Raw genomic sequence first — 70,942 nt, forward strand, 5'->3', positions numbered from 1 at the left:
ACTAGAAGCTAAGCAAGATCATAAACAAGTGGGTGATCAAAAAAAGCCCTGGGCTCAGTTTTTAAATCTGATCAAAAGTGCTGAAAGCACAACAGTGGCAAATAAGTTTGTTTTGTACTCAAAACAAAAGAGCAAAATCTCAACACTGCAAAGGCACAAAAGGTACTCAAATATATTCTTGGCAACATTAAAACAGGCAGTTTCAAATATTTTACAACAAAAAAGGCAAGACATATAAGAAACTTGAAATCAAACAGAAATGTTTATTATGTAAATGCTGCATAAGTGCTACATAATAACATGCCACAATTTGACCAAAAGCTTTGCAATTTTAAACGTTGCCTTGACTGGAATATTCTATGAATGTGGTGTTGTTTTTAAAGGAACATAGGGTTAAGAACCCAGTAGATAAACATTTATAAAACATGCATTAAATTCCACATTCAAAGTTATAGAAAAACATTTACACAACAGGAAACTTTCAAACTAAAACAGTGCAAACATTGAAATAGAAACAGCACAGCAAGTTCCAGGTTGTTCTTAAGTTCAAGTAAATAGCATAAATGATCAAATTGAAGACAAAGATACAGTAACCTACAGCATGAATGACGCTGCATGAAATACAGCAACTAGTGAACTTCACCTGTATCTCTAATTTAGGGAAGTGGACTCCTCTCAAAAACCTTTGGGAACTTGGCAAAGCGCTGGTGAAACCTGAAGTTCTGGGCCTGCCATTCATTCAGAGAGATCCTAGGAGTCATGTTTCCAAAACGTCTTTGGTAGTTTCTGAAAGGAAGCACATATCCTGAGCAAAGGATTTTAACTGAATCAAGACTGCTTTGCATTAACACTTCCACGAACCGTAAAGAAAAGCCACTGAGAGGGATGTACCTGCGGGTGACGTCAGAGGGATGCTGCCACTGGACGCCATTAGTGCCTGGTCCCTGGTCCGCCACATGGGTCATCAGGTTCAGCAGCTCACTCATCACATCTTCAGAAAACACAAACACACACTTTAAACCAGGTTGAAAAAGAACTGATAGCAGACTTTTTTTTATGATTTTATCGATTGCCAATGTCCAACTACAAATTTTGACACGTTAGGGCTTCATCACATAGTGTGCTTCCATCTCAAGGACAGCAAGCGCACATGAAGTAAATGAAGAGTATTCAGAGGGGTGGAAATCATTGCAGCTACGTTGGAAACAGCTAGCTTGTTTGATTTTGCAACTGAGCGCCAATTTATTTGATTGGTCTACACACCGCCGCATTGCTCCATAGGATGTGTAGTTTTTTGGCTGGTGACACCAAATTGATGCACACTTTTGTACCCTTTTTCTTTGGAGAATATCATAGTTTTTGAATTATACTTCATATGTTAACACCCCAATGGATAAACCAGAAACAATCAGCACCGGTACACTGAACCAAACAACTTAAATGCTTATGACACATACCTGAGAGTTGCCCTTCACAACCTTCCACTGCTGGTCATTGAATATCTAGTAGTTAAGTGCACTCAACAACCTCACATTCTCACATCTGCAGTGTATCACAGTACTTCATTTCCATGGTCACTCATATAAAAGGCTGGATAACTGGAGTATTTCAGTCGAGTTCAGCTTCATACCTTGACCTGGACTTGGAGTCTCCATCATGTGTCTGGTGACTGAATGCACATACAGCCGTTTTTCACGCTGCCAGTCCTCCTCCATGTCAAAGATTACTGGCCTGGAACAGACACAACATCTATACAAAAACAGACACGACCCTCTACCACACAAGACGTGGGTTTTTCCTCACATGCCAGCAACATGGCCTAAAAAAAAGTTATTGTATAGGTGAAACAATTCTCTAATAAATCTAGTCCTATGAACACTGATGAGCCAGGAAAGTCAGATAGATAAGTATATGAAAATATTACAAAGGATAGATATGGCTTCACTTAGAGATAACTACTAAGCCATGGCCACAAATTGCACATCATGCCTGATGTGGTCATACTGCTCCCTCTAGAGGTGATGGAGGCCTGTTCAGTACCTTTGGCTCTTGGCAGCCCTGTTACATTTGGTTGCCTTGGAAATTCCTTTCTCAGGAGAACTTGGCTTTAACTCTTTTTGCTGGGGCTGAGGAGGTGCCGCTGATTTACTGCTAGAGGCCTGGCAGTCTGGAACCACCACAACTGATTTCACCTAGAAACAGCACAGAGGTTTCTGTTTGTGGGGGTATATTTACACACACACACACACACACATACACTACCAGTTTGGACCTACCAAAAGTTTAGTTTATTTTTACTATTTTCCACATTTTAGAATAATAGTGAAGACATCAAAACTATGAAATATCGCAAAAGGAATTATGCAGTGACCAAAAAAGTGTTAAATAAATCAAAAATATCTTATATTTTAGATAAGTAGCCGCCCTTTGCCTTGATGGAAAAGCAAAGGCTTTGGAAAGAAATTCATACATAGGCATCAACTTCACTGTTTATATTTGTCTAAGAAACAAATTTCAAGCATTTAAGCATAAGCCTTTAGATCAAAATGGCTTTAAGAGAATGAAAAACATAGTACACTCAATCAGGTGTCCAAACCTTTGATTGGTAGTGTGCTATATGAGTATTTGCTCAGTAAATGAGTGTGACTACATTGAGTACATGTATACAGGGCCACTGTCTCACCTACAGCCGACACCACTAACCTGTACTTGGAGAGGTAAGGTGGTTTCATAACTGGTGTCCACACTGACCTCACGGATAGGCTGAACTGCACCTCCCTCCACTTCCTCTCCGCCCAGTCCACCTTGTTCACCCGCACTGGGCTCCACTGTGGCACTGTGGCACACAGATGACTCAAATATTGGGGCACCAATAGTCAAGATGTCTTCAATATCACCCTCCAAAGGCTCTACGGCATCCACAGTAACAAACGATCCCACAATTAAAGAACAGTCGTCCGCTGTCAAGGAAATGTACTGCTGACACGCTGCAGCTTGGGTGCCAACGTCAGGCTCAGGGGGGGCTGCAATATCGCCCTCACCCTCCAGCACCTCTCCCTCAACTCTCCTGACCAGGAGGCAAGAGGAAGTCTGGGGCAGCAGAGGGGACTTGGGCTGAGAGGGTTTCTTCCCTGCTTTAAGAGCCTGTCTGTTTGACATGGAGAAATAACTATCATCCTCTTCATCATCTGTTCCTTTTTTCAAGTCTTCTCCTCTTTGCTCCTCCTTCCCATCTCCTTCTCCCACGCCATGTCCCGGTGTTGGACTTGGAATTATGCCAATGGGGCTAAGACACAAGATGTCGTCGACATCAAAGTCAAAGGTAGGGCCGAGGTTTAATACACCGTGTGGTGCAGGCCCCTTCTCCTCATTACCACCTGAGTCGACTGAGGGCCTACGTTCCACATGCTGCAAGTCCAGCAGAGATTTCACAGCTTCTTTATTTGGGCTTCTGGTGGCTTTTGTGCCATTTATTAAGGCAAGCTTAGAGAAGACTGACGGGGAGACTAGGTCTTCTCTTGGAAAAGGACTGCATGAGTCTATGACACAACCAAGGTCTGGGGAGACTGCCTTTGGACTATTGGGCCTTTTTGCTGGAGTGTCATAGGTGTCGTCAAGACAGGAGTCATCTAACCTCCTCTTTCTAGAGGAAAGGTTCACAATCTCAACCTTAAAATTGACAAATTGATTGGAAAAATTCTCTGAATCATCAAGACTGGTCTTATTTCCACAAGTTATCATTCTGGAATATTTTGAGAGTGGTTTCAAGTGCTCAATATGAACTTTGTCATTATAAGCTTCAGATTTCTCAAGATTGAGATGATTATATCTTGTCTTCATGGTGTGGGTGGCATGGTCCATCACTGTTGATACAAAATGACAGGTCAATAGTAAACCAAATATTCAATTAAGGCTCAGGTATACTCTCATCTGGCAAACAAATGCCAAAAAATTCAAATTGATTATTTTGGAGTTAAAATTAATTAATGAAATTCTACAAATGAAGATAAAAGGAGTAGCTTACTTATTAAGTACTAAAGTATGTTGCTAGTGTTGATCATAAGGTCCTCACTAATAACTGACCACAGGTTTGGAGATGATTTTTGCTCCTTTTCGCTTCATATGTACCTTGTCCTGCACCTAGATCGTCCTTCTCATGTTTCTGGTCCATGTTGGTGCTTCTGCCAGTCCTCCTTGCTTTCACAGACCACTGGCCTGAAACAGACAAGACATCTTCTCTGAGCTTGTTGTTAGAGGAGGATGGGTATTAAGTGTAATCATACTGCTCTCTCTGGAGGGCGTTCAGACAATCCGCATTTACTCAGTGGGTAACAATACTTTGGTATAGTTTTGTGGACAGGGTTTCTCTCAGTAAGTTAGTAAACCTGATAACTTTGGGCTCTGGCTACATGGTCTCGATTACTCTTTTTCCTCAAGATTTTCCCGACTTGTTCCCGAGTTAGCTACCTAAAAGGACAACACAAAATTAAACTAGTGCAAAAATTACAACTGAAAAAATTACACGTGTGGCGATACACGGATAAAGTGTTTGAATTCAAACGCTAGCTAAGAAATTAATACCTGAGAAATGTAACACCAGATGCTGCCTATTTCAATGAGGTGAATGTCAATATGTCTATCAGTCTAGTTAACCCATTTCACATAATTTAGCAGTCAGACTAAAAGCCTAAAAACAGAATACACAATTCTTGGCAACGTCAGCTGAAAAACGTGAATTTACTTTATCCAAACTGAAGTTTGCAAACTTTGGCTTTAGCTTAACCCTCGTGCGCGCTAGCTAGCTTAGTTACCGTTAATTACCAAAAAGTTAACTTTGACTAAGTTCTACATTGATGCCAGCCAACTGTATTCAGTACCAACACTCAAAAAATATAATATCACTGTAAAATCTTACCTCCATTCAAAAATCAGCTAGTTTAGCGTTAATTGATAACGTGACTAGCAGCCACTCATTAGGCGCGCTCATCTCTCGGGCATGCGCACAGGTGTTTGAAATGTTATGAACGCGCACGTCGAGGTTGAAGGGGGGCAAACTGTATTTTAAGGGTTGGAAAATGACTTGATACTATTTGCTCATTTTCAAGTTCTGAATTTATATTCTCTTAAATTTTAATAGTTCAGTAATCTAACCCAAAGTAAAAATATAACCAATATGGCAACCGTGAACATGAACATGAAATTTCACTTTGCTTTCACTTCATCATGGCGTGCCCAAGTAACATGAGATGAAGTCATGTTTTCACTAGGATCAATAAAACCTACGTAAAAATATTTTGCAATTATGAGATTGTGTGTGCATGTGTGAGACTTAGGCCCAAAAGTGAGGCACATACACACACACACACACACACACACACACACACACACACACTAAAATATGACATGTTTTTCTGGAAAAAAATAAATAAACAAATAAAATCTTTAGAAAAAAAAAAATCTGCGTAGTATTTGCACATACAATTTGCTTTTTTTAATAGAATCAGAACGTGCTCAATTTATTTCTGCAATATTTATCACATTATAGCAATTACAATATTGAGAAGCTTTTGGATACCTTGAGATCAATAGATAACAACAGTACTATGCCAATAGGTAGGCTATTGTTTTTTTAATACCCAGCCTTATAGTTTCAAATAAGGTACACTGACTAAGAAACTCATGAAAATTCTATCAAATTTCTTAGACATCTTAAAAACAGGATTGTGGTTTTGTAGAAATGGGAGGCTTCCATTACCACCCAAGCAGACCCCCAATGGAAGATAAACACTGCTAAATTATACAGCCATGGAAACAGTAGAACCTATTACAGCATATTATTAGAGCTCCAGGAAACTGACCAGGGAACAATTTTGCAAAAGTCAACATACAAAATATTAGAGATTCAACATTCATACAGAAAAAAGCAAAACAAGGTGAAATGGGCTATCTAATTATTAAGGGGTTCTCAGTGATACAGCAAAATCTGCATCATAGCTACATTGTCCTGCACAAACAAGACATACACTAGTAGCTGCAGTGCATGCTCACTTTTGGTTCAGAGTGAGTGAACTTGACTTTGGGTGCTGGTTGTGTTGTCTTGATCATTTTTTCTCAAGGTAAGTTTGTTGAGATAAGATAAGATGCACTTTATTGATCTATTTTTTCTCAGGCAGGTAGACATGACTATATATGATATATGATATAGACAAACATGGTAGAGGTAGATGACTTGGCTACTCAATAGGTCTGGCCTGCAGTAAATAGTAGAGTAGAAGGGTCTTACATGAAAAAACCCATAAAGGACAACCCAAAACCTATAGCTACTAGGGCATAGAATTATGTTCGAATGGAAAAATTCAAGTATGACTCAACTAAACACTGACAACCATTCTAAAATGTGAAAACACAAGTTCCCATGTATGAATCTGACGGAGGCATAAAGTAAAAAAAGAAACATATCCCAGTGTTCCAGTGTTCAAACATGCTCCAGTATCACCCCCGGAAGTCATCTCTCCTGACAGGACTCCAACTTAATTCAAATCAAGTGTAAGAGCAGTAATCAGAGTTAAAGGACAAAAGGGATGGGCACTTCAGGGACCAGAGGGCTCCAGGTGATCAAGGCTGCAGAAAGGTCAGACCCTCTCAGGCAGGATCGAGCGAAGCAAGCCCTCTCCCTCTGGAGCTCTGCCTCTCCCTACATTGCTTCTGCTACCTTTCTCTCTCCCTGTTTTTCCTACTGTCATCTCCTCTCCCCCTCTCTCTTTCCCTTTCTCTTCCTGATACATCTTGCTTTTTCATTCACTCCTCCTCCCGCTTCTCCTATCACCTCTTCTCCCCGATTCTCTTTTCTTCTTTCTGTCACCCCATCTCTCTTTGTCCCGTTGCCTCCTTTACCTTTATCTTCTCCATCCCTCTCTACCCCACCCACTGTTCCTGTGTTGGAATGAGACCTGAGAAGGGCTTTTGTCCTACTCTCACTCTCTCTGACAGCTCTCCATAAAGGCATTCATTCGCTCTCTGGATGGATGTGATGTCATTACATCAAATCCAGACTAAGGTTCTGTACCTTTCTTGGAGGAATAGTTCATAATGATGAAGTTCGTTGGTGTGAAATTTGCTTATAACATCCAATGTCTGGAGAGACCGCAGCATCAGGGCAAAGAGACTTTTTAAATTTTTTTGCTGGAATCTCATAAGTGTCATCAAAGCAACAGTCATCCATCAGGCCAGAGTCAAACCATCCACATCTTTTGTGGCAGATAATCCATTCTTCACCATCACCTCTGCTGCTCTCAAAATTGAAAAATGGGAACACTTCTGAACCTCAGCATTCACACGTCAAAGTCATATCCAGTGATTTAGTGGCAGCTGAAAAGGTGGAAAAACTGTGGCCTCCAGTCAGTGATCATCAGAAGACAAACAACTACCATCATGAACAAAAATCTATTATATTTTCAGAAAAGCATAAATGTAAGCATTTTTACATAAATTAGAGACTGCTTACTGTTAGGTAAAGCATGAGTTTTCATCTTTAAGAATTACAGTATGTCACCCTATAAAGGTAAAGTGAGTTAAGGTGGGTACACTCTACATCCCTCATACATCCCCATACAGCTGAGTCTCTATTAGTGAATGCTACCACTGTTTTTTTCTCCACAACCCTTAGCGCTGTTGTAAAATTAATCAGACATCCTCACATGGGTGATGACAAACTAGTCTATGTTCACTGCTTTGCATTTGGCTTGTTCATATAAAGTGTATTCAAATTTCCAGCTCAAAGAAAATAGTCTGCAAATACTAATAGAATTGTGTTAAACTGAATGGCTTTCCACTTTGACATATGAAACAGCCAACAGTTAGGTAAATGAGGTTATATACTTGCTTTCAGCACCTAAATTTGCAAGTTCCAAAACATATTATGTCAGTAACTGTTTAAATTATGTTTAAAACAAGTATAAAATGATTTTTTCTAACTTATGGAGGCAATCACAGCAGCTCTCACATATAGCTGTTAGCTTAGCTAATCCAGTTTTAGTTAGCTAAATTTATGTTAATTGCTTCCTATCCTTAATAGAAAAAAAAAGTTTATACTCGTATACATAAAGAACCATAGTAAAGTAGCTTAATGCTTCACTTGTTATTGCTTCACTTGATGTTATTCCACACATGGAAGTTTCGAGCGTAGTGTTGTCAAGCGTTAGAGGCGTTGTGTATGCAGACTTTATATGTTCACTATAAATCCTCCTTGGTTCACATGCAACTCAAAAAACACACCTTTGCCCCTTAGTCATCAAATATGGTTTTCTCTCTCACAGAGACTAGATAGAATGGGGTCCAATGGAGGAATTTGCATAAAAGTGTCTTGTGAATGATTGAAACCTCTAATTCCATATTGAATTTATTGACATGTACAATATGACCCAGGTAGTATTTCCTCTACTGTAAAGCTTGATCATGTTTTGTTTTTGATAGAAAGTGAGGTCTTGTCTATTACCAATAATTCATGTTCGTCTGATGATGTTAATCATCAACATGATTTCCAGCAGTAGCAACCTTTTTAATGGCAGTGGTGTTTTGCTGTTATTCATGAACGCTTTTAGCCAATGAGCACAGATTAGCCACAATGCTAATGTGGATTTATAAAAGCACAGATTCTAAAGAAAAAAAAAACAAGAAATCATCTCGCCATATATATTTATATATACGTTCACCCTGAAATGATGCGGTCACTTTAGACAATTTCCAGGCTACAATGATACAACAGACCATATTAGGCCATTTAGCCTATTGACTTCCATGCATGGATCGCATTCAGAGTCAAGATCCAAGTAAATGCAAATGAATGGCAACGATATCTTGAGGCCGTTGGGGCTGGGTGTAGATCTGAGTTTATAATAAAAATGGCAAAATCTGATACTGGAATAAATCAAATATCACACACACTTTCATTTTTATTGAACTTTATGTGAATTACTCAATTAAATTAATTTCAAACATTAACAAAATTCCAAAGATAACACTGGGAACCATCCCCAGAAAAATAGTAAACTAGCAAAATCATTGCAACATTATAATTTAACATACAGTGGTATATAAGCCTAAATAATAATGAGCTTGAAGGTTATTGACGGTAAATTCCCCTACATGAGATATGTGCTTTAGAGATGTATGAATGTGGAGTGCAAAAATAGGTTTTGCATTACAAAAAAAAAATAGGATTGTCATTTTGTCCTCATCTATTTCTCACGCACATACGCTTATACCAAACACGCACACACAATTTTTAAAGCCTTTGTTGCCCAACCAAAGGCTGAAGCCTTGAAGCACATAACAGGTAGTAACTTTATTTTTCTCCATTTTTCCCCATCACTACAACTGGTGGCTTTGTAACGTTCACCAGTGAATGTTTCCCTCTAATCCAGTTACAGCTCTCCATCTGTAAGTAAATGAAATATAAATGTGACAGCACCCTTGTTGACCTTTACATCACTTAATGAACTGTGCCAAACTCAACACATACATCATAGTTGTCATATCTCAGTTTGTACATATATACACACATACTTTCTTAAATGCCATGTACACAAAGACATACAGTATGCAAACATACCATTACGTACAATGAGTGGATAAACAGAAAACATAAAGAAACTAATACACTGACTGTAACAAACATCAAATGACTGCATGTTTTTTTCATAGAAAAGGGATAAATTGGTTTGTATTGCTTTGGTCTGTTGTGTGAGCAGCCAGCTCATCTTGCCCTCCTCTGGTCAGGTAGATGCAGTAGCATCCACAGCCACTAGACGGCGCCACTGAGAGGACTTGGCAGCAAGGAAAAGGTGGGAAACCCCACTGATGTCACCAGTGTCCGTTTTGCCACTTTTCCACAGTTTCCAACCATGTATTGCCCACCATTTCTCCTCATCTTTCCCTGGTTTTCCCCTTTGCGGTGGCGGCTTCACCTTAGAACCCAAAACCGTCCTTTTGTTCGGCGAGGTCCGTGTCCGCTTGGTCCCATTTGCCTGGGGACAGGCACTCTTCAGTGTTCAAGTCCTGAGGGTTTACCCCAATGTCCAGGACCTGGGGGTTAGTGCGAGACTCAGCGAGTCTGGGGGAACAGAACAAAGAGTGAGACATTTCATTTAGCACCTTCATCAGACAAGGAAACTACTATGATGACACCAGTGCAGTGATCAAAATTAGGATCATCTATGAAATGTAAAATGTATGAGAAATGGTATGAGCTAGACCTTCAAAGTGTCTAAATATCTAGAGACATCACAGTTAAACATAGTCATAAGAACAATGTGTTGTGTGTACAGCATGTATGGACAGATACTAAAGTTATGAACACAGTGACACCGCTATTAATCTAGTGCTTTTGATGAAGAACAGCAGAGCCACAATGGCCAACAAAATGGTTCCCTAGGTGACAATCACATGACAACCCTACATGAGACTGCCGTGACAAACACACACGACACCTCTACATACACAAAAACCTCCTTTGAACATGTCAAAGCTACACATGAACACACACACCGCTTCGGCTCACCATGACATCACTCATTCAGTGATGCGGCAGCAACGGAGAGTGCAATGCTGATGGCCGTGAGGCGGAGAAACACAAAACACTTGTGATGAGGACGTGGACAGTGAAGTGACTACATCAAGTACGTCGAACAGGATTCTGAGCCGTGTTAATGGTATATGGCCTCAGGATGACATGTGAAACTACTTGTGTCCCAATTACTTTGTCGGAACATAAATACTCAGACAGATGAGCGGGCTTGCACAGGGAGACAGCAAATTGTTTTTGAAGTGGGAGTGAATGGCGGGGTGACTACGGAGGGATGGGGTGGAGGTAACTAGATCCAGTGAATGGCGTTGTTACCTGAGTAGGATTCAAAGCTATCCAGACTGCGGCTGGGGGTGCAAAGGAAACATCACAAGTCAGGCAATGCTTGGCATTTATACATTTTTGCGGATGCTGTGTTCCGAACTGTCTTACAATAAAGCGAGTGCATACATTTGTGAGTGGCCACAGTAGGAATCAAGTTCCTATTCCCGATAGTATCATGCTCTTCCAGTTGAGCTACACAAGGCAATAATCTCACGGTCAAGCATATTTGACAACTAGAATGCTAACTGACCTCAGTCCCATCTTTCTCAAACCCCATAGCAAAGCAAACATCACTACACCATAATGCATTTTGCCTTACTATGATCAATAGACACTGAAGAGCATTATATTTAGAAAGTGCATCAATCGTCTACAGCCAGCAGGTGGCAGTGCAGTCTCTCACATAAAGAATTATCCCAGATTCAACATATGAATTGGTCTTCAGTTAAGGAACACAAGGTGGAATAAGGTTTATGTGACAACATTACTTATACGACTCATAACTACACAGTAACAAATCAGTCCAACAGGACTAAAATAGATCACACATCAATTAAAATCAGATAAACTGAAAGGAACAGAAACACTGTTGTGATCAGTATTTTGGACTCTATCCCCACAGAATGAAATCCTTGGCCTTGCAGGAAGAGAACAGATGTTTTTGTGATGCTCAGATGTGCTGCCTATTACGCAACCCCCAGCATGTTGGGAGGGATAAGAAGCACAGGTGCCTGTAAACTGCCTTTTACGTACTGAGTGCTTCGCTAAAATTTAGGGCGGAAAGTCTGCCCCTACTTCACCTCTTTCCCTGAGGAGAAGGGAGGAAAGCAGAACCATAAACAATAAAAACCCTGCCAATCTGAAAGAGGTTTATATATAGCTCTTTCTCGAGGAGAACTCAAAGATCTTTTCCCCCCCAACTCTGCTGTTTATAGTCTTTTTTTTTTCCATCCTAAAATCCAGTCTCTAATTGCTTCGGGGAGCTTATTCAAAAAGTGCACTGACAACCAGGCACATTTACAAGTAAGGGCAAACAGATACTGGTACATCACAATCTGAAAGCAATCCACCAACATAGGGGATACTTCATGCCTTGCCCAACACCGTATGTGCTGCACATCAGCAATCATGTACAGTGAAGACAATACAAACACTATCATTCAGTAATATCCTAACTCACGGAGCCATGAATTGTCTGATTTTCTCTTCCCCACTTTAACACAGCTGAGCTCTGACTCCAATAGCAACTAGTGCATGTCTGTAATCGGCTTCTCCTGACGGACAAAGACTTGAACTGGGCCCTTGGGCCCCTGAATCTCCTTCAATTACGGAAATCTGCATCTGGATACATCACTGCTTGTGCTGGGAGCCTCCTCGTTAATCACAGAGTGGGAGATTAACGGCGTTGGGGTGTAATTACAGTGTGTGCAGACAAATAATCATCTGATAACGGGGCTAAAATGGCCTCTTAGTGCTTGATTACAGACTGTGGAGCACATTCTCCCTCCATTAAATGAAAGAGAGAAAGAGAGGAAGGCCACTGTCAAATTAGCAGAGGGAATGAAAAGCAGAGCCAGCGGAAATAAAAGCACTAATAAAAGGGTTGAATGAGTCTTCATGGTAGAGTCTAAAACAAATAGCAGTAAACAGTCGCACCACGCAACTAGACAGCAGGCTACCAAAGCTTATCTGGATGTGCTGCTGATACAGACTAAATGGGAGGTATTAATCACAGTGGACTCCAACATGATTCAGATTAGCTTGTGGATGGCATAAAATGAGTTTGAGGAGAATGCACTTGGGGATCTATCCTGTCAACTCTGAATCTGAGAATTATGGGACCTTAACTTCTCCTGAGTGCTTCCCCTTTTTCTGCTGCTTCTTTGTTTCCCTTATTTCTGTGCTTCTATCCCACCACACTTCTATGGCTTTTGGCATTTCGCAACCAAACTAAGCACATTCATAGTTGCACCATCTAAAAAGAACTCACGAGTACTCTGACCTGAAATAGATTTTCTTTTGCTTTTGTGATCTAAATACCACTACAGTATGCGTCCCTCAACAGAACCCATTTGTAATCACAGGCTTCCTGAAATTTGCCTTTGAGAGAGCTTCTGTGAAATCAGTGTGGGCCTGAGATGGTGGTAAACGGAGCCTACGAAAGCAGCATGACTCAGGGCGGGTGTCTGCTGTGCCGGGGCCTGTAAACCGAGCCAGTCTCCTGGCTGTGGGAGCGCACCGCGATGAGCCAAGCAGAGGGAGTGGCAGCGTTTATTATGAGAGCAGCCCAAACCGCGGGTGGCTATTTCCAGAACACAGTTTGTGTGGCTGTTTAACAGAGCCTGGGCATTGTGGAAACCAAATCCAAACGCCTTCTCACCTTGAGAAAGCCTCGTCCAGACCGTCCTCCAACTCCTGCCAGACAAAACACATACATGTTGGTTCACAGAGGCAAAGTTTGTGTCAGGAGAGACAGTAAGTAAACAGTGTTTATTTAGGAAAATGTTTGCTTGTGTGAGCAGCTGTGCTATTACACCTGTGGTTTAGGAAAACTATAAATAGAGGGTCTGGGTTATAATAAGTCAGTGCATTCACACATGCGTGCGCACACACACACACAAATCACCTCTCCCCACCTTTCTCTAACCTTTTCATGTGGTCTTGATAGGTTAATGTAGGCTTAGGGCCCCACTCCCTGTCCAGCTATGTGGACCATCTGATAAGGCAGGTTCTGTTCAATGCACTATTGTGTAACTCTAACTCAACATACCAGCACTATAAATACAGAATACACTCCTGTGAATATAACAGGTATACCGCCAGGCACTTTGGCCAATTAAGTATTGTTACCCTTTTACCCATAAAATGCCAATATTCCATTCCCATCTTATCAAGCCCCAACAGCTGGTTATGACTGAACCTTACTGACCAGCCCAACTCTTGTCTTACCCATACAGTATTGTTGTTCTCTGTTGCGGGGTTATGCACCATAAAGGGATCCGGTTCGGTCTCCATTGTTCCTGAGTGGACCAGTGCTGCATTGGCCCCCTCTGCCAAGTCCAGAAGTTTCCCTGTGGCCACTTCTGCAACACATACCAAACACACAAACAATGTCAAATGTAAGGGATTAGACATCATTCACATACAAAGGCATACAAATATAGATGCAATCTACAACTTCGCCATAAGGTTAAATTCCTATTGACTTGCATTATTGCAGTAATAAGTGTTAGCCAAGAGTAAACAGCGTGATTATGAAGATAAATTTGCTCCATATCACCATTTGCTGGGCTCTTGTGATTATTGTACACCCTTGTAACAGTAAACAGAAGCATGTGTGCACAAAGGCTATGACGCCATTCATTAGGGTCCAATTTTCCTTATTAAGCCTCTAATGTATTTCATCGATGTGGCCATCTGTGGATTGTCACTTGGTGATAAGTGGGTATGGAGTAACCCCCTGACTTGCACACCGAACCACAGAGACACCAGTGGTCTCTAATGTGATTGGCTTCTAATGGTCGTGCTGGATGATTAATGTGTGTCAATAATGTGTGTAAACCTGAATTTCAAGCTATTCCTTATAGGCTGATGTTGTCTGTTGAGAAGAGAACGGTCAAAACTCAATGACCTCTCCATGTCTCTATTACTATCACTACTCAAGTCGGTTAAGCACCCTCTTCTATCTCGACCCTTTATTATCCTAAAATGACTTTTTCCCCATTATGCACGGCTCCCCAAAAGAGAGAGGCTCATAAATGACCGAGTCAGCCTGCAGAAGCAGTTCCCCTCAACCCGGTCTCTCCATCAACACTGGCTCAATGGCATTTAAAGCATTTTCCCTTTCATGAAGGAGGCAATTATCTCAGGGACTGGTCATCTGATATGACCGTCCCAGGGAGAGGAGGGATCGCGGGTCATCTGACTGTAATGCTTCCAAGTTAATAGCTTGGATGTTTGGGGAGGTGATCGTGGGGTTTGGGAACCCTGGAGCACCCGGCTGGCACATTTGACCCAGGGCAGCGGAGCAGACGGGGTGAGTCTCAAGGAAGCTAAATCCCCTTTCATAATCAGGGCAGCACAGGGAACAATGGCATCTAAATTTTGCGGCCACAAACAGACTGACACACGCACAGGCTACTGCGACAGGCAGGAAGCTGGGGGAGAGTTGGAGGTATCATGTCTCATGAATAAAGCTGAATCGACTGACAACACCACTCACTGATACCGACAGTCTCTCTGACTCAGTAGGGTGAATTCTATCAGCCAAAGTGAAGGCTACACAAACGTAACCTTCTGTTAGCAGTAAAGCCCTGCTGTCCCCAATCACCTCTTAAGGGCTGACGATGAAAACCTTTGGCAACAGAGAAACGGTCAGCCTATTTCTGAAAAAGCACTCAGGAGCTCCCAAAACTGCATTACTCTGCTGTGCAATTATGCCATTTTACTTGACAGAAATCCCATCCATGGGCAGCCAAATGTCCCGCTGAATGCTCAGTGGGATAATGCTACTCCAAACGTACTACACCAAGCTTCTCTGTTACCACAATCTGTTTCCAAGGCCCATTTTGGTGAATCTTCTCACTAGGGATCATCCCAAAAACCAAAATGTTGCATATCCAGGGCCACGGCCCCACATAAACAGTGTCAGAGCAGATTTAGAGAGATCCTACTCTGGCTGAGGGCCACCTGGCCGGGCGAAGGGGAAGCGCAGTGCTAAGCTGAAGTTTTCAGACATTTTTGGAGTTGACCTGCCTCAGAGTGAAACCTCCATCCCCCAAAAGTTCAGTGAAAATGCTAATATTGGCCATTGGCATGAAAAGTGTCTTTCACATCCGCCCCTCAGACACAGACGGGCATGCACAAAGACACAGACACACAAATGGAAAGGGTTATGTAGAATTATTGTAGAGCCATTGTGCCGCTGGCAAAAGGATGCTACTCATCGCATCTTATCTTAGGCTGTGGATAATACATGGAGCTAATAAGGCCTCAAGGTTGTCTGGCTCAGTGACCGTCAACAGCATGTTTAGAGGAACTGACTCGCGTCTCAAGTCGTGGATTCCTGGAATATGACTGCATAGAAAATCTGATAGAACAAGAACAGTCGGGTCATGGAAAATGTAGGCCCCTTTCATGCTTTCCAAACAAACAGCGCTGTGGTTGTGCTTCCAGAGTGCCAAAGAATATGACCGTTTGTCTCTTTAGTCTTCCATGGAGAGTTTTCTAATATCAGAAAATGTCACTGGGACAGCCTGGGGGATTGGTGAACCAAGACTTTTTTTAATGGATCTACAACGTGGCAAAGGAGCCTTCTCTCTTCCAAATTGAAGAGAGCATCATCATTACCATTATCATCATAATCATCCTAAAAATGTCAAATATACTAAATGCATATGGTGACATTTGCTGTTCGTTTTAATGATGACAGATTCTTCATAATAAGGACAACCAAAAAAAAAAAACGCAGATTGTTGTGAGCTGACCTGCGGCACCAATATAGGCCAACCTTTGAGGAGTGGTTGAATAGCGTTCTTCCCCTGAGGCTACGATTGCTGTGACAGAGAGAGTGGGGGAGAGGGAGAAAGATGTGATGATGGGCGACACCGACTCACCTCCTCCCTTCAGGCTGCCCAGGCTGGCCGAGCTCTCCGACTGGGAGCTGCTGGCTCCTTCTCCGTCTGAGCCCGACTTCACTCGCTTCTCTTTCTCTGTGTGGAGAACAGCAGGGGGTTGGGGGGAGAGAGAGCAGTCAGCAAAATACAGCGAGGCACTAATCAGGAACTCGCATCCGCGGGGTTAGAGGTGAAAGCCCTCGCAGTGCTTTGTCAAGGGAACTGTTTACTTCTCTAGCTGCTGAAAAAGTTTCGCTAGCCATGCGTATAATGTCCGTAAACAAACTGGTAGAACTTAATTGGCAGATAAAGCGATGGCTATTTCTCAAGCAACTGGCCAGCTGAAACATTTTTAACAGGCTCCACGATTAATACAGCAGCCAATAACCACAGCATGTAAACAGCGGAGAAAGAAAACACTATTCACTTCTGCCTCAAGAGCAAGACAGGCAATTTCTACCACTCTGCTATCAAGTGGCATCTGGGTCAGATGGATAAAGCTCTCTGTTCGCTCCAAACCTTCTCACCTGCTGAGAGCGGGGCTTAAAACACAGTGTAGGTCACCAACTCCAACAGACGAGAGCATCCTTATATTTCCTGCACAATGCTGCTCTCCCCGACTCAATCAGTCTAGTACCAGCTTTCTGAGGCACTTTCAAAGAAAAAAAGTCTGAAACTATTCTAAGTCTAGGGGGATGTGTGGAGGCGCACACACACTCCGTCTCTCAAACTCACAAACGTACACATAAACACACATCCGCCTTACCTACAGTATCAACATTTCCCCTGGCGTGAAGGTAAGGTAGATGCAATCCTTCCGAGTCGCTCAGGAAAACATGAGACGCTCTGCGCAAGTGTGATAACTCCTCCAAAGGGCCCAGCTGCTGACCCACTGTAACTCATACGTCCAATAATGTGGCTAGAGATTAAATGCCCATTCCAGCCTATCCCTCAAGGGAGCTGCTTACAGTAAGGAGGCGTTTTATGATTTCTTAACCATCCTTGGTCTGGAAAATAAAAACAGCCTCCACTTTGGAACCATCCCATTCCCCATGAGAGCCACAGTAGCTTAGTGATGGCTGCATTATAAACCCTTCCCTGGGTACCTGTTTCCCCCCCATGGTCTTACCAGTGCACAGTTTTCTGTCTGACTGAGTGCGAAACTACTGCTAGACATGGAAACAACTCCAAAGGATATGCCAGTTCAAAGCTAGCTGTAGTGTTCACAGTGAATACTCTACGAACCCAGACTTCTTATACATAAACACGGGAGCGACGGTATAGTGAAATGTGGGTCAGGCACGTGTAGTGGGCTGTAGAGAACCAATGTGGGGGGCGGAGAAGAGTTTGTAAGAAACGAGCAACAAACTAGACACAGTTAGACACCCCCCTTGCTTTTCCTTGCCCCGATCCTCTGGGGTCTTGTAACTTGCATGTAACCGCCTCAAAAGGGTTTTTTTCCTCTCCAGTTCTCTCCCCATCTCGCTCCCTTCTTCTCTGCCACAAGAGAACACCACCACTGCGTTCTGAAAGATATTCTTTCCTTTGCCCTCCACAACCCCCCCAACCAGCTCTGCCTCCGTTCTCCTTCATCAGTGACATTGTATTGAACGAGACGAAAAAAACACAGCTTGGCAAATTAGACGGGTTACCAGGCTCGCCTCTCTGAGCAGACTAAGAGCAGGAGAGGAGACGGAGAATGGGGAGAGAGGAAAAGCGAGCGAGAGATAAAGGGGAGGGGAAAGGGAGACGGGGAAGGAAAGTGAAGCGAGGGAGTAAGGTGAAAGAGTGGAGTCGAGAGGGCTGAAGAGAAGGCTGCACGCACTAATTTGCAGTTTTTAATATTCAACTCGGAAATGCGGAGAGCCAAACGAAGAGGCGTGGAGCGAGAAGCCCATGGCCTTGATCTTTGGAAAAATAACCCCCCAAAAAACATGGAAAATGCGCCCAAATTAATATATTCGTAAACGCCACAGTAGAGAAGCAGTAGAAATGTGGAGTAAATCAAAGAGGGGGGTTGATTTTTGTTACTGTGTATGTGTGTGTGTCTCTAAAGGGTTGAATAAATAAGCTCGCCTTCACTTTCTCAGACAGGATCAATGGCACTGGCACCAAAGCTGTCGGGGGGGTCGCTGACACTGACACACAATCATTTTCGTTTCCCTCTCGCACACTCCCCCATCACAACGCCCACCCTACCCCCCCTCCCCCTTCATGCTCTCTTGCCCTCTCTCCTCATCCCCATCCCCCTCTTTCCCCTCCCCTCTTCTTCACCCATCTCCCTGACGGTAATAAACACAGACGAGTGCTGGGATTGGGGGTGGGGGCTTCAGACAGGGAAAAGAAAACAAGTCGACGAGGGGGAATCGAGGTGCCAGGTGCAGAACCGGATTGACAGCAACAACACACGTTCCCGAGATTCAAGGTGTGCGCACAAGGCGGCACACGAGTCGCAGATGGGAGACACGGTGATATAGTAACCGCCCACATTATGTGGCAAAGCCCCCCTGAGGACCTCTCATTTAAATGGGAGTCATACATGCAGTAAATTACATGCATGTTCTGCTGAGCTGTACAAAAGAGTGAGGGGCTGTGTGTGACACCGTCCTTACACAGCACTTTGAACGTCTGCCGTGTCCACATCGGTGCCTGAGCGCAAGTGTCAGCCTGTCTTCTGAGCGTAGTCTGCTATTAAGGACTAGAGTAGAATGTTTTAGAAGTTTGACATGAAACGGAAAAAAATATATAAATTGATAATGAGGAGATAACATTTTTATAGAGCAGGGAGCAGTGTGAGGGAGGAAAGAAGAAATATATCCGGGGAAAATCCCGGCTCCCACACATCTGAGTCCCGTTCTCACCATAAGCAGTAACAGTAAAGGAAGCGGAGAAGATTTACTCCAGCCAGCCGGCCCACCTCTGCCCCGGGCTAGCCTTAATTCCTCTCTTCCCTTCTCCTGTCAATACCTAGATGAGTCTTTAACCATGACTGAGTTGCCCTTAAAGAAGCTTCACTAAACTACACCAGGTCTCACTGTTCTCCGGGCTATGATTTAACCGCTGGATGGGGGACTGCTCCAATCAATGTGGACATTCCTCTGAGTGACTGTGTGTGTGTGTGTGTGTGTGTGTGTGTGAGACAACAGTGACAGGTGGGAGCGGCCAAACACTGCTCCAGTATTTCACATGACACTTTTGGAGGGGTGGGGTGGGGGGGGGGAAGTGTCAAGGCTAAGTCCAGGGGTAGACGGGAAAAATGTATGTTGCCACATTGTCCGGGAAATCGCAGTGTCAAAGACAGGCTCATTGTTTGGCCGCCCGATGCTCCCACCATGTACGAGGATAAAAGATAGTTACAGTAAACGTGGAGAATAACAACAGTGGGGGAGGATGGTAATGAGAGAGCAAGAGTGAGAGACAGCGAGGGAGCGGGAGAATGAGAAAGAGACTAAAGGGGGAAAAAAAGAAAGAGAGAGAGAATGAAGAACCAACAGCGAAGGAGAAAGTGAGGTACGGCACAAAAGAGAGGGAGACGGGGGGAGAGAGGAGTGGTGGAGGAGGAAGACGGGGGAACGGTTCCACTCAGCCGTCACACTCCTCCGGTCGTCGGGGGCGACCATGCGTACCTTCTTTGGCAGCCTGCCAGAACTCGAACGCCACTCTGAAAGCCTGAGCCACTGTTAGTGTTACCGCCTGGGCCTAGTAGAGAGAGAGAGAGAGGGAGGGAGAGAGAGAGAGAGAAAGAGACAGACACAGAGGGGTAAAAGAAAAAAGGAAGATGAATAACACACAAACTCATCAAATCTATGGAAGGGCAATTGCGGGAAGGGAAGGAACTCTGTATTACAGGGCCGGTGATAAAAACAGGAACCAATCACCGACACGAGGAGGAGTTCCTTAACAGATACTTGAAGAGGAGGAAGAGAAACCCAGGGGCTCCATGACGAGTTGTTTATGGAGCTGGGAGGATACGTGGCCTTTTGGCCAGAACAAAATTAGCGAGGGGAAGGAAGGGGAGGGAGTGGCTCGCTCATTCAGCAAACCTCCAGGGACGGAGGAAATGCTGGAGAGGGATGACAGCCTCCCCTCCCTTCATGTTCTGCCTCCTTCCTTTTCTCCAGAAAGACAGAATCGCACACATACAAGTAAAGTGCGACTCAAAGTGGCAGTGCAGGTATTTTGAGATCTCTTCGCAACATATCCATATGCATAAAGAGCTCTCCCCTCGATTGCCTGGAGCAAGGGTTGAGCTGAATGCCTGAATGTGCTGCATGCACAGATTGTAGCCTACAAACTCCATTTTGCCATGAATTTGTAAGTATTAGGATTAGGTAGTGAGATGGGCACACAGATATTTTAGCAGCTCTGCTGATCTAGTTGCTTTCAAACTGTCTGTGACCAGTTATAGAAGGTGACTGTGTGCAACTTAGGCGTTGACATGAACAGCGTAATGGAATACTTGGCCAAAACAGCCTACTTGTGTATACGGTGGGTAGAGTGCAGACACACACAGCCACACATACTCCTTTTACTTACCACTTTCCTCTTGGTGCAGAGGAAGGCATGGCACTCAAGGGTCTCGTTCTGTTGGCTCTGGACAATGTAGGCGAACACTTTGTCGTGCATCTTGTCCGCTGTGCAGTATGATATTCTGGAAGGGACACACACACAAACACAGACTTTTTTCAATAAAACCTAAGACTTTACAGAGCCGTCACAGATCAAGCGGGGCAATCAAGCAACTTCATCTCCACTAAGCCCTTAAGCTATTCCGCCAATCTGACTTAAACAGTTCAATCTCGCATTTCTCCCAACTACATTGAAGAAAAAAAATCCCTGCATACTCGGACCCAGCTGCACTATCAATCTCACCCCCCTGCACATGCCCAATACACTCATAGATTGCTGTGCGCAGGTACAGAGCTGAACAATATGAATTTTAACTGAACACGTGCAAAGGCCATCTGTGCTATTTCTCTGAAGGAATGCCATTCCTTTCTGCTCTTCCAACAAGTCACCACTCCGCTCTCCCACTGTGTCCACCTGTTTAACATTCGACTCACAGTGAGTTTTTAGACTGGGCCTGGACCCTTCACAGTACAGGCAAGAGGTTTTAGCTCTCTGAAAATGCACAAATCATGGCACTGTAAGCTTTGCAACCTTTGTTTCCATCACACACAGAGGGAGACAGGTGGTCCTGGCTTGCTGTGTTGTCTATTGAGGCGCAGGCCTGCACTCTTGAAGCCAATGAGATTCTTGTCTGTGGAGCATGTAAGAGAGTTATCAGTCTGGCTCCTCACAGCCTCAGGTGCAGAGTCGGGTCTTAAATGAATCTGCAATGTTCCACAAATAGCTTTGCTCCACTATTGGATCATGATCAATGATGTCATCACCCCGAGACCATAAGTGACAGGTGCACTGACCAGTTGGGGAGGGAGACCCAGAACGACGGAGGAAGGCTATAATGAATGTCTGCCATCTGTCCTTCTTTTTCTCCTTCCTACATCTGCAACGTGCTCCAACTGTGAACTTCACTGTGGGATGGTCACACATTCAGTTAACTAATGACTAAGGGGTATGAATGAGGAAAGGTGGTAAAAAAACAAAATAAAAGCGAGGGAGAAAAAAGTTTGGGGAGGTGCAAGAGCCACAGCTGCGGTGTGCGCGACACAGATGAGATTTACGGCAGATGTTGGGGAGGGAGAGCGTCGGGAAATTGGGTGTCTAGGCAAATCCATTTCTTTTATTGCTCGTCCATCTTCTTAGCAGATGTCTAGGGAAGAGGGCTCCAGCGGGGTTCGAGATACAACCGGCTGCTTTATGTCTTCACACCGTCCTGAGGTCACAGCTGGACTCGCCTCATGCAGTCAACCTTTTAATTGCTGCACTATTCATTTCAAAAGAGAGAATCCATCATCGTATCATTCCATTACAGACGCACTGCGTTGTGATAAAGGTGTTACATGCATTGGAATTTTTTTCTACTTATGCAGACTTAAAATAAAACAAATGCTGTTTTACCACTTGCTTATTAGATGTCTGAAATTTTTGTGATGTAAACTTTTGTCAGTGAATCAAAGTTGTAAATGAAAATTTATGTTGCAATACTATAATTCATAACCACATCTGATCAGTTTGAGCTTAGTATGTTTGAGTCATAGGATTCTTGTGCAGAAATCCACACAGTTTACAGCAACATAAATGCATTTTGGATTAAGTGTGATCCCGGCCTCTGAAGTGACGTTTGTTATTCTGCCTTGCCCCTCCTTTCAGGGAGGTTTGTATGAAGTGCTACTACTTAAGTTAAATTTGAAAAACTACTCCAGTGATGTAAAGAAGGGAGTTGAAATATAGACAGAAGTTGTATGCTAGAGAAATGCATTCCATCCTGGTGAATCTTCGCTACCTTGCCGGGCAATATTTGTTCAATGAAAACAAATGCAAAAGTGAACAGAATGGAATAATGTCGAAGTCAAGAGTCAAAAACTAAAGTCAAAAAGGAGGGGCTCCAAAACAGAAATCCCTCATGATCCACAGCATTCCAGGGCGAAGCTGGAACGATGGAAACATGGTCACTGAAGACAACTCGTCATTCAAACTGTTCTAGGATAACATGGGAAAACCGGCTGCCAAACATCGAGATCTTGTCCTCAATCTGCCAGCTTTTAGAAGAAATTATTCAACGTAGGCCTATTCATGCTGGAAGATATGATGGTCCCATCTCTCCTTGATAAGTAGATTCATAAATGTGGAATCTTAGAAAAGTGATTCAAGCTTGGCTGAGCCACTCATAAGCTCTGGGCTAATGGGGGTTAGGGCGCTCTAAGCACGCAAGCTGTGGCAGGCAAGTAGTTCTGTGTGATCTGTAGGCATTTACCAGAGAGGAAGGGTGTGGGTGTGTGTGGGTGTGTGTGTCAGTAATCACACCTGAGGTGAAAGCTCAGACATACAGCTGTTGCAGTGCTCTCCAGAGAGTTGAGAATGATGAGACACACTGTTGATAGACTGTGGATACTCTCTCTCTGTCACACACACACAGACACTTTATGTTGCCTGAGAGGACCACACCTCCCCACACTTCCAGCCTTCCAGTGATGGATGAGAACACAGGGGGAATAACAACTTTTGTTTTATTGCAGGTGATAAGGACAAACCGAGGAGGGTAGCATTTCATGACCGGGGCCGCCCAACTGAGTCAGGGACACGGAATGTGTCAGGAGCATTAACAATCACCTGCGGGGCGGAGAGAGGAAGACTGACCTGTATATGGAGATGTTTTCTATCAGCTGGTTGGAGGCACTGTCGTAAAGGATGATTCCCCGCGGGGAGACTGTTAACGTGACTTTCTGGAGTTTTTTGCCACTGGCTTTGGCCTGGAAGGAAGGGAAGGGAGAGGGAGAAAGAAAGGGGGGAGACAGACAGACAGCAGAGAGAAAGGAGGGAGAGAGCGAGAGAAAGAGAGAGAGAGAGAGATTAAAAAGACAATCAATCTAGCCACTGAATCAAGCTGCTCATACCATCAATGTGTCAGCATTACATTTATGTAAATTGCAACTCAGACTAGTAATTTTTAATCAGGCCAGCCAATCAAACTCCACTGATGACAGGGATGTAGTAAAAGAAAGAAATCAAGTTACGAAGGAAATTTCCTGCCATCAGGCGTTCATCGAATCAAGAGGTCAAAACAGCCCACTTCCCCTACCAATCAAAGGAGAAGTTTAAACCTTGTAGACAGGCAGAAACTTTCTAGCCGGAAAATGCCAAGCGGTTGGCTTGATGCTGAACACTGAGAGAATATGCATGTGGATCCAGGCTGCAGCAAAAGCCTCTACGCAGCATCCAGCAGTGAGAGACATTCAAAACAAGCAGCTTGTTTGAATCTCAAAAACACCAACGCGCATAAACACAATCTGATGAAAGATACTTAGGAAAACAAAATTTGTGAGATGTGAGAAAACAAGTGTGTGAGTTAACTTAAGAGACATCTACACTTAAAGAATCTGTTCCAGGCTGTAACTACGGCCTTGTAAAGCATTACTTTACATCAAGTCAACCTATTATACAAGGCGACAGGTTAAAAAATGTCCCATTCAGCAGCCTTGCATCCTTTTCAGAGGGACATCAAGGGCAGCTAAACAGATTAGGTCCAATCAGAGTCTCTCCCTCTCTCTCCATACTGTCACAGTGTCCTGTGTCCCACCATTCTGCTGCCTCTAACTTCATTATCTGCCGAGCTGCCAGATCCAATAACAATAAGCCTTTTCCAGCATGATAAAGCTGGCCGAGCCTTATACTGAGCAGTGGTGTCCAAACTAATTGTATCCTCCTCCAAATGCCAGCCTGGGCCTCAGGGAAAAGCAGGCAGCCGACCAGTCGCTTTTCACCGAGGTGCCAGTCAGGTCACAACAGGAGAAAACACCTGGATGACTGTATGATTCTCAAGTGATGGAGGTGTTGAAATGGAAAAAGATATTATGTGCGCACTTGAGAGAAACTCATTTTCTGGGAATGGTTTTCTGAGTAGTCGTGTTTTGACAAGAGGTTTTGGGCGTTCTATGTTTGAGCTATTGAAGTATTCAGTAGGTGCATGTCTGGGCAGCCATATACACTACCAATGAAAAGTTTGGACACACCACATTTTTCTTTATTTTTGCTATTTTCCACATTTTAGAATAATAGTAAAGACATCAAAACTATGCAATAACACAAATGGAATTATGCAGTGACCAAAAAAGTGTGTCTTGATGGAAAGGCAAAGGCTTTGGAAAGAAATTCATACATAGGCATCAACTTCACTATTTATATTTGTCTACAAAACAAATTCCAAGCATTTATGCGTAAGCCTTTAGATAAAAACGGCTTTAAGATAATGAAAAACGTGCATTCAATCAGGTGTGTCCAAACTTTTGGCTGGTAGTGTATGTGTGTGCGTGTATGTATATTCACATGAGCTTATGTGGATATGCATGCTTCTGTCCGTGTGTGTGTGTGTGTGTTGTCTCTCACCGTAGCCACTATCCTCTTGACAGCGGCTGCAGACAGCTCCTCTCCTTTGGGCTGCTCGACCAGTGTGACCCCCAGATATTTGAGCTGGAACACCATGCCCTCCAGAAGGGTTTCCCTCGTGTCCGTCCAGTTCTCTGGAAGCTCTGCGGAGAGGAGACACGCACCAGTGACATTTCTGCTCACCAGCAACCTCACTGCATGTAAGGCAGGCTCTGCGCTTCTCCTGTCAGGCGAGTGTCAGCGCAGCCTAGCAGTACAGCATTCTCAAAGTCCACCGTCACGGATGATAGACTCAACTACATTAGATATGAATGCAGCCAAACCATGTACTCATTATGGGTGGCTGTTAAGGAGTGCATTTTCCTGCGTTTCGGTTGAGAAAAGAAAGTGAATTAGGCTATGTCTGGAATTTTATAATTGTGAAAAATCAACTGCAGATTTTGAAATGTTTTTACTATGGAAAACTAATGGACAAATGGGTGATATATAGGCAGCGTCCAAAAGGCTTAGTAAACTAAAAAAAAAACATTACCTGCCAAGAGTATTTTTTACTGGTCAACATAATTAATTTTTCATTGAAATATGTCACCCTACTGGCTATTTGATACATAGAATCAGGTACTGTGTCAATTTAAAACTTGCACACTCACTTACACAATGGATCAAGTGTATAATTCATCATGAAGTGCAACAGAACCTGAACATACAAAACTAACTTTGCTACGAGACAAAATGCTGAAATGGTTTTGTTAGCTACTCCATTTGCTTCACAGCCTTGACTGCTGTTTTCTGTTGTCTTTCAAGGGTCAAATATCTGCTGTTCAGTGAACTGTACTGTAAAGTGTAAACAGAGATATTTAACATAACCTTTCCCTCCATCTACTCCCCATTCCTCCTGTATCTTTCTGAAGATTGCGAGCCTTGGGCATCAACCATGTTTTCCCTGTTTTCAGCTAACTGCCAAATCCAGGTTCAGCTTATGCTCTTGATTTTGACCTCAAACAAATCACAACTAAAAACAGCAGAGATAAAACTGCTCCCTCGACTGTTTCCCTTCAAAACTCATTTGCAATTCCACCGACTACTCCTTGTGAAGTCATTTATAAAAGATAATCTCCCTTTAGTCTATGAGACAATGACATTCAGGCAGAATCTAATATTGTAATCTTTTTTTTTTTCCAAGAATGAAACACCAAGCCTGTGGTTTTCATTTCTTTTATCAGAAGAATGCTTGGTGAGCAGCTCAAGGGCAATGTCCATCTCTTCATATCAGTATAAAGATAGCCGGGTGCCTGGTCACAGGACTAGACCACAGCAGCGATGGAGCCGTGAGAGAGGAAGAGCATAAAGCCACGTGTGAATTGACAGCCTTCCTAATAACGCAATGTCATTGAGTGCTGTAGGCTATTCAAATTATGCACACGAGCCATACTAGATTCCGCAATGATCAAGAGTTTTCATACATTTCAGAGTGGAAGTTCACATCATCACAAGTGGAACTACTTCTCCAGGATGCCATTTGCTCCCAGAACAAATTCACCAACTTCTCCCTAAAGCTCATAAAAGGTTTATAGACTTGTCACTGTGTGGAGTGATACTGAGAGGGGGAAGTGGGCTCTGTTCGTCTGTTCAAAAGGCCGACCAATAAACATGGCCGCCGATGTCACCCCCTCCCTCCTGGGTGGTCTTCATGACACCCACTGACATTTCCTGTTGACCTCGGGGTGATCTGAAGAGGAATCCTGTCGTAAGGGCGGCCATGTTTTTGTCTAGGGAGATGTGCAGCCGACTGTAAACGGCAAGGAGGTTCCACTCGCATGCTTTCCAATGGTTTCATGGCTCTGGGTTTCAAATGTAGGGTAAAGCCAAGGAGAATGATTCTTCACTGAATGAACGGTTCAGCCCTCATATTTTATACCACGTCATGTATCATGTTTATGACAGGTTGTATTTTATGCCATGTGGGCGCTCCAACAAAGGCTTACATTTTTTCCCCATTTATAGCCGGAGTGCTTTAATTTTCTTTAGGGCCACATGCTTTTTTATACAATTTTAACTTCACAAGCTTATTCTCCAAAACTCTTTGTTTCTGTCAAATATACTCTTAATAATCTCATCAAGTTACAATCTCCAGAGCTGCTCCATTTACAGTGAATGGGAAACCAAATTTGGGGATATAGTCCGCAAAGACAGTTTCAAATTCACTGTCAATATAACAGCTCCAGGTTAAGTGGGTCACTGTTTTTCTAGCTTTTGGAGAAAGTTGTTCATGTTCAAAAATATTGATTAAACGGTCTAAGGTCATAGGAATGAACATGAATTCGGTTTTAGGGTGAATTTTCACTTTAAGGTCTGGGAGTTAGGCTAAGCAAGCTGGTGGTTGTGGGGGGGCTGTCAAGGCTAGTCTGCTTTGCTAGCATGTCAGTCAGGAGGTTATGCAGTATCTCATGTGAGACCCCACATATGCAATTGGCTACTCAAGGTTAGTGAACTTGGAAAGTGCAACATCATGACTTCTATGAAATCTGTAAAAAAATAAATCTGACAATGTTCAGTTGAAGCTGTTCTTATGCCAGAGACTGCAGAACAGCATTCCTAAGAGAAAGTATCATTCCCCTATCTTGCTGTGTACCCTTGGCTATCGTCTCCCCAGTACATGAAGTATTTTCAAAGGTCCTTGAATGCATTTACACTTTGTGAGAACCCTATCATTTAGCTTGAGAACTCATAGGGTTGAGGATAAGATAAAGTAGCCATTTAGAGGCGGCAGTGGAGGCTAACCTATCATATTCCTTTCTTCTCCAGCCCAACTGAGCCAACTCTGAGTGGTTGTGGGAGAATGGGTTTTAATGGTCTAAATGCAGCCCTAACTAAACCCATACTTAACTGATGGGCGAGTCTGGCAGTGAACGCCCAGTCCTGAGGTCAAGGTCTTTGAGCTCCTGTGTGTGGTAAAGAAATCAGACTGTCCTCCTGTGCCGATCCTGTAGTTACATTAGTGCCTGGCTAAGTAGCACACTTACTGTAATGTAATCTGCAGCAAGAAACCACTAGATGCTATTCATGACCTGAATCAAGTTACCAAGTGGACAATAAATGTCCACTATGAGATAAAGCCACTTAGGATGTTTGCAGACATAAACATGATGGGGATAATGTAGACTTAACCTAGACTACAGTGTCACTTCTAACCTTACATGCGCGCTCATGCTTGCAAAAGCAAAAGTTATAGTGAACCTCAGTCCTTTCCAGTGACACTCCCACTGCCATGTGTTGCAAAGGCTGCATTCCTGACAACTGCACTCTATTGAAGTTCAAGAATCAGTCTGCTATGCTTTGAAAACCTTGTTATGTGTGATCCAAGGCTTAGGAGAGCCGTCATTCACGCAATACACACACACGCTCCAGACACAGCTGCAGCGGCAGGCCTGTTGTTGGTCCAGCACAGATATCAGAAGCTAGCCCCTCTCTTTCATCTGTCCATACTAATGCTGGCTGGGAGCAACTCTCTAGGGATGACCAGGAGTCGGAGGAATCCCCCCACCTAAGAGATTCTGAGGAAGCTCCTGAAAGACTAGATGAGGCTGGGAGATGTAGAGAGACCCCTAGGCCAGTTTCCCAGAAATAGAAGTAAACAGATGACAAACCAGAAAAATAAGGAAATAACTCCCTCGCTGTAGCCGTTTCAGTGAGCAATAAAACAACAGCTTTCTTCAAAAACTGCCACATTGGCAGTTCAAAGGAGCAACCAGTGAACCAGAGCTATTTTTAGACTGATGCATATACCCAGAGTGCTGCTTTGTATGGATAATAATCCATTTCCATATTGGCCACATTTACATTCACACAAGCCCCCCCCTACCCCAAACACACCACCTCCCCCTCCCGCGATCGCTCTCTGCAGCAGCGGTGGTGATTAGAGCAAACTTCAAAGGCTCCTTGGCTACGCTGGAGCTCCGGCTGGTCAGCGAGCGCTGCATGCCTGGCTGCTGCTGCCCGTAAATGAGCAGGAGAGAGCGGGCACTGGAACACAGGTCATTGCTGAGAAAGGGGACGGGATATTGGGGGAGGGGGGTTGGTGGGACTGGGGCTGTGTGGCTGGTAGAGGGCCACAGCTGCTGCCAACATCAGTGAGCTTGAGGAGCGCGAGGGTTTGTTTGGCCCGTGATCTTCAAAGGACGGAGTGGATAATGATGATCATTCGGCCTTGTTCTGGCCGCCGCTCTACAAGTCCTGGGAGGGCCAGGTGCCTCCGCCCCTGATCCTCCGGGACACCATTAAGATTAGCCCAGCTCACACTTCCACACTACACACACACACACACACACACACACACACACACACACACACACACACACACACACACACACACACACACACACACACACACACACACACCATTACACCATTACACTAGTCAATCACACTATGATAGTGATGTTCATGCTAGATGGGGAAATATGCATTATGGAGGAAGACTCAGTGAACAGAAAACAAAACAAATATTTTTTTGTTGACAGACAGATGACGGTTGGGGCGGTGGGGGTTCAAAATAAGAACTTATCCCACCCTGCAGCTGTCAACCTTGGATTAACTCCAAGAGGAGACTCTTTAAGATGATGTGTTTTCTGAATAAAGAATCAGTTATTTCATAGTGCTCAAACAGAATATAGAAATAAGAAATAGCCTATAGAAAGCGAGAAATCCCCGTTTGCTCTATTAGTGGGCATCAGCATCATAAAATACCAACAAAAAGACTGTCCACTCTAAAATCCACCCTAAACACAATTCGCATTTTAGTTATTCCAATAACCTCGGACAATAATAAATATTCATGAACATGAGACACTTTAAGACTCAACGAAGATGCCTCCAATCTAAGAGACACTTTCTGGAGTTGCTCAAATTACAATGAATTCAAAAGTGACTTGGTGGACTCTTTTTTTTTTCTTAACTCTTCCCCTTGTGTTTTATTTTATATTGTTAGCGGTTCTGAACCAGAAAATATACCTATATGCAAGGAAGGTCTACAAAAGTTACTTCCCCACTTCATGATGACATGAGCAGTTGGACCACATGGCTCCATTGTATAGCTTTGGGAGAGAGCTGTTTAAAATCACAAACCTAGCCTAAACCAGTCCAAGCTCAGAGACATTTCACTTTTTGAGCTAAGCTAATTTAGGGTTATTACCTTACCGTCATTCTAGCTGTATGCCATACCTGTGTAAACCTTCATCCAATACCCACTGGCAGACACTCACTGAACCGTTTGCTGAGGTGGCAGACTAATCCCCCAGCATGCTTGCGTGTGTGTATGTGCATATACCAAAGCCTGTAATCAGACAGCCAGTGAGGAGTCCACCCCGCCAGTGAGATGAGATGGCAACTTGTTCCCATCCCTTCTCCCTGCTCCTGAATCAGACATGTCTCAACACAGCACTGGCAGGGCTCGGCCAGGAGAGGAAGAGGAGAGGAACAAAAAGAAAAGGCATGTAGCTACCTCCTCCCTCAGCAGTTCACCTCATCTGAACTCTAGTAAAAGTCTGTGCAATGTCCTTATATGGCTACTGTTCTCGTAGTCACACTGTCATTTGATTAGAAAGAGTGTAAAATGCAAACATAGTAATAGAAGGCCTATAATACGGGATCTTCAGACTTCTGGATCAAATATTCTACTAAATGAGTATGATAGCAACAGAGCATTAAACCCATAAAGCATCTGCTTTATTGGTTTAGAAGAATGTATCCAAGCCTAAATTAGACTGTGTAAGCATTTCATTATGCATTTACTTACACATTAAGTTTATAAAAAGCTGTGGTCTGGAATTTCAGAGCATTTCAGTGTTGTTCATTCTCCGAAATGACTTTATTTTCAAACATGAAGGACAGCAGGGTGTTGTAGTGAGTAGAGAAACTATCCTTCAACAAGTACAAGCCCCGGCTACACAGCAAGTATCTGCCCCCTGCTGAAGTGCCCTTGAGCAAAACACTCAATCTCTACCAGCTCCAGGACCGCTGTTCTGTAGTCGACCTCCCTGTAGAGAGGGAGTAAGCAAAAAAGTGTTTTCCCTCCATCAGAGATCACTAATATAAAAGATGTTATGTCTAAATAGTTGGGGCATACCGGTGGCTCAGTTGGCTAGGACACATACCATGTAACCGCAACGTCCTGGGTTTGAATCTGGCCTGGGACCTTTGTAGCATGTCACCCAACCCCACGTCTCTCTCTCACAATCTTTCCTGTCTGTCTCTACTAACTATCCAGGACAAAGACAAAATTCCAACAATTAATCTTTTAAAAACAAAAGACTGCAGTTGTAGTTATTCTTGCCCCAACACAACAAAAGAGCACGTGATTGATCAATTGGCCGGCATGTTATGAGGAATCACAGTGGGCCTAGTCCAATAATTGTTGTGTATGTACACCACCTATGGCCAATTTCTGCAGTTCAAGCTGCTCATTGGAGCTGCGGAGGTCAACGGACCCACAGGCAGGTTTCCAGACAATCCTGACAGCATGGAGGCTAAGAGTCCATACAAATACTCAGTGGTGTCTCCTTTCTGTTGCCAGAGAGCTGTGGGTGTACAGGCCAGGCTGGGGTCACCCGACTCCTCTGGTGGTTACACAACATTCTGGTGAAGGAAATTCACTGGAAAGGGCTTATTCCTAAGATCCAATAATTAGAGTCCATGCATAAGCTGGGACTTTTCATAAAGTTTTAATGAAGCTAAAAATACGGAGGCTGTTGGGCCCTTTTGATGCAACAAGAGATCTGGATAAGGCAAGACAGATCAGAGGTCCCGGGATTTATAATCAAAGGGATTTGGGAGCTGGGCCTGCGCAGCGTTAGAGAATGAGAAGGGTGGTGTTTGTGGCGGCGGGTGTTTGGTCAAAGCAAACACACAGGAAATGAGGCGGGAGATTTGGGCAGGGAGGGTCAGAGAGGATCACTATCATTCTCCCCGTCAACAGCAGACGACAGTGACAGTAATGAGGAAAGAAGATCTGCTCTCCCTGGCCTGGCCTCTGCTTTGAGAAAGAAAGAGGGAGGGAGAGAGTGGGAAAGAGACAGACAGACAGCGAGACAGATGAAAAGTAGGCAGATAAAAGAGAGGTATGGAAGGGGGTAAAAGTGAAATAAAGTCAAATAACAGGAAAATATGCAAATACAGAAGGGACAGAGTCAAAAGCAAAATTCACACCACAGATGCTCACGTGCACACACACACACACAGACAGTCAGGGGAGACATCACACAACCAATCTAATGGACAATTAGGGACGTGCAACAGTCTTTAATCACCGTGGAAACAGCATGAGCACTCCGCTATGCTGTGAGTGCAGGCAGAATAATGTAGTTAATACTCCGGAGCCGGTGAGTGAGGGAGATATGCATGCAGCGATAGAGGCAATAAAAACACAAATCACCACAGTGCCGTCCCGACAGCTTAGTCGTTTTATCACTTCTATCTAGTTTGCTTCCAGCCGTGGGTGTTAAGAAGCTCGATAGTTATTCACTGCTTGACAACGGATGAAAGACTTTCCTAAAAACAGGATATGAATGACCAACAGTTGGGGACAGACAAAAGACGAAGAAAAGATTGGAAATGCACTCTCCTCATAGTTAATGAGACACTGCCTTCTCAACCCAAAACCAGTTCAACAGTGACAAAGCAGATCAGGTGACATGACTTAGGTGTGTGCGTATCAGACCACTACTTTACACATGCGGGTTAACAAATACACTCGCATTACATCAAACAGTGAGAGTCAGTGTTGTGTCAGTATCTGGGAAACTCTGACATCATTCCAGTAGCGATACCATATCAGATCACCAAGGCTGTGACAATATGAGTAAGCCACTGCAGTGTTGAAATCCTCAGTTACAACAGTTAGTTATTCAACAATGCCTGTCATGAATTACTATATGATGTGTGGGGGGGGGGGCTAGCAGGGAGGTGGCCCACCTCGGTTTACATACAAACACAAACAAAGACTTTCAGCTCAATCGGCAAAGCCCCGCCACTCCACGGCGAGTCGAGCCTGCTGCATCAACAGTTTCCCTTTGTCGAGACTGAAAAAAGCTTCCGAGCATTGAGAGCTCCCCGCATGGTGTCGCGTTGGGTTCACTGAATGACAGAGTGAGAGGAGAAAATCCCGGTGCGTTCATGTGAGCCCTCCGGATCCCCAGCAGAATGCCAAGCTGTGAATGACGCATTGTTTTCGAGCTGGCTGGACACACTGCTGCCCACCTGCATACCTTTTCCCCAGCAAGACCGGAAAAGAATAAATCTCTACTAGGGCCTCACACAGGGAAAAAGACACCACAATCTGGCAAATGATAGGGTCTGAATTTCATGCTTTGGCTGGAGATGTGCGTCACCCTGGGATATTAGGAATGACTGTGTACTATGGTTGTCTTTTATTTTGCCTTGGCCATCTTGGAGGCTTAATGTTTAACTATGGACACTCCATTCTCTCCAGGTGGGAAGCTTTGTTTGTGTGTGTGTGTGTCAGTCATGGCAAGTCTCAGAAACCAAACAAATGGGTATCAGGGAAATGGCTTCATGTCATGGACAAGATGTTTGGGTCCAAACAGCAGACCAACAGTCTGGTAAGACAAATCACAAACAGCCAGTGAAGACTACAGAGCGTATTCCAAAGGATCAATAGCAGGCAATTACTCTGATATAGCCCGAATGCAACCAATCACCAAAGCAACATTTGTTTGTGTAGCTGTTGGATGGCGAGAGAGGGAACTAGGCAGATTTAAGGCCTCAGCTGACCCATCCATCTTCTCTCATCTCACAGCGACGAGGCATCTGGAAAAAAGACCAATTCCAGCATTATTAGATTCCAATCAGGACACTTTGGGCTCATTTAGGAACCTGCCGACTCAGACGAGGGAAGACGCCTAGAGGGATTCCTGGGGGCAGGCACAATGCTTGTTGAGAGATAGCCACGGAAAGCCGAGAGCTACAACACAAGACGATGAGGCCTGTATTTCTGTTGCTAAACATAGCAGACCGGCTATTACGGGCTATCTTCTATGTTTTAGTCTGAAGTAACCGCATTATGCATTTAGGCCAATCTTTCTGTTAGCGCTGTTGATTCCAGTGCAGGTCAGAGACGAGCACCATCACCATCACCAGTTCCCAACAAGAAGCACAGCCATCATGGGAGGAAGCCTGAGAGAGAGCATTGTTAAGGAGGAGGCAGAGAGGGGGTGCAACTGAAAGAGAGAAAGTGTGTCGCTAAATATGGTGTGGCTGTCAGTGCCTGTCCCTGCCTGGAACAAGGACTGATCCGGTACTATTGTCATCTCTCTCAACTTCAGCTGCAGTGGAAAGAGCACAAGGAATGTTTTACATATTATCTGCAACCCGGGTCAAAGTCTCTTTGAGAGACATACACACATACAGCATGTAGTTTAGATATGAATGACCGCACAAAGATATAACTACAGGCCAGTCCACTAATGGAGCAGTCGATACAAAGTAAGTAAGATGAACAGTTAATGATGCTCTTTTATGTCCACCGGTCAATGTCCTCTTTCTCCTTCTCTGCCCTTGGATACCCGGATGCTCCTCTGGCTGTATCTTCAAGACCAACAGGCTTATGATAATCTTATATCCATATAGCAGCATTTCCCAAGATACACCAGGAAGCGTTGTATGACAGTGTAGCTATCACTGTTTAATTTGGTGACCGTCCAAAACAATTCCAGTTGGGTGAAGGACAGGATTTACAGAGGATAAGAGTCTTACGGCCGGCTTCTAAGTCCTAACATTGGGACACGTGTCTTTCAGTATTGGTCAAATCCACTCAAAGAAGGAAAGTGAGGAGCGGAAGAGGGAGGAGAAATGAGTGGTCACGCCAGTCAGGGATTACAGCCAACGACCTGCTGAGGCCGGAATGTACTCGACAAGAATCAGCGTTATGACACCGATCCGCTTGGCACTCTGTGCGCAGCCATGCTCTACAGGAGGGGCTAGCTTCCATTACAACTAAAAATGGTGCTGACAAATAAGGATGGCTTTTACAAAAGTAGGCTACATGGTGATTTCAAACGACATTGCAGACATTTATGATGCTCTTATCCAGTGCCACTTGCAACGGGTGAGCGTGTGGGGGTTCGGTGTCTTGCTCAAGGCCATTTCGACATGACACACGTTGATGGACACATTGGCTGTTGCGAGGATCCTGTGACCATTTGTATATGGAACAGCCTCTCCCTGCCAAACAGCAAATGAAATATCCACTCATTACTCATAGAAGCAGTAGCAGAAAACCAGATGAGAGGGGGAGGAGAGTGAAGGAATCTCCTGCTAAGCAAAAGAATTTCACTTGCATTCCAAGAGGCTTCACATCCAAGATACCTAGATTGGTTTGGGGTAAGAGGCATCCTAGGTTTCATAGAGTAAGCTCATCATTGGTTCAGCAGATTTCACTACCATCCATACCATGGCTCTGAGTGCTAGGGCCTCTGAGAAGAAAACGTTTGAAAGAAGAAACCAAAGTTGGCTGTTATGCCCTCTTACACACAGTCCCACTGCAGAGACTGAACAGTCTGAAGTTGAAAGCACAAGAGCTGCCGTTAAATCTCTTGAAGAAACCAGGATTGGGTTGCGAGTGGCTGCTGAGAAAGAGCGAGTCTTACTTGAATTACACGCTCACCGGTACTGTAGGGGGTGGGGGGGGGGCTGCTTAATCAGCTGCCTGACTTTCCTTCCTGTCTACCTGCCAAACACCCAAAAGAGATCCCTCAACCTTTACAGCGTGGCTGACAGGTTAGACAACAGAAATACCATTAGGGGCCAGGCAGCAGTGATGGGTCAATCTGTGGGCGTCCAGAAATACTCCGTAGAGTAATGATGTATACCATCCGGTGCGCGTCCTACTCAGATTCATCGTCAGCCTTCAGAACAGAGAAAAGAGAAGGACGGGTGATTGCAGGGTGGGGGGGTGGGATGATGGATAACATAGCGGAGTTTCCCAGTTGAGATAGTTGGCCCAGGAGTCTGTATAAATACACTCTAACTTAATTGGGATTTGTAGGCCTTCAACTTGCTGTAAATAGTCTCAGGTGGTGTTCATTTAGTCAGCAAGGTCTCCTACTGACAATAAGACTGGCGAAGTGTGAACTACCACACTGACCATATGTGTGGCCATATGGCTGCAGGAAATTACATTAATCATTGTCTTGCCACAAAAGTGAACAGGTTACAACACTGCTTCTTGCCCTGACTTCCCCACTGACAATACAGACTGGCATAGTCTTTAAAATTTGTCTGTTTGGCAAATAGCAGATGCTTCATGTTTTTCCTTGAGTAAAACCATAATCTGACAGAATTTTTTTAATATACAATGGGCCAATGTTTTATAATTTTTTGTGCCAAAAAAAATGTGTATGTTTGTTTAAAAGACATATTTTTGGGCTAGTTGCTGGAAAAAAAAACGATGTTTACTGTGAAATAATAACTGAGCAAGATCCTGCACTGACAAAGGAGAGTGGATGTACATTTTTCATTCACAGACAATTGAATGCAATATAACACAGTGAATGGTGGCTAACAGATGCAAACAGATCACAGTTCCTGCTTCACAAATTCATCATACTCTTGATTTAATCTCAGACAAAGCCAATCGCTGATAGACTGATAACAGTTATGCATTTAAACGCATTATCTGCCGCATACTGTTCCTATTGTTAGATGAGGACAAGAAACAGTCTAACAACTATTGCTTGGGGGTTAGAAACTGCCCTCTCAGACAAATGGTGACAAAGCATGACTGTGCAGTCCAGTCCACACACGCTCACACACGCACAAACATGACTCCATATACAGAAGCAGCCTAGAGATACAGACGATCTAACAGGGCTATAAATCACTGGGGACTTTACAACTCCATAAAGGAATCCTGCAGGAAGCAATCTCCATTACGGCCTGGCAGGCCCTTTTGGATGACTTTGTGCAGGGGACACAGCACCAGCCAGACCAGGGCCAGAGGTGCAGGAGGAAGTGGCCAGTGCGGGCCACAGAAAAGATACAGAGTAAATGGCTGCCCTAGAAAAGATGGCACTTGTAAAAAGTAAGACCTGCTGGCCTGACATTCCTCATCATGGCATTTAGGTTGAAGAGCTACAGATGTATTATTTAACTCCAGCCCCAAGGTCTGTCACGACAATGAGTGACACCATCTGAATAATGTAGCAAATGCAAATCAGTCAACAGCTAGACCTACTACCACCCCTTGCGACAGCATCAACAGCGCTGGCTCACACATCTAGGTGTTAGATATGATACAGTCCAAATGGCTCAGGGTCACATTCACTGCCCATTACCCATCTGCATGGGTCAACTGAGCAGACAAGCCGATATCTAGCTGCCCGTGTGTTGACAGCCCCATTGAGGAACAGAAGAGAGCGCCTTGACCGGCAACGTGGGAGGGAACTGAGTCTCCACGATGCAGACAGGGATTTTCTGCCTCCCACACTCTCTCAGTGTGGTGAAGAAAGAAAAATAGGGTCTTTGTGACCTAAAAAGAGGGTTGATGTTACATACCATTTTTCCCTCTGAAAATGGGAGCCATTTGGATGTAATGGGAGGGCAGTGCAGAGAAACCCTTTGTCAGCAGGCTGCCAAAAATCAACAGAGCTGTTTAAACTCAGCAGGAAATGACATAGGTGACACATTCTTTTATACTCTGTGCTGAGGCACAAGACTGTGAAAACAGAGGAAACAGACACTTGTGGTTTTACACATTGAATGTTGACATGAACTGATAATTAATGAGATGCTGGCCAATTCTCAGAATCAATACCGTAACCTGTTAGGATCAAACACTGAGGCAGTGGGCGAAAAGGAATGCAGCGCTGATGGATGCCAAAGAAGTAAATAGCCTGCTTTTACAAGGCCAAGCCCACGCATGGTAGAGAGAAAGAGACAATCTTACTGGAGACATATGGTGAAACTTACTCACAATCAATTGAAGATTAGCCTAAAACTAGGAATAACATGATTATTAATCTAATGCCAAAGCAATATAGGTTAAGTCTGAAACTGCAGTTTAAGCTACAGTACAGTTTTTATTCCGTGGTCTACTCTAGATTACAATGACACCTGCATGCATCACCCAACCACAAAGAGACTGGTCCATCTTGCATCAGAGGTGTGCTAGCTTCCTGGTACAACAAGATGAAACAAGTTGTTTTCCAGCACTAGCTGATGGCACTGCAGTTCACCAGTGCCTTCTGAAACCAAGCGGTGCCTGTGATTAAATCAACAGATCGAAACAATTGGAAGCTGAAAAGTAATTTGACCTTAAACAAAATAGGATACACCAATGAATAAGCAATGTGGGTGAGAGGAAATGCTGGTCTAGACCAGCACAGGCCCTGCACGAATGCACGTGCGTGTGTGTGTGTGTGTGTCAAGCAAGCATGAGTGACAGCAACAGAGAGGGAGGACGTGAATTTGCCACAGTTTCAATCTGGAATCATGGCAAAGCTCACCATCAGCCTCAGCTTCCAGCATTGGCGATTGGTCATTCACCCTCTGCGGCCACTGCCCGGCCAAATGTAGAAGGAGCCTGCTGATAGTGCATCATACCCCCAGGGAAAGTGGAACAAAACAAAGCATTGATTGCACAGTCTGGCACGTGTGGCATCTTGCTGGCTGCCAACTGCTCTATTGTCTATGAAAAATGGGGAAAGGCATGGGAGCAGGGAGCATTCTCCTTTGTGAAACCAAACATAAAAGGCAACCAGGCAGCCAAGCCTGCCTGTGAAAGCCCTGCTAGCATAGTGTGATCATGTGCAGCCGCCTGGGTGGACGAACACATTGGACATTGCAGAGCTGTCTGAGACAGGCAGCTGAAGCCAGGCATCAAAGACCAAGTCCAATTGTGGAAATCTCAGGCAAAATCCAAGGTAGCTTCCAAAATAATTTATGTCCTAATTTCAGATAGGCACCACTGAACTGGAGACCCCCGTAAGCCTTGAAGAGAAGACCCCACAATAATTCGTTTATTCCGCCTCCTACAGCCATTCATTTTTGTTTCACATTATGTATCGCCTAGCAACAGTACGTTGCTAGGTTTGTACAGAGAGGAAGACGATCACTCATCGTTTCATGCCTTTTTCTTCTGCCTACTTCTCTCTCCAGTCGCTCAGAAGTCCAGATCACAGTGTTTTAGTTCCCCACTGATCTCTGAAGCCTGCTCGTAATTTTCAAACCATCTCAGTAGAGTAGAGTGACGTGGCAGACAAGGGGGTTTCAGAGGACCTTCAAACTTTTATCGTATAGACCCCTCCTGTATGAGTCTGCAGGTCATCTCAGTGACAAAATGTTCAACTCGACTGGATATGTGGAGCGAAACGATTTGGACACTGAACTAAGGTTAGCTGTAGCTCTGTGCGCGAGCCTCAACATGAGCCAGTTACCGTGTGTGTTTGTGGCGCTGCTGACAGTTTGAGTGTCAAGTTCAAAAGCAAAACACCAAACATTTCCGACTTTAACGCTACTTGTACGATCCAATGTTGTGCTTTTGTTTTTCGAAGCTGACTAAAAATGTAGTAGGACTATCAAACGTATGTTTCCTCTGACAGTCTGTCCACACCGTAGCCAGCATTACTAGAGACGAGTTATAAAGTAACGCATCGCCGGTTGGAACGTTCCTACCGTCGTTAGCTATTTTTTGTCGATGCTAGCTTGGTTTAGCCAAGTTAGCACCAGCTAGTATCTTCTTGTTGGTAAATGTGCTGGACAGCTGAATACTTACTTTTATGTCTGCCCACACCCCACGACTGTTTGGCGATACTGGGGCTCCGAATAATTGCCCTTCCAGCGGATTTCAAAGCATCCATATCGTAATCCAAAACTGGGGCAAAGAGCCCAACAAGCGGCTGTTCCTGTCTCTCGAAGCACTTCGCTTGGTTTAGCAGCCTTCTCTCCTCCAAACTTTTTTTCAGCTGTTTTTCCTCTCTGCTTCACAGACAGCTCTGAATCGATGGTGGATTATCATGTTCGTCCCTCTGGGCGGTGTTATGTATGTAAATTAACCGGATAATGTGCGTGACGCCTGTTTGTGGAATCACGCGAGTGAGGTCGTAGCAGCGGCGCTCGTGTGCCGGGCGGGCGGTGCTTCTTCTGCTCCGAATTGAATACACACACACATACACACACACCACACGTTACAATTTGATTCCCATCTAGTCTCCTTTGTGACAAATGATCGCATATGATTTAGTAGTCATATCACGGGCTTTGGTTAGACGTCTCATGTTTAATTCAGCCACAAAGGCTACTGACGCTCTGCTTTTCATAGGTCTTAAAAGCCATAGTCCTTTTAATGACAGGTATCTGTAAAGTCATGATCAGGAATATAGGCAAATGTGGAGGGTAAACCCACCTACATTCAGTTTGCTCACCTTTTTAGGTTGACATAAATCTTTACGGAATAAATTCATAATATAGGCTACATCATAGTAACAGTATCAGTTTCAAACTGATTGAGGTTAAATTGAGGTTAAGTTTTGAGGGGGAAAAAACAATAATGCTTGTCTGAACATATAATTGATGTTTGTTTATAATGGTGGATGTTTTCCTTATGGTAACCACCAACTGAAGGTCACAGTTTATTGCCACGACACTGTACTCTTAATGCCCATTTCAAATCGAATATAATAATACAGTATTGTTGATCAGATGCATCTCCTCCCACTGCTGTATGTAACCCAAGCCCCCATATTCTGCCTCAATGCCCTGATGGCCCATCATAAAAGTGGACAGCTGCAGGAGGGGCAGAATGTAAAGCTGCTTCCTCAGGGAAGCCCCTATAGCGGTGAGTCGCGTCCCTCCAGGCCTGAGCTGCTGGACATCTGGAGGAGAAGGCTCTCTGGATGAGAAAAAAATGTATGAAGACATCAAGAGACATCAAGAGAGGAGACAGAGATGCATCACTTTGCACAGTTCTTCTGCTGGAAAGAAAAAAACCTACTGGCTAAGAGCAGTCAATATCATATTGACATCTTTTGGGTACAAAAACATGTTAACACCAGAAAGGCCAAGCTGCAGTCAGTTGACAGCTGTTTTGAGTTTTTCAACTGAAATATCTCAGCTTTTCACAATGTCCCTTCAGGGCTTTTCCTTGACCCACTTATTGTGTTTTTAGATTTTCTAGATAATGCAAGGGAACATTAATTATAATCATATTTACCCACTTCACTTGAGAGCCCCAAAATCCACTGGCTTCTAGTGTTAAAGCCTATGACCTGTATTAAGTGCCATCTTATCCTCAAATAACATCTTTCCATATAGAATTTCTTTGTGCTTACATCATCACAGTCGCAAATGGATCACTCAGGAGCCTGGCATTCAAAAAATCTTGCAGTACCAGATTTCACAGGAGATGACAAGCCCAGAAACAAGAGTGCTATATAGACTAATGTGTTCCCAAGGACACAAGCAACATGTACTCCCTACTCTCCCAGCTACCACAACAATGTCTTGACTTTTATCTGCACAAATAAAACGGATCCAAGAAAGAAATATCACTGCGTCATTGTGGCGCTGTAAACGAAATGATCCTCTACTCGGCTATATTCTTATTCTTGAGTCACAGTTTCACAGTCTGCAGTTACAGCCTTGAAAAGGCTCGAGACGAAAGAGTGTTTTCAAACTTTTATGCAAGGCATGCTAGTAAATCTGCCAGCTCTAATATCCACTTCAAGCGTATAAGATACACCTTGACTTTTAAAGCAGCAAGATGAGTAATAGTTACAGTAAGCGTCTTTCAAAAGAAAAATCAATGAGTTTTGCTGCGGGGGGAAAGAACAGAGGTTCAACTGCAGATTCAGAGGAACACGTGAGCAGGTTGCCCAACACTCACTGAGACGATTCTGCACTGTGAAGGTGAGTGTGAAAGACAACATAAACGCCAACAGGCAGCCTGACTCATAGCCATGGCCTTGTGAGTATATACACATATCCATTCATCTATTCACATATCTATATTTGTAGCTTTTATGATCACTGCAGAAAACTAATTCATTTTTAATCACAGCTTCTCAGTAGAGCCGGGGGGGATAGAAAGGGTATTTCCACTAAGACATTTGCTCGTGGACTTTATGTTAATTGAGTAGGTCAAGAGGAACAGGAGAGCTATACCTGGAATTTCGCAATTATGGCTTCATCACTTCCAACAGCTGGATTTACTGCAGGTTTGTATGGCCTAATGGCACTGTAAGTACAGACACTGCCAAATGCTGATAGCTAGAAAAGACCCATTATAATCTATATCAAATCCAAATGTTTGACTCTGCCAAACAAGTGATGCCAAGCGGGAACTGCAAGTGCAATAAAACAGAGTTGAATGTGAAACAAATAATACTCCTAAGACCCAAGATACATTATGCGTAACCCAGGCATCAGGTAATGCAGAGAAAAGTGAGGAGCTTTCCCACATTTACCTCGCTGCAAAGGTTAATCAAGCGTATTTGGGGAAAACCTGCCATGTGACAGAATGCTGAGCAGAGGGCTTCTTTCATGCATTGAAATTGAACGTCCTTGGCAGAGTGACTTCTTATCTCCCCCCCCCCCCCAAATTTCCAAGTGCATTAGATGAATTATTATCGCTCAAATCAAAATGTGTGGCAGCCCATAATTTGGTTCCTTTTATAGTTCCATCGCAGACTGAAATCTCAAGCCCAGAGGTCAGCGTAGCCCTGAGAGTCCCTGATGGTGATTACTTCTGAGTTTGAAAGGCAGACAAAGAGGGGGATGTAGACAAAGAGGAGATGTGCTTAAATTCTCAGAGTTTGAGGATTAAAGGCTAGCAGCCCCCTTGGCATCGTCTAATTGGTCCACAGCCCCAACCTCATTTACCTACACCAACCTAGTGCTGTTCTGGAAGAGCTGCCAGCTGGCTTTGCGGGAGCAGTTAGTCACCATATTATGTCTCGCTATGATAAAAGTGGTTGGCATGAAAAATTATTTATGAAATTCCTTTTGTCAAGAGCTGAATGGGATTTTATAATCTTTAAAAAGGCAAATTAGTGGTTCTTGACAGAGTTAATAACCAGAGAGTCTTTGTGGGCAGAGATAATCTCCTTCAACCTTAATTAAGAAGATGGACACTGCCTCCTAGTGGCAGGAAGGTGACAATGCATTTTGACAGAAAGTCATGTCTGATTTAATGTCAATTGAAGCTCCAATTTAGAATTTGTCCAAATAAACATTACAAATTTTAAGCTTTTTTGCAACCGTCATGTCCCATTATAATAAATCCGTTCTAATACAGGCTACATCCCATCTGTTTTACTTTAATACTTCACAATACCTACGTAACCAATATGCATTGTGTTAGAGCTCAGTCACTCAATTTGAGGGTGAAAAATGTCTTCCATCAAATATATATTCCAACATAAAACGAATGGTGGGGCAACAGTGTTTCAACAGGGGGCATCATATGCTAATTATACATGGATTAGTGCTTCAAAATAAGCCGATAGTCAAAGTTGAAAACTTTGCAAGTTCCTAGACATGTGGTGAGTCCAAACATCTAGTCAAAATAAGCGGAGAAACTCAACTAGCACCATTTGCAAGAAAAAAATGTTTATTCCTTGTAAACCTCACAGAGCGAGAGCGCAGCCAAGGTCAGACCTGGGGAGAAACAGAGCGGTGACTGTGGGCATAGAAAACAAAAAACAAACAAAAACACTTTTCTATACTTTCAACATCAGCTGACCAACCAACTGACTAAACTGCAATTGTCACAACATTTTCAGGAGCCCATGACATAGCAATCTGAGCAAAAAAGCTTCTCCATATACAGTAGGTGAAAACCACACGCACGACAATGACCATTTCAGATGATGGCAAAACCACGTCAGACTCAAGCGATTTCTCCCTGCAGGAAATAACAATAATACCAGAAAGAGGAGTAAGGAAAACTGACTGCTTTGAACACCAATTTCCCAGACAGTTGCAAATACTGTAACATTCACAAAAAGAATTGTAATTTCCTAGTCCCTTACTTTCAACTACGTAAACAGTCTACTACAAACAGGTGACCCAATTTCTCTACCTGCTTGACAGAAACTTCAATTAAGTGATATTCAAGAGGACATATGACAAACACGTCAGCCAATGTATTTGCAGTACATTCTTGGAGAACACATTAATAGAGAAACAAGCATTCCGTTCTTGGCACATGGACTGAAGTTGAATATTCATTAAATAAAAGAATAATAATTTTAACCGCAATATTAACTTAAGTGGAGCAATTTCTCTCTCATTTGGCATTTCCAAAGCTTTGTTTGTTTGTATACATTGCACAATCAGAGTCCGTCTTTACAGTTTTTTTCCCTTTCAAAAACAGCGTGTGTTTTCTACAGTGCAATTTTTAAGTCAGAAAATTAAAAACAAAAGTGGGACAGCAGCTAAACCGAGGGATCGGGGGGGGGGGGGGGGGGGGGGGGGTTGACAGCAGTGAGATGTGCTTGGGGGGGGGGGGGGGGGGGGCTGCGGGGGCGGGGCCATGCGGAGAGCTTGAAACCTGTATGCAGTAGACTCCGTGGTGGCTCACATCATGTCAGCCTACTGGCAAGATGCACATTGGTAGTCAGGGTATGACGAGGCTGGAAAGGACAAAAATGACCGTGTCTTGTATATGCTGTTGTCCGATGTGTCTATTCATCAGGGCTGGTAGGTGTGACTGGCGGAAGGGAAGAAGTTGTCCTCGAGTGCTGACAAGGGATCAGCTTGAATCAGCAGGGAATCAAACCAAGACCACATCAGAGTCCAAAGGCAACTTTGTCCCACTCTACTGGGAGCTGCCAAATCATTATCCTTTCCAGCTTGGCCAGATGCTTCACAACCAATTCAGACGGGCCGGGGCGTATCTCCTCATCAAAACCACTAATTAAGTCCTGACTCAAGGCACTGTGATCATGACAACTGGTGAAAGACTGTGCAGAACTTTGAGAAGGCTTTCTGTTTTACACACAGACTTCTCTCACTGCATTCTTTAAGCAACTCAAAAACTCTTTTGGACAAGACAGTAGGGGAAACCGAACCGCTTTTGTCATTGATGCTGAACATTTGGTGCCGCTTGGGTTTGTTCACTTCGACATCTTCGCCAACGTCTCTATACACCGCAAGATCTTTTCCAGCTTGCTGTAATGAAATCAACACTTGCACCTGAAGAGCGAACAAAGAGAGGACCACACAATACACTTTAAAAAGGCATAACAAACCATTTACCACAAAACCCAAGAACAGCTGAGAGCAGGTTTAATTTGGTGTCCGATTATGGATTAAAATAATAAATTAAATACAACAGGGCGAGAGTCTGTGCCAGCTTTGCACTACATTCCTCTGGTTGTACAGATGTTAACATCCTACCTTGGGAAAAAAGAACATCTGTCAAAAAATCTGTTTGACATCTGTCAGATCTTCTGACAGATAAAGGAGAACTCTGTATTCCAATTTGAGGAGGAAAAAACAACCTAAAAAAATTAATCTGCCATTCCCCGAGGCCAAAGAGCAGGTAACTGGTTGTAGGTGGTTGAAGTAGTGGTGGGAAAGGGAGAGTAATAACACCCTTGAGATAAAGATACATGCCCGATTCTGTGAGGTTTCACTAGACACTTACAAGAGAAAAAAACTGGGATTTCCTAGTTGACATGTGATGTCCGTTTAAGTTTTTTTTTTTTGTCTTTTGTTTTAACTACAACAAATACAGTCACACGATACAACATCCTTCTGACCTGGCGAGAGGAGAAAACAAAAACCCAAGAAAAAACAACGTTCTCTGCCGAGCAGATTCGGAGGTGGTGGGCCTGCGGAAAAAAAAAGAAAAAAATGATGGGAGGATGGATGGAGGGAAGGAGCGGGGGGAGGAAGGAAGCGTTCACTTTTTGAGGGGCTGGTAGACGGAGGCGTTGGGGTCCAGGCCGGAGGGGTTGGTGTCCATGAACTTGGAGGAGTAGTGGGGGGCCACGGGGGTCATGCTGCTGGTGTCGGCTGTGTAGGAGATGCTGGGCATGACGGCCATCACCTCGGCTATCTTCTGCTTCAGGTCTTTTATCTCCTGGTCCTTCTGCAGGATCTGACCTGCAGACAGACACAGAAACATCAACAAGAATTTCTAAACCTTCCGTGAAAATCAGTCACATATCAGGCAAGTCAATAATGATTGAGTTATATAGGAGAGCGAGGGACTATCAGCCACAGAAAAAAAGCTGAGATACCTTGCCTAAAAGGTGAATTAGAGTTGTGGAACTGAGTTAGTAATCAAAGCAAAGAACTCACTCCTTCTCTTCTTGGCTGTAACTCAACTAAAACTATAATGCAATGTAAACTATTAGGTGATGTGTAATAGACTGGGAACGTGTGGAATATTGTTGGCGAGATACTGCAATGCACTTTACACATTTATTGTGGATATACTGCTGAGACTATAGTTGTGCCATTTGATCTACTGCATTGGATTTCTAAACGCTTCAGAAACAAATGAAAATAATAGCCTAAGGTCTTTAACCATCCGCAGCTTCTTTGACATGTTTAATACCATTACAGTTCCTAGTGCTATTACTATTCCTCGTACAATGGAATTTCTACTAAGGTTCAGACCAAAGAAAATATACTGTACATGGGCATAAATATTTTGGGTATGTGCATCAGGCTTCAGTGTTGGCTGACCTTGTGCGATCTCCAGCTGCCTCTTGGCATCTCCCAGCGCTGAGAAGAGGTCCAGTTTGATCCTGGTCTCTGCGCTCAGGCTGTTCTCCAGGTGCTGGGTCTTATCTTGCATGGCCGACAGCGCTGACATCAGCACCTCTGTGTCCTTTTCATTCTCTTTATATTTATGCAGCTCCTGAGTGAAGGACGACACGGGAGAAAGTCCGGTGATGGCCAGTAGGTTAGCAACTGTGATGGGGTAATATGGTGTGCTGGTGTGTTTATGTTTGCGCTTGACTGGGTAGGTAGGTAGCACTTTCTGCCAAATGAACTCCACCTGTTAAAGCGCTGAGTAAAGTGTTGTAACTAAGAGAATCACTGAACAAAATATAGTATAGTCATGCGTTGACTTTGCCACTATAGTTAGAAAATCACCAAACTACTTCCTGGTATGTGGATGTACAGCGCACCAGCCTCAAGTTGGTTGATATTTGTTCGACTTCTACCATACTGCCTGGTTTATGAGCGCACACTGTATTTCCTTTATGCAGGGCTCTTGGGGCTCTGAGCGTCCCTAAGAGCTGTAATTACTCTAAGCACTGTGCATGGCAAAAAGCATTACACACAAATGGATACACACACAGAGCTCCTACCACATTAGCACCTAATCATATGTAGCTTCTTTGGCTAACTTGGGCACAGTAAAATAAATGTTTAAAAAATCCTTACCTGCACTTTCATTTCAAGCTCTCGGATCTGGTCCTCCTTGAGCTTGATGTCCATAGTTAGTTTCTTACACTCCGTCTCTAACTCAGTGATACGCCTCCTCAGCGTGTCTGTGCACTCCCCTCTGAGAACAAGAGGGAAAAAACAAGTGAATTTACATTAATGCCAATCATAGCTTGAAACAAACAATAGGTCACTATCAAATCAATCCGTGTTGGTGGATTGGCCATTGACAACTAAATGTCCCACAACTCCTACACATTTCCCCATTTAAAAATTCCATACTTTTTCTAGACCTTAATTTCAGAGGAGTCTGTTTCAGTGAGAATTTCCCATCTACCTGGATGCTGCTGCCAGTGCTACTGCTCTGGCTGCTGTGGCCTCCTCTAGCTTCTTGCGCTTCTTTTCGTCTGCGAGCTGCTTCTCGGCGGTGGCGCGCGCCTCCTGCTCCGCCTTGAGCCTCTTCTCCAGCTGGCCCACCGCCTGTTTGTCCTTCTGCTTTGCCTGCACGGCATTATGGAGCCTGTATACACACACACAAACACATACACACCATGGAGTAGCACATTAGCCAGCAGGAAGTAAGGGTGAGGAGGTTTCACATTTCTGTGTGTATATCTATCAGGGTTTCCCATTAATGTATTAAACTGTGGCACACCGCCACAGTTTAATTTCTGCCGCCACAGTTTCACGTCGCTGAGAAAGAAAATGTTGCCGTTATTAGTAGTTTTACTATAGTCTTTGCCTTCATAAAACTCAGTCTCCTCTCAAGGGGCTGTCCCTCCCCCCTGCTTTGGCAGGTGCTGCTAAACACACCCTCATCCCAATATGTGTGAGATGAGACGCAAACACGTGCATACGCACGCGCGCGCGTGCATACACTACATGATACTGCGGACGTCTCTCAACGAAGCACAAGCCACGACCTGGAACGCATTTGTAGCAGGCCCATTCACACAAAGAGTGACAACTATAAAGATAACTATAAACTATAATGATATGCTGTTGCTCAAGCGTTCACACTACAACGATATTGGTGCCAAATATTCAGAGAAAATAATGGAGTTTTATCAACGTGCTTTTATTTTACTCGCTCTCTAAAGTAAATAAGGACAGAGCAGAAGGATTTGGGTTCATGAATTGCCGCAAAAGAGAGAGGAGCCAGCAGAATCAATAATGCTCTTATACGGAGCTTTCATTACATTATTGTGCTTTGTTTATATGAGAGCTAATTGTACTAATGGCCACCAAGTGAAGCTATTCATTTTTTTACCAGTAAGAGACTCCGCACACCACATCTACTGTGAATCAAAGAGTAAAGTCTCCTGTAGCCCATGTTGAGAGAAACACCTGTAACGTCACCGTGGCTAAACAGGTTTCAACAGGCTACTGGAGGGACACATGTTGTTCCCTCCCGGTCATATTATAAAAACATAGGATAATAGCGCATTTGCGGTCAGGTTGGCCAAGACATGGTGCTATTTTGTTTAGCTAGCAAAAGTTAGCGAGTTAACTAGCTTCCAGGTCAGTAAACTGCCTTACCACTAATCCCAAGAGCTCTTCCGATTCCAATTCACGTTTCTTTTCAACATTTTTAGAGGCGATGGCCTTTGTAAATAGCGCCGGGGTCCTCTGGACTTCTGTCATCAGTTCCTCAGCAGCAGCTCCATCACTGCAGTGAACTAATGTATTCTCCCAACCCGTCCTTTGTATAACTCTATCGAATCGCAGTACGAGTGAAAATGCAACGTGACTGTATCCCAACGTTCATGACTCAACCATTATTTTTAGCTGCATGCTTACACCCAATTTTTTGCTGTATGTTTACACCCTTTACTTAAACAAAACAGGAGATGATAAGAAACAACCAACATCAGAGGTAGCATGGTAATAGTAGAGCAGGAGCGAATTTTTAGGAAAAATATAACTCCACAACATAAATATATGCATTAATATATATGCATTGCTTACAAAAGCACAAAATTACTAATGGCACTAACACCCCCCCCGGTTGGTGACCCCCCCCAGTTTGCCAAAATTCTGTGGGAAACACTGTCTGTTTGTATGTAGAGTTGTATATTTATGAATGAATGAATGAGCGAGTAAGTTTTAAATTAAACTCTAAATATGCTTGTCTCTTTATTGAATGTTTTGTATTACCTTCTTCTACACACAAAATGGCATTGAAAAAGGGTATATTTAGATAAAAAATATAGATGAATTATTTTGGCCAGTTCTTGGCTGGTAAATGTTTTAGTTTACCAGAGCCAAAAAGTTAATTTCAGACACTGGTTACATTCAATTGAGTGAAATAAATAAGTAAATGCTCCTTTAACTGAGCAGGAAGGAAGTTTCTATGTGCATTGCAGGGAAAGGAGCCATAGAATATTAAGAGTATCCAAAATGGTATTAGCGGTCTGTTTCCCAGGCTTATAAAATAATTTGAAAAGCACAGACTAAAACCAAATTAGACATCCATTTCAGCATGACCCACCCTCCCCATCATCAGGTCATTATAAGTGTCTAATTCATTTGACTAATGAATGCGCGTCTAATTCATTTAACTAATGAATGCGCCAGTCCTGCTGGGGTTGGACTCAGAGGTGAGTATCTCTAGCCCTCCAGTAACAGAACCTCAAAGAAACTACAGACAAGTTGATCCCACGAATAAATTCTATCTTTCTTCTAATATAGAGATCTAGAATTATAAACGGATCTAGGAGGTTTGATTTCAGATTTGTTGCAAACCTTACAATGAGTTTGGTGACACCTACCTCTAAACCTGGCATAAGTTATTGCTATGGCATTCTTATGATGTCAAAACCTGCACGAGAGCTGAGATCTTGCGAGTGAGGAGTATCCAGACGTGAGGAAAAGTATAATCACATGCACAGAGACTTCAGCAAGTGCACAGGTGATGCCCACTCCTGTGTGAGCAAGAATGTAGCTTGCAAGCACAAAAACAAGACTTGCACGCATGCATAACCTGAAGAAGAGAGTAAGGTTGACTATAAAGCAAGGTACAGTATACACTCGGTGGCCACTAGCTTGTATGGGGAAGGACCTCCTCTTGCCTCTAGAACAGCCTTCAAGTCATGGATTCAACAAGATGCTGAAACGTTCCACAGGGGTCTTGGTCTATACTGATTCGATAGCATCACACAGTTCCTGCTGATTTTTTGGCGGCTCATTCATGCTGCAAGGCTCCCGTTCCAGCTCATCCAAAAGGTGCTATATTGAGTTGAGATCTATGGACTACGCAAGCCATTGGCATGGGTTTAGAGATCGGACACCGTCTCTATAGGTTTAAATGGTCATTATAAGATGCCTACCCTTGGCTGGACTTGTGTTGTGCCTGGCTTTCACCCTACTAACACTGACACCTTGTTCACAATTCAGTTTTGGCATAGCCTAGCCTTGCTCTCCGACCTGCTGCCTGGCAACACCACTCACTTGTTCTGCAGCAGCTCATTCTCCTGGCGCAGCTGACCAAGCTCAGAGCGGATAGAGCGCTCAGCGCTGCCCAGCGAGCCAATCTGACTGCGCAGGTCCTGCTCCACCTGCCGGCTGGCCTGCAGGTCCGCCTTCAGCTTCTTAACGTCCTGCTCCAATCTGGGGGGAGGAACAGAGGAGACACACATTTGAGATGCTATATATAGGACAATGAACATTTGTGTTGATGGTGGCATAATTTCATACAGGCTAAAATACTGGTTGAAACAGTTTCAGTTTCTTTTCTGGGATTGATTCATATTGCCTGGCACAGTGCAGCCAGTTTGACTACCAACTACAACCCAATTTGAAGACCAGACACTTGTTTTCACATAAATGGGTGAAACTGACCTGGTGTGAAAACAATTAGTCAGCATTGTTAGCACATATCAAAGTGCTCCAAATTAACTATGCCTTAACTACGCCTCTGACACAAACAGACCTCCTCAGGAGGAAGGTTGACTTTGATTTGCTTTTAAGTCCGCTTGGTGGAGCACATTAGAGCATTATGAACACCAACAGCTTAGTTCATTTGAAAGAACAAGTTAGGTGAAATTAGCAATAAGTATCTTCATTGTGTTTGTCTGTCTATTTGTGTTAGCCCTGCAATGGAGACTGTCCAGAGTGTTTCCCTGGGATAGGCTCCAGCCCCCCTGTGACCCTGAATAGGAATAAGTGTATGGAGAATGAATGAATGAATGTATGATGTTCGCTGCATAAAATTCATGTTGAGTGCTCACAAGTGCCTTGTTTAAAAGACAAGGTTGGTTGTAATGGCCATTAAAGTTTCTGGTGTATGAACGGCTCGTGCTATAAAAACAGACCATTATCAGCCAATCAGATTCAGGCTATGATAGTCCTGGTCAAATTCAATAATGGGCCAATCTGAGGTTGATATTGGCTCCTTTTCACATCATGAAGCACAAACTGCTATGCAAAACAGCCGCAAAGGGGCCGGGCTTTAGGGAAAGATGAAGCTGTGAACAGAAAGTGAACTGTGATCTCAAAAGACCTGAAGTGAAAACATGGAGAACACAGTTTGTTGACTGAGTTTGATTTAGGGATTAGTTAAATGTGAGAACACTCTAAATTAAATACTGAAGCTGATCAAATGGATTCCAGACCGTGAACTAGAATTTAATGATGCACAGGGATTGATGTAATTTCTCAGTACTTTAACCGGCTGTGTTGACATCTGAGACAGACAAGAAACAAACAAACTCAACCACATCAAAAATGGACATTGCAAAATGTAAATTAATGGTGAAATCAGAGAGAGAGAGAGAGAGAGAGAGAGAGAGACACACAGAGAGAGAGAGACAGAGAGAGAGACAGAGACACAGAGAGAGAGAGAAAGAGAGAGAAAGAGAGAGAGAGACAGAGAGAGAGCGAGAGAAAGAGAGAGAGAGGGACAGAAAGAGGGACAGAGAGAGAGAGAAACAGAGAGGGAGAGAAACAGAGAGAGAGACAGAGAGAGAGAAACAGAGAGAGAAAGAGAAAGAGAGAGAGAGAGAAAGAGAGACAGAGAGAGAGACACAGAGAGAGACAGACAGAGAGAGACAGACACAGAGAGAGAGAGAGAGAAAGAGAGAGAGAAAGACAGAGACAGAGAGAGAGCGAGAGAAAGAGAGAGAGAGGGACAGAGAGAGGGACAGAGAGAGAGAGAAACAGAGAGGGAGAGAGAGAAGACAGTGCAAACATTTTGCCCGTCAACTGTGTCAAGTGGCTGTCAGTTGCAGAAACACACAACAGGAGAATGAAATACATCACATAGTATGACTCATTTCTTTGACATTTTAAATAATCTGCCACCATCAATACCACACTAAACCCTACATTTATACCTGGAGATTTAGATAACACCAATAAAAAAAAACATTGAAAACATGCACACATTTTGTCCTCAAGTCATCACCATTCCACTAATGTGTTGCCTGCTGAAGATGGCAAACGTATTAGGATTGCAATTCACTTTCTTAACACCCTCAGCACGATTAAATCACATCAGCAAGAGAGCTACTAAATGGCCACCTGTGGCTCGCATTGTGTGGTTTCTGTTAGGTGTCATGGGTGGACACAGATTTGATAGGGGAAATTACATGCTGCCATCACACACCAGCCAACTAGGCCAACTGAGACCTGAACTTGAGAACATGATCAGTCTGACAGCCAAGCTTTAAGTTCTCTCTGTCATTACATGTTTTAACAGCTTGTGTGTGCATTTTTAGTGTCATAAGCCTCAAGGATGAAGTTCTGTCAGTATAATGCATTAGTACTCAAACATAATGAAGTGAAAAAGGTGTGTGTGTGTGTGTCTGTGTGTGCACACGCTTCTTACCTAACAAGTGCTTCTGGCTTGCTCAGCTGGTTGTTGGGGATACAGTTATCTGTGGGATCCCTGTGGGAGCCACCTGATGTCCCCTTCCCCGCTGGTAACTTCTGCTTCTTCTCATTCTTCCCTGAGGAAGAGGAGGATGACGGCGCAGAGGAGGGCACGCTGCCGTTGGTGGCGCTGTGGCCGCGGGGCGAGGAGTTGACCGCTGCGGCGTTGCTGCTAGCGTTCTTGTAGTTTTTGGAGGAGGAAGAGGAGGAGGAGGAGGAGCAGGAGGAGTTGTTGTCCTCTTTAAGCAGCAGGTTCTCTGTGCTGCCCAGCTCTGTGGTCAGTCTCTTGTTGTTCATATGGTTCTCCATATACTCCATCTCCTGGAGTTTAGAGTCCACCGATGACGGCAGGATACTGCTGCTGTTGTGCTGCTTTTTAGCCTCCCCACCGCCCCGCCCCTCTTTCCCTTTTTCTCTGTACTCTAGCTCCGGCAGTGGTGCCGACGTCTTTTTACTGGCCGGGGCGCCATTCTGTGAGACTGGGGGTGTGTCCACCTCAGATATTCCTTTAGCTGCTGCTGCTGTGTGGATGAAGGAGGGAAGTGAAAGAGATCAAATACATTTGATGAAGTGACCAGAGACTTCATCTGAACGAGAGCTTCCAGAAGTCCTAATCTCATGTGCAACCCCCATTCCCTCATGACCGTCCTGTAACTGATATCCCCTTCCTTGAGCCCATTATGGTTAAAGAGCACACGCATCTTCAAACTTCTATTCCTCTTAACCCGAACTGCCATTCTGCAGCTATAAGGACAATTGATGACCTCCCAACGGTCAGGAGAAAAAAAAAAAAAAGTAAAATTAGATACCAATTAGATACACTAGTGAAAATGGAGAGAAAAGTTCTGACCCAGCCGGCACCTGCAACCTGAATTAAATCCAAGTACATGTAGTTGGAATTTACCTTGGTGTGGCTGTGATGGAATAACCTGTTATAATTACAAAACAATCCACACCCTCTGCATCACTGGCATAAGTGTGGTGTTGTGTGGGTGAATGTTGGGAACCTGTTACAGAATGCATACTGTACATATGCCTCAGGCTTCCTAAACAAGGTGCCCTGTGTGTGTGTACGTACATGCATGTGTGCTTGACTCTTACCTTCCTCTGCCTCCCTCTCCTGCCTCTGCAGCATCTGTTGTTCTGGGGGCAGAGCCTGCTGTAGGAGCTGCATGTAGAACTCGTTCTCCTTCTGCACCTCCTTCTGCTTCCGGAGGCGCATCTTATAGCTGACATAGCTCTTGAAGCCAAAGCCCAGCGTGACCACTGGGTAGCCAATGCTACAGAGATGGACGGAAGAATGTGCATTCATGGGTCCACAAAAAGTCTATGTGCAAGTGGATCAAAATACAAACAAGTAAAGGTTCAATGAAGTAAACACGGCTGCAAAAAATGCTGAGTTTAGGGTATTATCACTCAAGCATAATTTCTCATTTAACTATGTAAACAGCTCAGTTGCACAGCATAATGTGGGTTAGCACAGCCAAATCCAAATCCAGCTCAAAGGTCTTAAGGACTCCTTAGATTATAATTGTAGACCTGTCTTAGCCTGAGGCAATGAATGACCTTATAGATGTAAAGCTGAAATGTTCCCCTAAACCTCTTCAAGGATTTTTCATAACTGTGCAGACTCCCTGCTTATAACCTCTCTTTAGAGTAACAAATGGAGCTAGGGGGGGATCTAAGAGTCATTACTTACATAGACTAACAAGCAAATATAATATTGTTCCACATTGTATTGCTGAGAGCTAATGGGGCAGAACAATCTTCAGTCGCCTGTGGACTGGTGAAGGCGTCTTAGTCCACATCATCCCTCTACACCCTGCTGACACGTTCATGCTAGGCACTAGCATGGACATGCCTTCGGGTCAAGGGCAGCGAAAGCTTTGACAGTGTGCCACTGCCCCCAGTTGAGAGAGAACCATTGGCTCACCAGTGTGCAGCGAAAGGGCGACACAAGTCCACATGGAAGTTCTTCAGGTCTTTGAATCTGATGGCTGCCTCTATGTACACGAAGAGTATCCATAGAGACACTGTGGGCAGACAGACCCCTCTCTCTGTGAACACAGCAGAAGAAGAGAAAGATGTTAGAGGAGTAAAAGCTACATTTAGACCAACACCGCTGACTAAATGTAGTCATGACAGCGAAGACATGATTAACACTGCAATATGCATGTACAACTAAAGAAAACCTAAATGACTGTCCTCTCTCACTCTCTCACACACACACACACACACACACACACACACACACACACACAGACCTCCATTCTGTACAATACAATCCTTAAAATTTCCCACACTCAGCATGGGTCTCAAGTAATCTCCCCACTGACACACCGTCAGCACTAAACAGACAGGGTGGTCAGGACACAGGCGCTGCCCATTGTCTCCTGGGCTGAAATAAGCTCAGACACTTTCACCACCAGGCTGTGGAGTAGTAAGAGATATTAATACTCCCATGACGTCCCGTGGATGTGAATGTCACTGCTGTGTAAGGTTGGAGGGGTCAGGGAGCTACTGGGGACCCCTCTGTTCACCCCCACCCCTCCCCCCAACTGGCACTGAGACTCCAATCTGACACCTGGCCTTTGGTCAACACAGGGGCCTACCGCTAAATCAGACTGACACCTGATCCGGACGGTGCTGCTCGCTTACAGACGCCACGCGAAATTCTAAGAAGTAAGCTTGCTCTTTGTAAATAAGATAACACAATGTGCGTGGGCATTGCACAACACTTTTAACACCTGCTTGGACCCATTGCACCACGAGGGAGAACACAAAATAGAGCAAGTTCTAAGGGTTAACAGGATGCTACCATTTTAAAATGTGGTTTAGCGCAAGTATCCACAGTGTACGTGCTTTCTAATCATGTTAAAATGCACAAAAAGCTCGTCTCTCAGCCATGTCTTACTGCATTGTTAGATAGCACCTAATACAGTTGGAAACTCTCAAGGTCATAGCCATGAGGTAGCTTTTGTTCCTGATTTATGAGCCTTTTGCCAACTTCAGTCAAGGTAATCAAGGAGTATAAGAAGATACCTGGCCTCTCACATTTTCCCATACACAGGAGAGGGCCTTACCTGTGTGCCAGACGTACTGCACCCACACGTAGGTACTGGCAGCAAAGAACAGCCATTGCACCGGGATGAAGAGCAGGCATATGATGTCCGAGGTAAACGCCACACACACAAAGAACACTGAGAAGGCCTGTTGGGAAGAGGCGAGGTGGATTAAACAGGTGGTTATGATAACATGGTAATAAAAACACATCCAGAAAAAACAGATGTAGGTCTTGTGTCCCTGTTACCATTTCATGGCTCCAAGCTGATGAATCACAAGTTCAACACATCAATGCCAATCATTGATTTAGTAGAGCCTGCTCTACTAAATCAAAAAGGCAGGAGAAGGGTAAACAGTATGTAAACATGCAAAGACTACACTACTTCAGACCTAAACCATTCCCATAAATCAGTGAAGCAGCACTTAAAATCCCCTCATCTTGTATTCAGCAGCAATTTTATTAATAGTTTAAAGTCCAGTGCCCACTGACGACTCATTTTCAATATATCGCGAGTTAAATATACAGACTTATGTCCCGACTTACTTTCAATACATCACGGAACGGGCAATATGCCAGTCTTTGCACTGCACTCATGTCAATTTTCTATCTGAGTGTTGGACAGTTTCACACATCTCCAATTAAAAAGTGTCAAGTTTGGAGCAAATTATGGAATTTCAATTTTCACTTTTATTTCCACATTTGTGGGATTGAGTACAAAGCTACAGGTGTACTGGTCTCTTTCTCACACAAGCGGATGGGAAAGAAAGGCATGTGTGTGTGCGGTGAGTTTACAAGCAATAGCTGCGTGAGCACCGGCGAGATTAGTCTCTGAGAACATAACGTGATGCGCAGCATTACAGATCGCTTTAAACCAATTTCTATATACTGACCAACTTTTGATTTTGAGGTGGCGCGTGCCTATATTGTGGAAGCCTATGTATGGGAAACACTGTAATGCTCAGGGATTATGAGGAACATTAAAACTCGACATCCCAATGGGAAATCAGAAGAGGAGGATAATGCAAGTCTATAATTCACAGCACGTCTGCACTTGTTTGATCTCCTTTAAGTGCACTGCCAAAAGTTATGAGTGCAACCCTGAGAGAAAGAAAGGGTTGAAAAGCTGGCCATGTCACTGTTCTCTCTCTTTCCTTATGAAAGGATAATATCGAAGCATCGGGACATAGCCACTCACCAGCCCCTGGTATCTGAAGGAGTCGTACACGCTCCGGATGAAGAGCCAGAACGGCCAGAGGTACTCAAACCTGAACTCCAGCACAAAGTCTGCCAGCAGCACCAGTGCCCACACCACCAGGAACTTCAGGTACAGGAAGGTACTAAACAAAATGGAGAGATCAAACGTGGGATAACATAGCCACGAGATGTACTGGAACACAAACACACAACACCGCTCTCCAAGTATTTGTTTTAGATTGTAAATCTGACTTGTGGCAACAAAAATGTTTCTCATCTTTAATCTCTACAGCCAATATATGGCAAATTGGTGAATAATTCAATAAATCAAAGAGAATCTGCTTTATTGTATGTGGGGGTGTATCAAGTGTGAGTGTGAGAAGTAGGCTATGTGTGCAGCCTAGTGTTGCTGTTTGAGAGATTAGATGTGCGCTGCGTTTAGTCTAAGCAGCTTATATTATAAGATGCAAATGGGCATATGTACATTGAGCATACATTTAAGAAACACTTTAAGCATTCTGGAGGAGACATAAGGTTGCATCTAAAAAGAGCAATCCACATCATCAACAGACTACTGAACTCTGGCATGTGCAATCGAAAGGTGCCACCTTGATAATGTGGGCATACTTTGATATGTACTTTGGTATGTGATGCTGCTTGAAACATGACAACACTGCCAAACTCTGATCTACACATTTCTTACAGCATGCAAGTTTACATGTTTGAGTTGTTAGATCATTAAGACCTGCAAAGAGACACAGTAGGGGTGTTCTCTGATCTCAAGGGAATGTTTGCTGTTTTGTAGTGGGGGCACCTGTTCAATACCTCAAGGACTGCCTCACATCTCCTGCGCTAGATGCCACGTGTGAAAGTAGCTAACGCTAATTACGCTAGCCTTTTGCATTTGGTTTGTCAGGTATGTAGGAAGTCATTGACAGGTGGGACCTGTCAGGTATCAACCAAGTAACGTTACTTTAGCCAAGACAAAAGAGTGCAGCACAAGCACTGCACAAGTCAGGCTCGAGTTGACTACAAGCTATTTTGATGATTTAGGTTTAAGGTTAACATTAACATTAACATTAACATAAGTTGCACTATTATTGGTTGAGTGCATCGCCTGTAGTGAAGTTAGGCAGACAAAACTGCAGTGCTAGCTAGCATACCTTAGCTAACACACTAGCTGTTAATTTTAACTTGGCTAGCAAATGACAATAAACGTAAGCTAACGTTAGATAACCAAGGTTCCTAGCATCAACCCCTATCCAAAAATCCACTGTCTACAATTAGTCCAAGCAGTCGTGAGGGAGAGACTCTATGACATGATTTAAAACAGGCTGTTTCGAGGCCTAACGCTACAGCTAACGTTACCTGCTAATCTACAACAACAACACACAGCTACCATATGCTAAGATGTCGCTAGTAGCTACCCATGGCTAGGTTAGCAAGCTAGCTGGAGGTGGCATTTCAGTGACATCAATCGTAGTGTGTTTAAATTCGTGTAGCTATCGAGCAGAAAGCATCTCTAAGCTAGCCAGTGGCCCCCATTATTGTCGTGAGTAGAACCCCTTCGTCAGGCTCCATATACCTGCCGTATATACCCTCGGTGATTCGGTTCCGTTTTAACGGCCGTCGGAGTTTGCTGCAGTCCGCATTGCGCCGCTTCATCCTCCTCCCCTTCGCTTTGGCCTTTGAATACCCACTGTAATCTTATCCAGTTTTCTTGCGTAAACAGACAAAGATAATAAATGAAGTGCTTGTGGTATATGTCGCTGTTATTATTTTTTCCCCACTGGAAACAAAGAAATAAATAAAGGACTCTCTTCAGGAACCTCCTCTTTTTCTCTTAGCGCAGGCTCAATAAGCCCAAACCGCGCTGTAATTTACGTACGTCAAATTGTGAGACAGGTGGTGGGTCCAATCAATCTATTTGCCGAGGCCTCCCTCTTTGATGGATGCAAAGATGGGCCATTTATGTTCCACCGTGGCCTGTCGCTCAGCTCTCATCCGCCAAAGACGACAGGGAAGGGGAGGAGACAACGACCACTTTGTCGAACGTCTCGCCGTTCAACCAATCAAATCGTTTGTGGACAAATCGGGCATCGGTGAATGACCAATCAGCTGACCACGGAGGCGGGCTCTTTCATGGAGGTTTCTGTATGAGGTTTATTATGTGCAGAAAATATGCAGGCGAGGAAAAAATCCCTTTGTGGTAGATACAAAAAAAACATCCATCCTAACATGTCGGTGTTATTTATATCTGAGCCTTTGTGTATGGCTCATTGACAGGCCTGCCCCAAGGCCTGGTAGGCCATCTACGTTTTGTTGCCAGGTTATTGTGTGTGTGTGTGTGTGTGTGTGTGTGTGTGTGTGTGTGAGAGAGAGAGAGAGAGAGAGAGAGAGAGAGAGAGAGAGAGAGAGAGAGTCGTTACATCGTCATTGGTAATATGGTGAAATAGATTTTTTTTTTCTTCAGACGTAATTTAGCTAACTGTGGCTGCTTGGTGGCTATTTCCACCAGTAACACAAAAACTATTGGGATTTTTCTTCTTTTTCGAGTGACCTGATAAAAGAAAATATATAGAGGACATAGAGAAAATCATATTCTCCAGAATATGCCATTTCACACATAGCAATAATTTTCTTGTGGCATATTGATCGCTGTGTAAATTAAATGCCATATTGAGCGACCTTCCATGTAATGTGTATGTATGGGAGTTGAATTGAATTAAATTGAGGATTAACAGGTATTGGAATAAAATCATTTTAATCATAGCTGGCCTACTGATGATTTCTGAGGGTGTCAGACAGTTATAATAATATTGTTATCATATTGCAGTTCTTTTTTAGCATTACCAAAATGTTAAGTCCTGGTTTTGTCATTCTGGGAAAAATGTTGGCACGCATAGGTATCTGTAAACATGTGAGCTTAAGCCATCATTACATAGCCTACCTATAAATATTCGAACAGTAGTGGAAGTATACAGTATAGTCTTGAAGGGAGGCAGCATTTCTGGTTGAGAAGAATAAAGTTTAAGTTTCACTTAGTATCAGAATAAAACGTCACGCTTTTCCAGTCAGGCAAGACCATTAAAGCTTGATTTTAGCCAAGAAAGAATGAGGGAGTCAGCCACAGGAAATTCTGGCCTGGCAGCAGATGAATATGAAAGGCTTTGCATGTGCATGGCTTGGGGTTGCGCCCCTTTTCAAAGCGCCAGCAGCAGATGCGTCAGTTTGAACCCTAAATGGGCGGGGCCTCACCTCCAAGTGGGCGTGCCCTCCAAGTGGGACGGACCAGTGACAGGATTGCCACACTTGTAGTTTTCCCCCACCAACTCCAGTGAGAAGCCCCTGGCGTGCCTATCCACCATCTATTTACAGATAAATTTGGGACCATTTCATGACAACACTAACACTAACACACACTAACAACAATAACACATAGTATTATTATTATTATTTTTTTTTTTTAGTATTCATTGATGTAATCAACAGACTGAAAGAAACCACAATATAGCCTATTGAAAACAAAACAAAGTTTCTATACCCACCTATCCTGTCTCCCCAGTATTACAGTAATCAATATCAACTGATAAACAAACAGAAGCCTGTGCATATACACAAGCCAATACAGATGTTGTTAGGTTTTTAGCAAGCAGAGTTACAAGACAAAATGACAAGAGTCAACACCAGAGTTCAGGTTTTGAGGCTTAATTTATTTCATCCACTTTGTTCACAATCTTTGTTCCCATGGCCAAAGCGCTTCCAGCCTGGTACCTGCTGAAGCCCTCTTTGCACTGCAGAATGTTGATGTTACCTTAAAAAACAGAACACACAAGTTGTCACATAAATCCTTTCTATAATTATCAAACTCCATTTGGCCACAAATAGATTTACACAAAGCTCACTCAGTAGTATGGATTTATTTTTAATGCAACTACCAAACTGAATGTGTAGTGCTTAAAAAATAAGAAGTATATTATAGTATAAGAAGGCTCCATTACGTGCTTGTAATAACATTATTTCATCATATCAGTGATGAAGGCTAAATTTTCTACATGGATGTTGGTCCAGTGTGGGTTGACCTCCCCTTTTTTTTTTTTTATGGAAATGTGTGTCTGTAAAAACAAAAAAAAATACAGAGCCCCCCATGAGTCACATAGGAAAAATATATTTATGTGGCAACATGTGCACCTGGTTTAACACGTCCATATTCTCAAATTAATAATCTGTGCACTGGAATTAACAATTGGTGTGATGGATGAGTCATCTGACCCAAGTTTGATATAGTTGTAAAGGAAATGATAATGTCAAAGAAGGAATTTCGGTGACATTTTATTTGGCGTTTTAATCTGCAGTGCATGCTTTCACATGATTTCTATACAGTAGGCTACAAGCACGATCAATAGCGAGAAACTAGGTTTCAAGTTGTCACAAAATTGGACGGTGATGTGGGAATAAGAATAACCCACTCCGGATTATGGTTCACAATATATAGGCCTGGCAGGACATAATCAATGCATAATAGACCTAGCAGTATAATTAAGAAATATTACATAAGAGGGTTTAGTTCACTGCCATTATTGCCTATACAGCGATGACTAGAAATTAAAAATAAAGTTATGTGGCTTGGCTGTGAAGCATGTGTTGGTAATGATGATCCCACATGAGGAACAAAGGTTCACCCAACATCACCCATCTACCCAATGTCACAAATCGCGCTTCTGATAGACAAAAAAGGATTCACAATGGCATCAGTTTAAAATTTTAAAGCAATCAAAACCACAGGTGATTCCCATCTTAGTCCCATCTCATTACCACCTGTACAGCAGGTGTGATGTGGATGAAAACATGTGGCCAAACGCAGGAGACCGGTGGACTACGTAACATGATTTGTATGTTTTGTTTTTTTGTTTTGTTTTTTGAGCAAACTATTACAGTATTGACTTTTGTTTTCCTTGCAGCAATTTTCATTTACTCTAATTTACAGTATTTTTGAATTACTTTATGGCAAAAAAAAAAACACATTGAAGCGTTTCCTGTTTTCCTGGTGCATTCCTATGACTTGTTCCTGTAGTATACTGTAGTACATTCTATAAAGAGGTACCATTCTTACTGTATTTTGTAATGGGAACTTTGTTTACTGTAAAATAAGACAATGTACACATTTCTTATACAATTAACAATAACAACAAAAAATATATATACACACAACAAAAAACTAGAGAGCACAAAATGATTTACTACATCAAAGATTGCCATAAAATGACACATCTACTGTAATGCTACCTGTTGTTAGTGTTTTTTAGGTAATTGTGTTATGAGTGACAAAGTGTTGCTGTTGGAGAAAACTAGTGCTGGTGTTTTGGTAGAATTATTCGACTTTGACACAAGTAGGTATGCAATGTTTTGGTAGTTTTGGTGCATTTTGGGTGTGAAATTAACTGTTGTGCCAAGCTGCGTGTTGGTACAGACAACAGTGTGAAGAGTTTTGAAAAAGTGGACTCAGTATTGAGAAAAGTTTGTAACCAATTGTAAAAAAAAAACTGTAAAAGGGCGTTGTCAAATCCGGCCTGTCCCGATCTTCCACTTTCCTTAAGCTAAGGAAGCATGCTAAAGTCGAGCAGTGCTCCAGATGGCAGCTGTCAGTCTCTGTTGCTGTCGTCGCCAGCCCTCCCATTTGGAGCTAAGCACCGCCCACTTGGAGCTAAGCACCTCCCACTTGGAGTTAGCACCCACCTATACGGAGGTACTCCAGTCCGGGCTGCAGCTATACCCTACTCCCCCAGTTTGCAGAAAACCTCTCATGGCTCCTCAGTACGCACCAAGTCTGCGCTCCCGTTTGGCCCCTCTGCTCTTTTTCCTGCAGACAGGATTCATTGTCATATTTGCCTTTTACGTTGAGCTCGAACAGAATGTCAAGACAGATGGAAATACTTTCAGCAGCTTTTACTCAGGCGAGTTGTTCTGGGGAGGAGTGGAGGAGGGGGGTGGAAAGGTATAGGTGTTCTCATGTTTTCAATGAATTATCTCGTCAGTATCTATATTTAATCGTTGAAATAATACAGCCCTTAAGCTTTTCACATACGGATTTCATGGGTTCTTGAAAAAGAGAATGGGACAGAGAAATAACACAGAGACAGTGGAGTAGGATGGGGAGGGGCTGCTGTTACTGCTGGGCAGTGATAAGCTCGTGCTTGGCTGCCTTGGACACTGGGGGTGCAGAGGACCTCAGCTGAAATGGCTAAGGCCTCCTAAAGATTGTTCTAACCGCTAACATATAACTGATAGGACTAAGTGTTTGTGTGGTAGAGCGATAAAACAGTTTTTTTTAAAATACTGTTTCTCTTGCAGAGTTCCAGGATGTGCATGTGGTGGTGATTCTGGGTTTCGGCTTCCTAGGCTCTTTCCTAGTGCGGTATGGTTTCAGCGGCTCTGGGTTCAACCTCCTTGTGGCAGCGCTGGCAACCCAGTGGGCCGTCATCCTCAATGGCTTCGAGTCCTGGTATCACAGAGGAAAGATCAGGGTCGATTTGAGAAGGTAGATTATCAGCTGAAGCAAACAGTCCAGATTTCCCCTGTTCATTTGTAATTACACATTGCATAGGTGATATGGAATCAGGCATGGATTTAGCTGGATCTCTTCTAAAAAAAATGTGTCACTTTTTGAATACTAGCTGTCCTAGATATATTTCATTCAAGACAGGATGTGATAGTGATCTTAACTTTATAAGCAAAAGACACAAGATCTTGTAATACAGCAAACTACTTTAATGTGTGGGTGGTCAAGTGGCCTAGTGGTTACAGTGACCATCCCATAACTGAAAAAGGTCATGGGCTCGATAAGCACAACAGCCGTATGCCCTGTCAATGCATTTTGCCCCAGTTTGGTAGTTGCGGAGATGTGCGCCGCCTCTGCCCTCATTTCCATGGGTGCAGTGCTGGGGAAGACCAACCCTGTCCACCTGCTCCTCATCGCCCTCCTGGAGGTGTCAGGGTTTGTCCTGAACGGATGGCTCCTCCAGACATTGCTGAAGGTAAGTGCCTTTCAATCATGTCTTACATCCTTATCACCATCATCAACCCTTCAGTTCTTCAGGTTGATAAAGGCAGTCGCCATACCGACCCTGGATAGGAGACAGTGACCTCTCGCCAGGTTTGCGAGGACTCACCTCTGGCAAATTTTAAACAAAGATAATTTGCGACCAGAGTGCTTTTTTCCCCCAGAGCCGTATTCACACTCAACAGGACCCAAACACCAACATGTGCACCAAAATCAGAATCAGAATCAGAATCATCTTTATTCATGAAGTATGTACACATACAAGGAACTTTACTCCGTTTTTTTTTGTTGCTCTCAATGTACTTATACAGAATAAATATACAGCTAAAAACAAGGACAACAAAATGAACAGGGGTAAACCTAAACATATAACTACTATGTACAAATATGCATATATAAAAAAAAAAGTATAAAAAAAAAAAGTGTATATATATACGCATATGTAAACAACACTAGGACAATAGTGCAATGGTGCAGAGTGCAAAGATGCTGGAATAAATGCTGGAATAAATATTATATATTATATACACAAATCAGATATTGTACAGATGATGATGATGGGGGAGTAGGAGCAGGAGGAAATCCCTGGTCTGGGCCTTTCACTCCTGTTTTTTTTTGGGGGGGGAGGGGGGGGGGGGGTAATTATATACATGGTGATGATGGGGGAGGAGGAGCAGGAGGAAATCCCTGGTCTGGGCCTTTCACTCCTGCTTTCATGAGGTAGGTGTTACAGGTTTATTGCACAGGGATAGTTTCTGTCACTGTGTGACTGATTTAAGTGTTCATCAGAGTGATGGCCTGTGGGAAGAAACTGTTCTTGTGTCTGGTTGTTTTGGCGTACAGTGTTCTGTAGCGCCTACCAGAGGGGAGGAGTTGGAACAGGTTGTGTCCAGGGTGTGATGGGTCTGCAGTGATCTTTCCTGCCCGTTTCCTGACTCTGGAGATGTATAAGTCCTGAATGGAGGGCAGGTTGGCACCAATGATTTTTTCTGCAGTCCTGACTGTCCCTTGTAGTCTGTTCCTGTCCTGTTTGGTGGCCGATTCAAACCAGTCAGTGATGGATGTGCAGAGAACATAAACAAAAAATGTGTGTGTAGTCACCTCATTGTGTATAATATGTAGTGTATAGAGTATGTGTGCAACACTCATTCCTCATACATGCTTTGCACTTAGTGAATAATGATGATCCTGATTGTGTTGGTGATTAGGGGATGATTATGTTCTCTAACTCCAGGTGCGGCCTCTCAACAGCATCATGCTGCTTCACGTCTTCGGGGCTTTCTTCGGACTGATGCTGACCTGGGCCCTGTATCGGAAAGGATCGCAGCAGCGATTTGAGAAAGAGAAATCTGACCGCAAATCAGGATTGTTCTCCATGTTGGGTGTGTAGCAGACTATGCCTTTGATGTTACTGTTAAATGTTGCAGTGGGGTGGTGTGGCGAGGGGGGTGACCGTCCTCTAACTGGAGGACTTTTAACTATTGGCAAGCATCCACCTTGCTGAGGTGTCCTTGAGCAAGACACTGAATCCCTACCAGCTCTCTGTTGCTGACCTCTGACCTCTGAGGGGGGCAAGCAAAAGAGAATTTCCCTATGGGGATCAAAAAGGTATCGCATTATTATTATAAATGGGCAAAAAACAATGGGAATTTCACAAGAAGTGTGCTTAGAGCTGATCAGAAATCATGTCATCTGCTGACTGTTCTCCAGGGTCTGTGTTTCTGTGGATGTTCTGGCCCAGTTTTAACTCAGTCCTTGTGGACCATCCTGCTCCTGGGAGGAAGCTCTGGGCGGTTTACAGCACCTACCTGGCCCTGGCTGTTAGTGCTGTGACAGCGGCTGCTGTGTCTGTGCTCTCCAGCCCCAAAGGAAAACTCAACCCGGTATGATCTGAGATTTCGTTCAGTGGATAAAGTCACTATGAGCTGGAAGATCAGTGAAAGGGCCTGTACCTGTCTTTGGAGCATGAGAACCATGAAAGAATCTCATAGATTTGCTCAAGAGAAAATGAAGGGAATGATTTTGGAATAACTTCCTTTGTCAGACGTTACTCAAAAATCTTTTTTCTTGTAATAATTGATCAACAGAACAGTTAGTACATGAGAATGGCATATAGATGGTGGAGTGGACAGTACCACTATCATCACCTTGCAATCATAGCCGTCTATAAGGTGACTGCATGGCTTCAAATTCTGGCTCATGTTGTCCCACTCTTCAGTATCTTCAAGTCAGCAAAGTAATAACTCATTTATGGAGGACTGCCCACTTTCTTTCAAAATAAGAGAGATGCATACTATCAGTGTGAGGATTGATTTTAAGCTTGGCCTTCTGTCTTCATTCCTCCATCAGAGCCATATGCAGAGATGCACCCTTGCTGGTGGTGTTGCTATCGGGGTTTCCATGTCGGCGGTTCATCTGCCGTGGGAAGCCATGACAATTGGATTTGCCGCTGCTGTGATATCGACCCTGGGATTCCGTTACCTCAAGGTTTTCATCACCAAGTGAACGCATTTCCCTTGATTTAGCAAATAATCTAGTTGTTGTACCACCTCACATCCTCCCGTGTCTTCCAGCTCCACATGCAGCTTGCGTTCGAGTGCCATGACACCTGTGGAGTTCTGAGTGCACATGGACTCCCCGGTCTGCTGGGATGGATAGCACATCTCCTCCTGCAGATAAAGGATTCTGATGATCACACAACGTAGGGATGCACTCACTGTCATATGACTTGCATTTACACATACACACACACAAGGTCTGACCCCCTGCATGACTGGTCCTTTTCACAGGGCAATCCGGTTTGCTGTGTTCCACATTTGTACTCTCCTCATCACCGTAAGTCTTAGTATGGCCATGGGAATCATTACAGGTGAGTCTTCTCTCCATCAAGGTGGTTTCTATAATAAACAGCCTTGTATGATCGTACAAGAGGGCAGCAAAGACCCCAAGAGCTGCTGGTCAAGGCCCAGACTGCATTCTCTTGTAGTGAAACAGTGTGATCAAAAGTTAAATAAACTGAATATTTTAAAAAAGAGAAGAAATATTTTACTTGACACTGATTTTTATCTCGGGACACACCTGAGCTCACTCCTTAGAGCACAAGTATGCTGCATTACATGGGTCGACAATGTCAGTATGTCGATACTGTAAAGCATTTTTCCTTAACTTTCATATGCTGTCGTCCAAAGGACTCCTACTCAAGTGGAACTTCTGGAGACCGCCGCAAGACAAGAAATGTTTTGATGACCAGGCTTTCTGGGAGGTACGTATTCAAGATTTGTACTTTCCTAATAGGCAAAGTACAGGTCTATTTTTTCTGACTCTGTTTTGAAATGCACTTTATGAAGCTTAGAATTATTTGTAGTAATAGTAAACAGTATTTCACTCTGCATTATTTAGTGTTGTTTCATACAAAGGAAAAAAAAACGTATACAATAACAAGATATAACAAAATCCAGGCTGGAGAGCATGAGTGCTGTACTGAAAATGTTCATGTTTTGCAGTTTCCCCATCTTGTAGTGCACAAGTAAGAAGTTGGAGCACGGAGAAGTGGATCAAGTCTAATGTTGGAATCATTTTTGACATGTCATTGTATATAATTACATATAATTATCCTTACTTTTCATGAATAGTAGTCATTAGATGTATTTTTACGGGTGCAAAAAAAATAAATGAGGATGAGCTGTGGGAGCAGGAAAGTACAACTCATTTTCTCCTTACAATGTTTCTGTTTAATGCTGCCATGGTTGTCGAAAAATGACCTCATGGTTTGGTTATTACACAGGCAAATGTATAAGCATTGCAGTCAAATACATATCTCAAGTACACACACACATAACACGCTACAGTTGTGAAACCTGTCATGTCAGTTCAGCAGTATAATCAATTTAACCTTCAACAATAAACCTGTATGACTGCAAAGTTTAAGACCCCACATTGTGTTATTTCAGGAAAAATACAAACAACTCACCCCATATGGTTACATTCAGTAAATATGTGTGTACAGTATTATGAAATATTGCTCTCAATGATATTTTGTACCTCAATAATGTATGTTATTCCCACTCGACAGAGGACAGTTCAAATTAATGGACTGCACGGAAGTATAGCCAAAAGAAATGTGGACAGTTTGTGGTAGTGAGGCTCCCAAGATACTCAAAGTTGTAAACCATTGTAACAACATGGCTCCACAATTTTGGAGTGCAAAGAGACACATGTAAAGATGTGCCATGTTTGGAAAAATTCATAAACTTTCAAGGAATCCATAATGACAATTTGTGCTTAGAAAGTTATGATTTAGCCTGTATACAGCAAAAGGTATAAATTAAACAAGTTAATTTGAAAGCTAAAAAAGTCAATATATAAAGTGACTAACTGCTAAAGCATATTGTCTCACACAATATAGAAAGCAGAGTATAGAACAGTGGACAAAAAGACACACAGAGTCCATCACTGCCACAGGTCCTCGGTACGTCCAAACTTGAAGACCAAGCCCCTAAATCAGAAGAGTGGATTGTTATAATATCAAACAATTTACATAAAATACTTGTGCTGATACGGTATAAATGGGTTAAAATATGACACCTCTGATTATGATTAACTTACCCAAAGAAAATGAAAGCGTTTTGGAAGAAAATGGCAATACCAGGGTACACAACAGGTTTCTCTGTAAGACACATACAAATATACAGATGTTACAAAAATAGGCTTGATGTAGCATTTGAAATAGTGTGACAGTTTACATAATATATGAAGTGCTGTACACTGAACTATATTTTTGTAACACTGTATTTACTGTAAACATGATTATTCAGCTACTGCAACATATTGGATTATCTGTGGTCTTTACAAACTGTAATAACATTTTGCATTGACATGAAGAGTGATTTAAAGTGTTTTGTACCATTGACTCTTTAGAGCTACTACATGCATAACATTGCCTACTACTAAGGAGCTTGATACTATAAAATGCTTCTCACTATCACATCCCACAATCGATTGCTGTATAGTAAGTGCACATTGAGATGGTTCAAGTAGACTTACGAGGCACTACGAAGCCTCCGAACAGGATCCACATGGAGGCAATGAGGGAGCCAAAAGCCAGCATGAAGCCAATGAAGAGCCACACGCGAGCTCCTGCACACAGAGATAAAGAAGGGCGGGTTACTGGGTGACTCGACATGGAGCGTCAGTGCGCGTTTGTGTGAGAGTGGGTGTGTTATTATTAAAGCAAACTGACTGGAGTTAGAGCACAAGTAAAAACCAGAGATCTCTGGACTTCCAATCCAATTAAAGACAGACAGCATTAGGCTCATCAGCTGACCAGTGAAGAAGTCAGACATTTTAGCTGGGTGCATAATCCCTTCGAGTGTCACAGCCCAGCTCACAGCTTTGCAGGAGGGGGGGGGGGGTTATTTCAAGGAACATTTCTTCACGTAAATGACAATATATACCATTAGCCAGTGAACATAGAATATAGGCTCCTTCATTACAAACTGGAAACATAGAGGAAAGAAAATGTGCCTGGGGAAATGTACTCAGATTATATATCATCATCCACACACCTGTCTGTCCCATGCAGCCTTCGCTGTAGCTGTCTCCTCTCACTTGTCCATTTGACACAGCATTTATCCTAGACAGGTTCATAAGAGCAAAAAAAAAAAAAGAATCACAAACACATCAGAAGCTACTTTGCACATTGTTTTTTTCCTGGTTTCTTTTGTTCTTTTGTCACTGACTTCATGGCAATCATTGGAATAATAAGTATGCCTGCCTTTAAAAGAGTTGTAAAAGGCATATCCGAAGGTCTC

General features: G+C 43.5%; 4 protein-coding genes across 9 annotated transcripts in view; 1 reads left to right on the top strand and 3 right to left on the bottom strand.

Moving 5' to 3' along the window:
• Positions 1 to 8,922: 8,922 nt before the first annotated feature.
• Positions 8,923 to 40,564, bottom strand: ldlrap1b (low density lipoprotein receptor adaptor protein 1b). 3 transcript variants are annotated; one of them, XM_071900187.2, is made up of 9 exons: positions 40,313 to 40,564; positions 25,528 to 25,670; positions 23,782 to 23,894; positions 21,058 to 21,172; positions 20,148 to 20,220; positions 16,522 to 16,617; positions 13,895 to 13,989; positions 13,287 to 13,321; positions 8,923 to 10,111 (listed from the first exon to the last, which is right to left on the bottom strand). In XM_071900187.2, the coding sequence occupies exons 1-9, from the start codon at positions 40,395 to 40,397 to the stop codon at positions 9,967 to 9,969; spliced, it is 900 nt and encodes a 299-aa protein (XP_071756288.1). In that variant the 5' UTR covers positions 40,398 to 40,564; the 3' UTR covers positions 8,923 to 9,966. The 3 variants fall into 3 exon arrangements, with proteins under 3 accessions (XP_071756288.1, XP_078145636.1, XP_071756280.1); XM_078289510.1 differs by having other exon boundaries at positions 13,862 to 13,989; XM_071900179.2 differs by having other exon boundaries at positions 13,856 to 13,989; positions 40,313 to 40,562.
• A 3,560-nt stretch (positions 40,565 to 44,124) lies between these two features.
• On the bottom strand, positions 44,125 to 59,907 carry maco1b (macoilin 1b). Of its 3 annotated transcripts, none has more exons than XM_071899484.2 (11): positions 59,658 to 59,907; positions 58,074 to 58,215; positions 56,898 to 57,024; positions 55,748 to 55,871; positions 54,916 to 55,094; positions 53,771 to 54,332; positions 51,394 to 51,552; positions 48,281 to 48,463; positions 47,944 to 48,064; positions 47,236 to 47,410; positions 44,125 to 46,647 (listed from the first exon to the last, which is right to left on the bottom strand). In XM_071899484.2, exons 1-11 carry the CDS (start codon positions 59,735 to 59,737, stop codon positions 46,445 to 46,447), a joined length of 2,055 nt encoding a protein of 684 aa, XP_071755585.1. In that variant the 5' UTR covers positions 59,738 to 59,907; the 3' UTR covers positions 44,125 to 46,444. The 3 variants fall into 3 exon arrangements, with proteins under 3 accessions (XP_071755585.1, XP_071755577.1, XP_078145709.1); XM_071899476.2 differs by having other exon boundaries at positions 53,771 to 54,335; XM_078289583.1 differs by lacking the exons at positions 56,898 to 57,024; positions 58,074 to 58,215; positions 59,658 to 59,907 and having other exon boundaries at positions 53,771 to 54,335; positions 54,916 to 55,141; positions 55,748 to 55,870.
• Positions 59,908 to 63,875: 3,968 nt separating this feature from the next.
• Positions 63,876 to 68,774, top strand: rhd (Rh blood group, D antigen). The gene is made up of 10 exons (XM_071899351.2): positions 63,876 to 64,026; positions 64,424 to 64,610; positions 64,956 to 65,106; positions 66,367 to 66,514; positions 66,843 to 67,015; positions 67,482 to 67,619; positions 67,706 to 67,833; positions 67,922 to 68,001; positions 68,321 to 68,394; positions 68,636 to 68,774. The coding sequence occupies exons 1-10, from the start codon at positions 63,876 to 63,878 to the stop codon at positions 68,660 to 68,662; spliced, it is 1,257 nt and encodes a 418-aa protein (XP_071755452.2). The 3' UTR covers positions 68,663 to 68,774.
• Positions 68,775 to 68,836: 62 nt separating this feature from the next.
• The window catches only part of tmem50a (transmembrane protein 50A), a 3,436-nt gene continuing 1,330 nt past the window's right edge, over positions 68,837 to 70,942 (bottom strand). The window contains exons 4-7 of one of the 2 annotated variants that reach the window (XM_071899372.2): positions 70,697 to 70,764; positions 70,176 to 70,268; positions 69,738 to 69,798; positions 68,837 to 69,627 (exon numbers count right to left, since the gene is read on the bottom strand). In XM_071899372.2, the coding sequence (XP_071755473.1) occupies positions 69,582 to 69,627; positions 69,738 to 69,798; positions 70,176 to 70,268; positions 70,697 to 70,764 (268 nt within the window). In that variant the 3' untranslated portion in view covers positions 68,837 to 69,581. The remainder of the gene's footprint in view (positions 69,628 to 69,737; positions 69,799 to 70,175; positions 70,269 to 70,696; positions 70,765 to 70,942) is intronic. The other variant, XM_078289507.1, reaches the window with a different exon arrangement.

Source organism: Centroberyx gerrardi, chromosome 17 (genome assembly GCF_048128805.1).
Source record: "Centroberyx gerrardi isolate f3 chromosome 17, fCenGer3.hap1.cur.20231027, whole genome shotgun sequence".
NCBI classification, from domain to species: domain Eukaryota; kingdom Metazoa; phylum Chordata; class Actinopteri; order Beryciformes; family Berycidae; genus Centroberyx; species Centroberyx gerrardi.

Coding starts and splice junctions, on each gene's coding strand:
- ldlrap1b (XM_071900179.2), bottom strand. CDS start 40,397: ATGGATGCTTTGAAATCCGCTGGAAGGGCAATTATTCGGAGCCCCAGT. Junction 16,618..20,147: donor CTGGCAGGCTGCCAAAGAAG/GTACGCATGGTC, acceptor TTCTCCACACAG/AGAAAGAGAAGCGAGTGAAG. Junction 10,112..13,286: donor CTGGACGAGGCTTTCTCAAG/GTGAGAAGGCGT, acceptor CTGTTCCCCCAG/ACTCGCTGAGTCTCGCACTA.
- maco1b (XM_071899476.2), bottom strand. CDS start 59,737: ATGAAGCGGCGCAATGCGGACTGCAGCAAACTCCGACGGCCGTTAAAA. Junction 55,872..56,897: donor GCAGTACGTCTGGCACACAG/GTAAGGCCCTCT, acceptor CTGTGTTCACAG/AGAGAGGGGTCTGTCTGCCC. Junction 51,553..53,770: donor AAGCCAGAAGCACTTGTTAG/GTAAGAAGCGTG, acceptor TCCTCCCCCCAG/ATTGGAGCAGGACGTTAAGA.
- rhd (XM_071899351.2), top strand. CDS start 63,876: ATGGCTCCTCAGTACGCACCAAGTCTGCGCTCCCGTTTGGCCCCTCTG. Junction 66,515..66,842: donor AGGATTGTTCTCCATGTTGG/GTGTGTAGCAGA, acceptor ACTGTTCTCCAG/GGTCTGTGTTTCTGTGGATG. Junction 67,620..67,705: donor TGGGATTCCGTTACCTCAAG/GTTTTCATCACC, acceptor CGTGTCTTCCAG/CTCCACATGCAGCTTGCGTT.